Raw genomic sequence first — 72,089 nt, forward strand, 5'->3', positions numbered from 1 at the left:
AGTCATGCACTTAACTTCCTAAGATCCCTTTGTCTTTTGTGATGCCCATGGGGAAAACAATGCTACCTTAGAGTTCCTTCACTTCAGCTTGCAGCCTACTTCTTTAAAATTATTCTAAAGGATCCTCCTCCTACTGTTTATTCTGTCATTGGTTCTAGTGATGAGCAAGTATACTCATTGCTCGGGTTTTCCCAAACATGCTCGGGTGATCCCTGAGTGTTTTGGCGTGCTCGCAGATTTAGTTTCTGTCAACACAGCTGCATGATTTGTGGCTGCTGGACAACCTGAATACATGTGTGGAATGCCTGTTTGTTAGAGAATTCCTACATGTATTCAGCCTGTCCAGCAGCCACAAATTATGCAGCTGAGGCGACAAAAACGAAATCTCCGAGCACATCAAACTACTTGGAGGACACCCGAGCATACTCGGAAAAACCAGAGCAACGAGTATACTCACATATTACTAATTGGTTCCCGTATGGACCATGACAGCAGGATCATCATTAGCCCCCTACATTAATTTATTTAACCATTTCACCACAGGTCCAACCCTGGCACCAAAAAGAGTGCAAACCATTTGGTTGAGGCAGTCTTTGTGATAAATTTTTTCTATTCTTCCTAACAATAGAATCCCTTACAACCACCAATTGTCTAACCCTAAAAACAGTACTTTACCCTTCCATCGGCTACTAACTGGGCTGTTAGCTCAGCTTTTAGGTAGAGCACTCTCCACTAGGATTTCCATTTCTGAGACTCACGGCCTTATATCATACAAATAATTTGGCAATTTTGTTTGAACGTACAGAAACAGGAGTAGCCTTCTTTTTTTTAGAACCCTTTATACTATATATCCTATATACCTTTACTACATTAACCAAGATACTTTCCTTCTCATACTGACCCACTTCTTCAGTCCCAATTTCCACCCCAATAATTGATTGAAATGCGTGCTTCTCTCAAGATTGTCATTTGCCCTCAGTGATGCATTTTACTCCCCCAGATCTCTAATAAAAGCAAAAGTGGACAACATGCTCATAACTGCCTCAGCAGTATTTACCCTAAAACTCCTGCTTGATTTGTATATAAATATAGTGGACTCTATCTCATTATTCAAACAAACAAATTACAAAGAATAATAAAAGGTAAGGAAAAAATAAGTACTAACAGGCTTGCACTCCTTTTTCTAATTCTGCTTGTTCACAAGCAACTTAGTGATCAAACCTCAAAATGAGCAGGGCTCAGACTGAGCCCTCTGTTTTAACCTAAGCATCTGCAAACAATTAATGCCTCCTCCTATTTATGCAAATAACATACAGTTAAAAAAGTTTTGAAATTGTTTTAGTAGTTATAATAGTTGTTAAATGGCCGGAGTCATACTTGGCAGTGCAATGCGAGAAACTTGCGCGAGTCTCTCGCATCAATACCTGGCACTGCTGCCGGTACTCGGGACCAGAGTGTGCGGCTGCATGTCTTTCTATGTAGCTAAACGCTCTGGTCCGAACCACCGGCGGCAGTGCCGGGTATTGATGTAAGAGTGTGGCGCCCCTGAGGCTCAGTCGCCACAGAGGTACTGCATCTCCTCCTGAGGTGTGGTGCCCCACCATCCAAGTAAGGTGGAAACACCTGACCACACTCCAACACCTGCAACCCACACCACAAAGTAGTGTAGCAAAGCACCTTCGGCGGATCCCTGCTTGGAGTATAGCAAAGCACCCCTTGATGCCTCCCTGCTTGGAACACGAAACGTGCTGAGAGGTGGGTGGAGTTTAGTTCGCACCAAAAGAGCGGGAAGAGTTGAGTCAGTCAGTCAGTCATTGATTCAGTGAGTGAGTGAAGATGTAGAAGGACAGAGTGTGAGACAGAGAAGATCCCCAGGAGAGGGATAGAAGAGGGAAGTGCTGCAGCAGACCACAGTGATCTGGGTCTGGTGGCACAGGAAAGAGACAGAGGAAGGAAGCTTGATTCTCCATTGGAAAGAAGGATTAGCACGGAACGTGAGGAGAATAAGAGAACAAGGACCAGGGTTAGAGGAGAACCCTTTTCAAGTTCTAAGTGCAAGGCTGGGGTCAGGTCCCCAAGGTTATACGGATACTAGTAGTCCTGCAGCAGACACCGGAGGAATAGAAGTAGTGACCACTTTATTCCCACACAAGACTTGGGGGCACAACATCAACATTTTAGTGAGCCGGGACTTAGTAGCAAGGAGTCCGCGAAGCAGGCTACAGCTGTCTGCCGTACAAGTAGAGTTCATAGGAACATCTGATAGGAGAAGCTCCAGTGTAACTCAGTACTAGGAGTACTTCACTCAAAGGCGCTATAAGAGGAGATGTTCAGAAAAGGCACATATGTTTGCCGAGTGTTGGAAGGGAGTATTCCATCTGACCTGGAAGTTGACTGAGTCCCTAACCCAGAGGACGCGGCACGGAAGTGGGCACCTATTTGCACAACAGCCTGTGAGTAAAGCTTTGGATCTACATGCCCTGGTGTCCTCCACTTATTCCTGCACCAACCTGCCCAGCACCGTTACATCCCTCGCGCCTGACACTACATCATCTAAGTGCCACTTCATCTACACTGCCCTGGGACTACAGCCCTGCCTGTGGAGGGCTATAACATCACTGCTGCACCACACCATCTGTCTGCAGCGTCGGCTTACATCTCTATTGCCTAATACCACAGGTGGCGTCACGAATCACTTATAAACTTTCACTACCATCAGCACACTGAAACAACCCCTTTTACAATGGGCGCCCACGGCCACAGGCCGGGTCCCAGCTGCTGTGACATCTCCCATTGAAGCTCGTCGGGCCCGGTACCGAGTACCCCACAGCCCTGGGTGTGAGGGCGTCCCAAGAGATTTGCACAAGTTTCTCTCATTGCACTCGCAAGTGTGACCCCGGCCTAACACTGAATACATAAAACTACAAAAAACAAAGTACTAAAACATGAAGCACTCAACCAGCCCTAAGATTCTCACTCTCAGCAGTAACAACTCCTTTGTTTTTAACTCCACTTATTCACAAGCCACTTATTGATAATTCCTCAATACGTGGCTAGATCTGCTCTTTTTCATTGCATGGACTATTATTGTGAAGTGGAAGTGCCTTGGAGTAACAAATATGTAAACACAGACTGGTAGATTATGTGGATTCAAAGCAAGTTTAGCATTCATCACTTACTCCAGAGATGCTAATTGTCTCAGGAAAAATGCTAGAGATAATTGAATCTATCTGAAACTTGAATTTGACTAGGTTTAACAAATTTTTCCACAAAATTTGATTTGCATCGATTCGAAATATTGCAAAGCTTTCAATTGCCTCCAGAAAAGCACTCCGTAGTCTTCTTTGACTGTATTCAACCTTTCATATGTTTTAACACACACAAACACAGCCTTAGTAATGCCAAAGTGACCTCACTATAGAAATGGATGGTAACATAGTTGTAACCAAAAGCCTATTTATAAATACAGTGCACTTAGAAATGTTTTCCTTGTTTTATAGATTGTAAGTTTGTGAGCATGCCCTCACTCCTGTAACTGTTGAACTATGTGTAAGTTTGCATTGTTTTTATTGTCTGTTTTATATCTCCCAGCTTAATTGTAAAGTGCTGCAGAATTTGTTTATTGTCTGTTTTATATCTCCCAGCTTAATTGTAAAGTGCTGCAGAATTTGTTGGTGCTATATAAATAAAATTATTATTTATTTATTATTTTTTTAAATTGCAACATGGTCCAAAATGTATTCCTGTTATTTATTTGTGATCGGGCAAAGTGTAATTTGCAAAACACTAACTAAAACTAATGGTGTTGCTGACAGAGGGTATATCATTTGCAGGATTTGGGAATGTTTAGTTTGCAAAAGAGAAGACTGAGAGGAGACTTAATAGCTGTCTACAAATATCTAAAGGGCTGTCACATTGTAGAAGGATCAACTTTATTCTCATTTGCACAAGGAAAGACTAGAAGCAATGGGATGAAACTGAATGGGAGGAGACACAGATTAGATATTAGAAAAAACTTTTAGACAGAGTGATCAATGAGTGGAACAGGCTGCCTCGAGAAGTGGTGAGTTCTCCTTCAATGGAAGTCTTAATAAGGAATAAATTCTTGGACTTTAAGTGCGCTGCCAGACAGATTCCATAACCACACAAGGTTAAAAAAGTTAACCCTTTAATCCCTACGCGTTTCGAACCCCTGAAGAAGAAGCGTTATGCTTCAAAACGCGTAGGGATTAAAGGGTTAACTTTTTTAACCTTGTGTGGTTATGGAATCTGTCTGGCAGCGCACTTAAAGTCCAAGAATTTATTCCTTATTGAACTGTGGTGCGGTTCCGCTGTGGACCGTTGGACGTGCAGCAGGCTGACATACTATGCAGGCTTTACTTTCTCTTTGAGAAGGTGAGTATAATACTTTTAGTATTTGTACATTTTACCCGGATAAGACCCTATTGCGCTCTTGTTTCAACCTTTTAGTGAATACAATTTTTCAATGGAAGTCTTCAAACAGAGGCTGGACAGACATCTGACTGGGATGATTTAGCGAATCCTGCTTTGAGCAGGGGGTTGGACAACATGGCCCAGGAGGTCCCTTCCAACTCTACGATTCTATGATTCTATGATTCATAATTATGCTGTGATTAAGATGGAAAAAGCTCTCCAAAAGAGGCCAATTGTTACCTGCATTTGGTAATGCTATTGTGCAGATGGCTGCTGCAAGTGTTAGTGTTAATTGTAATGCTTCTGCTATTAGTAGTGGTTCCAAAAATTTTTTTCTTCTACACTACCCCATCCATTGCCAGTGCTTTTGCCACTTTTCTTTTACCATACTTTCTATACACCAGTATAATTAACTTTTGGTAATCTTTAGTTAAAGTTGTTAAATTGAACAGACAAAACAGGTATAGAAAAGCGAGATGCACAGTTAAATGTATACATTTTTTCAACATTTTCTTCAAATATTTTAAAAAAATTCAACCACCTTCTAAAAATGGCATAACACAGAAATGCAATGTCACCAAAAAGCCAGCAACTGCAACAGGGTGCAGTATTGTGTGTGTCGATAGACAGTCACAGTTTTAATATATAGACTTTGGGGAACTTTCTTTTGTATTTGAAAAGACACAAAATCAAATATTAACTCCTTCACAGAGGATTGCACAAGAAATGAAAAAAAATCACTTCAGGTGCTTATGACTAGCAAGCACGTTATTACTGACTGACACTGATTTCAGAATTTTCTTTTCTGCTTACTAGTGCATTAGTGATAAAGAAAAAAGTGTAAATGTGATTCAAATGCAGCAGGATAGATGCCATTTACACCACATCACTGATCAATTGAAATGAGTAAGTCACTGCTGCTGCCTGTGTGGGGAGGAGGACTCCCAGACAGAGAATGGACAGGTACCCAGGGGACCGCCATCAGGTTTCCTGAGGGAACGATACTGGGAGGACAGTACAAGGAGAGACTTGACTGAAGTTGTCAGGGAAACAGGGGGCGAGGCAAGCTTAAAGGGAGGAGGGGGCGCGCTGAAGTGGCCATTGACAGATAGCCGGACAACAGACAGGGAGCCTTGTGAGACTGAGAGAACCAAGGGATCGGACGGTGTGTTGTGGAGAGACCGACAGGGGCCTGTGAAAGGAAAGCTGCGGACTCACCGACACGTGAGACTTGAGAGCCAGTCACCGGCGGCCGCTCCCCTCATACGGTCGCATACAACCGCCCCCGTTGTTTCCCGCCTGGTTGTGACAAGGCCACGACCTCCACCGACTGCTGCGACGACAGACCATTCCTTTACAACGGTCAGGACACTGCCCCCTGCCTCCTCCCACAGCTGCGGCCCTGTCACCACCAGGCCCAGGAGGCGCCACCTCGCTACAGGCGGCAGGAGAGGCCCCCATCCGGTTTCCTAAGGAGCCCCAAGCAGAGGTTGGTGAACGGTTATATCTAGAGACTGCGTCATAACTCCGCGGTGAGACAAGAGCCGCAAGGAGATGCCTGTTGCATCCCACGGGCATCGTTTCTTCAGGGCCTGTTGTGCCCCACCGTCATCGTTTCTTCAGGGCCTGTTGCGCCCCACCGGCATCGTTTCTTCAGGGCCTGTTGCGCCCCACCGGCATTGTTTCTTCAGGGCCTGTTGCCCCCACCGGTATCGACTCTTCAGGGCCTGTCGAGCCCAGTTTCGTCCTGGAATATCGAGGCATCAAGGCAGCTGCATCAGCGACCTCTACGCGGCCATGCTTGTGATCCTAACAGACCCCCTGGAAGGATAAGTTTAATATAGGAGATAAAGACCCGTAGTTTGGTCATACGTAACCTATAGCAACCGAGCAAACCGGGTTAATCGCAATACATTAAGAAAGTGTTGCTAGGATTGTTGAGTCCCTGCGTGGACTAGTTGTTGTTAGCACTTTTGGTTTGCTCAATATAGCCCAGCGGCTACAGTTTTATAAAAGTTTAATCCACAAACCACACTCAGTCTCGTGTCTCGTCACTGCATCCTGCGAACCTGTTGAACCCTACACCTGCACCTCTCTTATTCCGCTCTCCCCCTATCAATTGAATGTTTGTACTATTCAAAGACTGCCACAATCATCTTTTTCAGTGCTGCTGTTGTACAACATATTACTGTATGGAGTTTTTGTTGAATGCTTTTGGGCTCGTCTTCCAATCAGCTGTAAACACAGAAATCCTCTCACTATTTTAAATCACCCTAAAATGTCTGCTGTATTCCCCAATAAAGGCTTTTACACAAGCTATGATAGTCCTTCCTGATTGTATGGGCTATACCATGTGATGTGATGGCGATAACACATTCTACAGATTCCTAAATTCTTGTTTCTGAGGTCATTTGAGCTTTTTGTGGCATTTCTTTAGCCATTTATGCACATTGAATGAAAATTTGCTGAAATTCACTAGGACCTACAAATATACAGTAAAATTTTAAAGTGCATGACATTTTTACATAAGTCCTAAAGGTAGATGACTAGAACCAAATAAATTATTAAAAAAAAAAGACTTTGCAATTTGTATTATTCTTTAAATGATGAAAATGATGTAATATCACATCTGTGAGTGCTCAAAATATGTGAACATTTAAGATGAGCAGATAATTTGAAATTGAGTTAGAATCTTGAAGAGTTTTAAAATTAAAACAAACAATGTATCAAATATATCTTAACAATAAATTATAGTTAGATAAATATACAAATCTGCACAGACACGAATTTAAGGAGTGCTCTTAGTTTCTGTCAGTACGCTGATAATCATAAAAAAAACATCAATGATATAGTTGAGCGACTTTAGTAGGATCGGGTTTCATGAAGCAAAATTTGTTTCAGCTGAAACTGGTCCGACTAGGTCAAAAAAGTCGGAGTTTCGTCCGAAACCCGACCCCAATGCAAGTCAATGGGGAATAAAAGTTGGCATTGAGTGGATGAATGTCATCCGCTCAATGCCGACTTTTATTCCCCATTGACTTGCATTGGGGTCGGGTTTCGGACGAAACTCCGACTTTTTTTCACTTAGTCGGGCCAGTTTCATCTGAAGCAAATTTTGTTTCATGAAATCCGATCCGACTAAAGTCGCTCAACTCTAATCAATGAGCATTAATAAACATCAGTTTTGCAGTCAGTGAACATCAATTTTGCAGTCAGTAAGGAATTATGCCTCAGCTGATAGATATTATTTTCAGCTGCGATATAGATTGTTATTGTAAACTTTTCAAATGGGCCATTTGAAAAAGATAGTACTTGCTTTTGTAACACAACTTAAGTATATAATGGTCTTTAGTATATAGATATTATCTTCATTTGTGGTGCAGCATGTTATTATCAGTATTATGACAACTTAAGTTAGTTACTGTACCTTTAAACCGTTTAAGGATCGTGAGTAAGTAAGTGGCATACAGGGGATGACTGTGTTCCGTAGTCTGGAGGAAGATGCAGCCGGTTGGAATGGCTGTGTTCCGATGCCCGTTGAAGATGCAAGTACTTGCTTGGCAGACCAGTAGCGTCCCTGGATACCAGGGAAATCCAAGATGGATGGCGGCACTGGGAGGCACGTGACGTCATAGGGTACAGATGCCAGAAGATGCTAAAAGTCTAACCAACCCGTTTTGAGATGCTCAGTTCCCATTCATCAGGCTTGAAAATCTGTTGTGCTGAGTAAATAGGATAACAATTAGGTGTGAGTAGATGTACTGTTTAATTTAGAGAGCAGGAATCAAAGCCTGATCATCACAACACATTTCTAGAAATGTATTGAGGTAACCAACCAAGCACATTTTTACAGCTCTTAGAAGAAGAGTTGTTGTTAAATAAGATCACAAAAGCCTTTCTAAAGAGTTTACACTTTGAAAGTTAAACATGTTGTGTACAAATGAAGGAAATTCAATATCATGATTAGCCTTCTCAGGAATGGTGGACTAATAAAGATCATTCCTATAAAAAGGAATGTAATAGTCAGCAAGATCATAAATGAACCCAAGGTTACTTCTAAGCAACTAAAGGCCTCTCTCACATTAGCTAATGTTCATGATTCCTCCATCAGAAGGACACTGAACAATAATTGTGTGCATAGCAGGCCTGGTTGCAAGGAGAAAATCACTACTCTCAAATAAGACCTTTGCTATCCATTTACACTTTTGCAAAGTTCACATGAACAACCCAAAAGTCAATTGGAACAAGGTTTTGTGGATGTGTGAGACCACAAAAGAGTTATTTTTTTACTTAAATGAGAAGCATTATGTTTGGAGAAAGAACAACATGGCATTACAGTATAAACCTCATTCCATCTGTGAAACAATGTGGTGAAATACGTGGTTTGGATCTGTTTTGCTGCATTCGGGCCAGCATAGCTTGTCATCATTGCTAGAAAAATGAAATGTGAACTATATCTGTAAATTCTAAAAGAAAATTTCAGAAAATCTATCCTTGAGGTGAATCACAAGATGTGTCATTGTCATGCCTCAGAATTCAATCTGGCAGTCTTGAGGTTGTCTGCAGGTGTCTTTATCCGCGGAGCCACTGGAAATATTTTTGATGTCCAGGAGCTGATTTCTCTTTGCCTTTTGTCCATTCCTTTCTTACAGTAGGTGTTTTCCATTTGTTATATGGCCTATCCTACCACTCTGCAGGGCCTTCTATTTAAACCTCACTGCTTCCTCTGTTTGCTACTGGTGATAGCTTACAACTGCCCAATTTTATGGTAAAGGAGTAGTCCTTGTTTGTGTCAGTCAGTTGTCTTGGAGTATTTGCTTGGTTTTGGTAGTGTGCATTTCCTTATCTTCTCCCATTTGGTTGGTCATACCTACTGTTTCCTTGTTTTCCTTTTTGTTGTTTTATGTGGGTTTTTGTATGATTGTAGTTTCCTTTCATCCCAGTCTGTTTCCGCTGTCTCTCTGGTTTGTGCTATTCATTTCTCATCAGTCCCATACCTCCCTGGGTGGAGGAGAAATTAGCTCAGTGTCCATTCAGGAGCATAGTAAGGTTTGAGACCCAGGCCTCTCTACTTTTAAGAGCACCCCTGGGAAAGGGAGAGTGAGGGCCCAGATCCAGGAACAGTTGCAGGCACCTCCCCTTTAATTCTGACCATAAAATTGTAACAAACATGCAGCAAGCCAATGACCAAAAGTAAAGAAGTCTTTCTACAAAAGAATGGTTAAATAAGAATAAAGTTAAAGGGAATCTGTCACCCCTTTTTTGAGATATCATATAATGATATCATTCAAATGTGTGTTACCTAAGTATTGTAGTCATACTTTTTATCCCCCCTGTTCCTGCACCTCTGATGCATAAATACCTTTTTTATCACTCTTCAGATTTATGGAAATCGCCGCGGTCTGGTCCGATGGACGTGGCTTATTCTCCCCCCACCTTGGCTTGCTGGACGTAATTTCTTCTGTGAATATAACAGATGGTGTTGTTTATTCGCGCCTGCGCATTGATAAGGCCGTTCGAACTTGCCCAGTATGCTTTGCCCAACTGTGGGCAAAGCATATAATCACTACTGCGCATGCACCAGTATTTTTCCCTGCGTCTATGACCCGGAGGTTTTCATATGCATGTCGAGTCTCCTCATCTCGACATGCTTAGCATGTCATTCCCGCAAGGAGAAATTATACTTCTTGGATATCGGTCAGACGCCTCTCTCACAGCCAAACCAGATCTCACATTTTGCACTGACAAGGGGCAGTACCCCGAAACACAGTATCTGCAAATTGAGATTCTGGCTTGGATTTTATCCTAAGCCATGTAACAAGGCTCATTAAAGAGCCGACATTGACTTTTAGGATTGCTACTTCCAATAGGTGGCACTAGAGTTCTAGTCCTCTTCCTCTCTGAAGAGACAATTTGCACTGTTGTATATTGATACATAGATTCTCTTTGCCATGCTAAAAACTTTCAGATTTGTAATTTAGACTTTAAAAATTCTGTCAATTTTGTAAAATTACCAAACAATATTAAATGTTCTGTACTTACTGGTTAATAAGATGACCCCACACCCTCAAAGAAAAGGATAAAGTAAACTGCAGCTTTATTTATTGGTGAAACATCATTACCAAAATAATTTTACACTTGTACTGATTTAGCATTATAACATGTGAGAACAAGTCATTATTATGGCAGTTAAAGATGGTGGAGTGTTGTAAAAAGAAATGCCATGGTCATTTATGATCTATTAATGTTCCAACGAGGCCACACAGTGAAACATTAAATTGTTTAATGTATGAATTAACCTGAATTAAAACAATGAGCTCTTCACATTGTTACAGCTCATTTAACAAAGATCATTGAGAAGCAAGGAAAGGGAAAACTGTATCCACAAGAGGCATTACAAATGATCAAGATTATTAAAACATTTTGAAGCCTTCTGTTCAATGTTCTTACAGCTATGTATATCTACATCTTATTTTCTATTATTTCAGACACAAACTTACTTGGAAGAAAACCCTTGATGAAATCTAAGAAAACCTGGGGAGAACTTACTGTGGTTTGCAAAAGTATTCATACCCTGTTTAACTCTTCCATCGTTTTTCATATTAGTCCTACAAACCTAAATGCATTTTATTGGGATTTTATGTAATATACCAGCTACCACAAAGTAGCAAATATTTGTGAGTTTGAAAGAAAACGATACATGGTTTTCTAACAAGTTTAAAAATATAAATCTGAAAATTGTGATGTGAATTTGTATTCAGCCCCCTGTAGTCTGATACGCTTAAGTAAAATCCTGAGTGACAAATTGCCTCCAGAAGTCACATAAATATGAAATTGACTCCAAATGTATGTATTTTATCCTCAGTATAACTACAGCTATTCTGTGAAGGATCAGAGGTTTGCTTGAGAACATTAGACATCAAACAGCATCCTGAAAACCAATGAACACACAAGACTTGTCAGATATAAAGTTGTGGAGAGGAGTAAAGCAGGGTTAGGGTTATAATAAAAATTATCCAAGCCTTAAACATCTCATGGAGCACTGTATAAGCCATCATCCAAAAATGAAAGGAGTATGGCACAACTGTAAACTTATTAAGACATGACTGTCCATCTAAACTGAAATCCCAAACAAAGAGAACACTAAATAGTGAAGCAGACAAGAGGAAAACTGGAAGAGCTGCAGAAATCCAGAGCTCATGTGGAAGAATCTGTCCACAGTACAACTATTAGTTGTATACTGCACAAATCTTACTTTTATGGAAGTCTGTCAGTAAGAAAGCCATATTTAAATGCAAGCCATAGGGGGGTGCAGCTAGCATGTGGAAGATGGTGCTTTGGTCAGATGATACCAAAGTAGAACTTTCTGGGCTAAGTACAAAATGCTATGAGTGGCAGAAAACTAACACTGCACATCACCCTAAAAACTCCATCCCCACCGTCAAATATGGTGGTGGCAGCATGCTATGGGGATGCTTTTCTTCAGGAGGGTTAGAAGAGTGGGAAGAATGCCAAAAACCATTAACAAGTCCTTGACAGATAAATAGTAACAACTTTATTAATTAATGTAAAAATTACAAGTATGGGGAAACAGTGGACAAATACACATGCAGCCAAATGCACAGATGGCAAAGAGACGCACGGAAATGAGGGAGCCCGCAAATCCCACAACACAGATGTATGATTCAATAATCAGTGTATTGGCAATAGATATAGGTATAAGTGGGAAAGCCTGCTCTGTGCCAGTAAATATGGGCCTAATAAAATTGTACGGTATGTACTTACCCCATTGTGGTAGATAACGTACTGATTGGCAAGTGCCAGAGGCTGTGTCATAGTACCTGGATATAGGATGCAGGCAGGGGCTTACCGGGTCCATGTGTCTGCCCCATGGCATGCCCCCTAATGATGGAAAGCATCCAAAATGCATGTTGATGCGGACACATGGATTATTGAATCATAGCCAATACACTCATTATTGAATCATATATCTGTGTTGTGGGATTTTCTGGCTCCCCCATTTCCGTGCATCCCTTTGCCATCTGTGCATTTGGCTGCATGTGTATTTGTCCACTGTTTCCCCATATTTATAATTTGTACATTAATTAATAAAGTTGTTACTTTTTATCTGTCACGGACTTGTTAGTCTGTTTTGGTCTTCTGCCCCTCTCTTCAGTCTAAGTATGATGACAAGTCCGCATTTTGGTCCATTACTTATGTCAGGAGGTTTTTTGAGCCATATTTGAGGCACATAGATACATACTGCAACTTCTCATGAGTTTCAAATATGCTGCAACTTCTCATGAGTTTTTTCTGCTATGGGAAGACAGATGGAGCTAAGTACAGGATAATCCAGGAGGAAAACAACTGTAACTGACAATGACATTATTGATGTCACCTCACCTCTCATCAGTCATCATTTCATGCTGTGCTATGTGAGACCCAGCGACTGTGAAAAGTTGTTATGTCTCTTCACAGTCACTGGATCTCGCTGAGTACAGTGTGATCCAAATTCGGGGAGCATCATGTGAATCGCTGGATTACGACCTACCTGCGTGGGAACTTTATTTCTAATAAATTGGTGTATGAGGAACTGTCTCTTTTATAATACTTTATTTTTATGCTTTTTAGGTTTCCATTTGTGAGCTACTTCAGATTACTTGGACTACGTTGGATCTGAGTGGGATTTTAAAAAAAATAATGTTACACCCGGTTCCTGTCCTGGCTCTGCGCCCGGTCTGCTGCTGCCCCCCATCCAGGGCATGCACCTCGTGCCTTGCGCGCTGTTCCTATGCAGCAGCCGGCTCCCTGTGTGTCCCACACTGCTTCTCAGCGTTCAGGTCTCTTCCCTTCCCCCACCTCCTGCGTCCCGTCGGCCGGCCTGCAGTCAAAGCTACTAGGGCACGAGCACACGCTCTCCAGGCTTCTTAAAGGGACAGCGCATATTTTTTAAAAAGCAATTATCCAATAGCAGCGCACTGGCTGCTATATCTGGCCTTTCCTCCACAGGGAGAGCGCCGGAGCAACGAGTATCAATTATTGCTTCATCCGGTCCTATTGCTAATCGGTCTGCACTGCGTTAGCAGTCTCTGTGCATATTCTCATGCTGTCTGTCTCCACAGAAATATCTGAATCCTGTTAACCCTGGTCATACCTGCAACCATCTGGGCGAAAGTCATCCCGTTCCACCAACAGCCATCCAAGTCCAAGGACTGTGTCAAGGTTACTGGAGCCAGCTATCTACCATCTACCCGGATCCAGGACCTGTCTCACTATGGACTCTGCTGCTATTTCTGTTATCCCGTTTGGTCCCACTGGGACAGCTGCCACGTGTCCGGGGTCTAACTGGAGGTAGCACCTGTGTCCCCCGGGTATTCCATTCTGGTCCTGTCTGAGGGACTTTACTACAGGTGAAAAAGAAGGTATCCAGCTCCGGAGATAAAATCCAAAATATTTATTGGAATAAATTAAAAGGTAATAAGCTGCTTGATAACCAGTGTATACTGGAGGAAGGAATGTCCTAGATAACTGGACATTCCTTAGTCCTGAGGACTAAGAGCACTACACGTGTTCGAAACGCGTCCAGTTATCTAGGACATTCCTTCCTCCAGTATACACTGGTTATCAAGCAGCTTATTACCTTTTAATTTGTTTCAATAAAGATTTTGGATTTTATCTCCGGAGCTGGATACCTTCTTTTTTCACAAGTACCTGACGTCAAGCAGAGACGCTTCCTTGCTCGGATAGAACTACTCATGTGCGGTGTGGACATCACTATAAGGGTGAGCTGAATCAACTTTTTACTTTACTACTGGTACCCAATGCTCACTAGTTACGCCCCCTTCGGAGCCCCCTGGACCGTGGTCCTGAGGTACCACTTTAAAAATAAAAAACGAATGTGAACTTCACTATCTCTGCCTCCGCTTCCTTTCGTTACAAATAAATTGGTAAAATAGGGAAAGTGTTGTAAGTGTTTATTTAAATAAAGTATTTTTATGTGGGCTTTTTTATTATTGGGTTAGTAATGGGAGTGTCTGATAATCAGCATAGAAAAAAATCCCAAAACTACAATTTCTGAACTGTTGGTTTTTGTTCATTCTGCCTCCCAAGAATCAATAGAAAGCAATTAAAAAATGTCATGCTTGAAAAATGGTTACAATAAAAGCTTCAACGTGTCCCACAAAAACAAGCACACACACTTTTGGCAGAAATTTAGAAAAATTATAGCTCTCAGAATATGGTGATACAAAAACATTATTTTACAAAAAAAAAGGCATCTGTCACAACTCAGCTGTCTTGTGACCCGGGAAGAAGGACTCCTTCCAAAGAATAAAGTTGTCTAATGATTTATACAGTGCTGGTCACTAGAGTTGAGCGAAACGGGTCGAAAAATTTCAAAAGTCGCCGACTTTTGGCAAAGTCGGGTTTCATGAAACGAAACCCGACCCTAGGATAAGGTCGGCCACGAGGTCGGCGACTTACGCGCCAAAGTCGCGTTTCAAAAGTTTGTTTTGCGCTCTTTTTCAGCCAATCAGGATCCACGGACACTGTGGGCAACGTGATGACATAGGCAGGGGTCATCACCATCTTTCAGAAGGGCATGCAAGTGATTGGCTTGCTTTGGTGGGCGTCACAGGGGTTATAAAAGGGCGTGCACGCCGACCGCCATCTTACTTCTGCCGATCTTAGCATAGGGAGAGGTTGCTGATTCTGTAGGGAGAGCGTTAGGCAGGGAAGAAGAAAAAAAAACTGCTTCTGCTGCTAGAGATTTTGCCTGTGCAACACACCAGTCACTGTGTGTGCAGTGCAAGGGGAGGCTATATTGTGGTGGATCAGCGGTGTTGGTTGTTAGGCTGCCTTCTAAGGCTTCCTGACAGCTGCATTGCTGTTTACCCACCGCTATGCAAACTGCTTTTTTAAAAGCAATCCCAATTTTTTTTTTGTCCTGCTGAGGTACTGAGCGTGCATTTTTTCACACCATACAGCAGTGTACGCTCCTCTCAGTACCGTGTAACGGCTGTTATCACGGCCACAGTGAAGCTATCTGTGTGTCACTGTGGAAGGATAAGTGGAGGACTTGTTCCGTTCTAACAGACCTACACTCTAGGGAGATTCCTATTCTGCCCAATTCTACATACACCTTGTAGTTTGTGATACACTAGCCAATTTCTGCCTGTGACATAGCGCTCTGATATTCAGTGGGCCTCACACAATCCAAAAGTGTCCAGTGTCCACTAGTGTGTGCAGAAATTCAAAATCTCCCTTATCCTGTAGTCACTTTTTTCACACCTGTGCCATCGAGCCTGTGACATAGCACTCCGATATTCAGTGGGCCTCACACAATCCAAAAGTGTCCAGTGTCCACTAGTGTCTGCAGAAATTCAAAATCTCCCTTATCCTGTAGTCACTTTTTTCACACCTGTGCCATCGAGCCTGTGACATAGCGCTCTGATATTCAGTGGGCCTCACACAATCAAAAAGTGTCCAGGGTCCACTAGTGTGTGCAGAAATTCAAAATCTCCCTTATCCTGTAGTCACTTTTTTCACACCTGTGCCATTGAGCCTGTGACATAGCGCTCTGATATTCAGTGGGCCTCACACAATCCAAAAGTGTCCAGTGTCCACTAGTGTGTGCAGAAATTCAAAATCTCCGTTATCCTCTAGTGACATTTTTCACACCTGCGACATCGAGCCAGTGACATAGCGCTGTGATATTCAGTGGGCCTCACACAATCCAAAAGTGTCCAGTGTCCACAAGTGTCTGCAGAAATTCAAAATCTCCCCTGTCCTATAGACACCTTGTACCTTGTTTTACATTACTATATAGTTTGTTGGATTTTGTCTACATTTCTACCAAAAATGAGGAAGGCTGGTGGAAGAGGCCGTGGAATTGGGCGGGGGTTGGCAGCTGGTAATGATGGTGTTGGTGGTGGATCTGATGGTAGTGGCAAAAGCAAAATAGGACCGAATGCAGGAGGTGTTGAGCCTGCGTCATCGTCTGGCTCCACAAGGCCTCGAAGGCTTAGTTTTCTAGGAGTTGGCAAACCGCTTTTAAAGCCAGAGCTTCAGGAAAAAGTTTTGTCTTACATTGCTGACTCAGCCTCCAGCTCTATCGCCTCCTCTTCTTCAGTTGTAAAAAGTAAAAGCACTGAGTCGTCATTGGAGGCTCATGTTCATGAACCACACCTTTCCTTGTGTCCTTCACCCCAACCAAGATTGAAGGATGACACAGGCCATACTACTGATTACTCCATGGAGCTGTTTTCACATACCATGCCTGGATTATCAAGTGAAATGGTGAATTACCCAGGCCAAGATGAATCTGACATGGAGTGCACTGATGCACAGCCGCTGATAGATGATTCTGCTGGTACATTCACTCAGAGCACTACATTGTCCTCGCAGTGTACAGAGCCAGATTCTGACCCTGATGAGACTCAGGTGCCCCTTCCCGCACACTATACCACCATACACGGTGACACAGAGGAAGGTGCACATGACATTGAAGAGGAGGTGATGGATGACCCAGTTGTTGACCCAGATTGGCATCCATTGGGGGAAGAGGGTGCTGCTTCCAATAGCTCAGATGAGTAGCATCCACAGCAGACATCGACATCGCAACAGCTGTTATCTGGCAGGCCCGGAGCACTCCAAAGACAGGTTCCAAACATCAAAAGAGTTGCTGGACAGCTTGTCCAGAGGGTCAAAAGATCACAGCGTGCTAGGCAGCAAAATGTCTGCCAAAGTAGGAAGAGTGCAGTGTGGCACTTTTTTGAACAAAATCCTCATGATCAGGCCAAGGTTATCTGTAAGAAGTGCGCAAAGACCTTTAGCCGAGGGAAAAATCTGAAAAATTTGAATACCAGTTGCATGCTTAGACATTTAACCAGCATGCACTTGCAAGCGTCGACACAACACCAAACCTCAAGTGCCACATGTGCAACTGATCACAAAGAAGGTAGTCAGCAATGCTACATTGTTTCCCCCACTGTAAGCCCACCGGTTAGCACAGCAGCAAATGTTGACGTGTCGTTGCAAGGCCACAGCAGTCAGGGAATCCCACTGTTATATCAACGAAATACTGAATCTAGGCCATCAGAAAGAACACCAACTCCATCACCATCATCAACCCTCTCTCAGTCCGCCCTGTCCACCGCTACTTCCACCATATGCAGCTCTCAAGTCCAGCTCACCCTCCCAGACACTATGAGTAGGTCAAGAAAGTACTCAGTCTCTCATCCGCGTACACTGGGTTTGAACACCCACATTGCCAAACTAATCTCGTTTGAGATGATGCCCTATCGGTTGGTGGAAAGTGCAGCTTTCCGCGAACTTATGGCCTATGCAGTACCACGCTATGACCTACCCAGTCGCCACTTCTTCTCTCGCAAAGCCATCCCAGCCCTCCACCATCATGTAAAAGACCGCATTGTCCATGCACTCAAGCAGTCAGTGAGTGGAAAGGTGCACCTCACAACTGATGCATGGTCCAGTCGGCATGGCCAGGGCCGTTACGTGTCCATCACTGCGCACTGGGTTAATGTGGTGGATGCAGGGTCCACAGGGGACAGCGGTGGTGGGACAGTGCTGCCTAGCCCACGGTATAGGAAACAGTTGGCTGTAGGCGTTCAACCCTCCTCCTCCTCCTCCTCCTCCAGAAGCGAATGCTCGTCCACAGAGCGCAGTCGTACGAGCACTCCATCTGCAGCTGCCACTGTTGCACACGTGGTGTCCCCCTATCGAGCAGCTAGTGGAAAGCGTCAGCAGGCTGTGTCGCAGATGATGTGTTTGGGCGACAGACACACCGCCGAGGTGCTGGCCGAGTACTTGAAGCGACAAACTGAGTCATGGCTGGGCAGTGTACATCTTGAGGCAGGCAAGGTAGTTAGTGATAACGGCCGTAATTTTGTGGCAGCCATAGCCCTTTTAAAACTCAGCCACATACCTTGCTTGGCTCACACCTTGAACCTGGTGGTGCAGTGCTTCCTCAAAAATTATCCGGAGTTAACAGCCCTGCTCCAGAAGGTGCGAAGACTGTGCGCGCACATCCGCCGGTCGCCTGTACACTCTGTTCGTATGCAGAAGCTGCAGCGATTGCTCCACCTTCCCAACCACCGCCTCATTATCGACATTGCAACAAGGTGGAACTCCACCCTGCACATGGTGGAGCGGCTGTGTGAGCAGAGGCAGGCCATAATGCATTTGTGGGAGGATACACGGCCAGGCACTTTGAGAGCAGACATGGAGTTGACAGGTGTGCAGTGGTCGAAGCTGAAAGACCTCTGTAAAGTCCTTCAGTGTTTTGAGGAATGCACACGGCTGGTAAGCGCAGACGACGCCATCCTAAGCATGAGCATCCCACTTATGCGTCTGCTCATGCAAACTTTGACGCACCTTAAGGAGCAGGCGTCTGCAGCCAATGTTGATGAGGAGGAAGAGGAGGAGGGAATCCTTGATGACATTCAGCCATTGTCTGTTCAGGGACCTCTCATGGATGAGGTGGAGGAAGAAGAGGAGGAGGATGATGATGATGGGGATGCTTACTTAGGGGAGGATGATGCATCTCGTCGGGCAAGTGAAAATGTTGGCATGGCAAGGTCTGGTACAGGGTTTGTGCATGACTGGAGGGATGTGGATTTGCCAGAAAGTGCTCCTCCAACCAGCACTCGCAGTGCATCATTGACACCGGGAACATTGGCCCACATGTCAGATTATGCCTTGCAGATCCTAAAAAGGGACCCCCGCATTGCCAAAATGATGAATGATGACGACTACTGGTTGGCCAGCATCCTGGATCCACGCTATAAAGGCAAATTACAAAACATCATGCCACAGGATAACCTAGACCTAATATTGGCTAATAAGCAAGCAACTCTGGTAAATCGGTTGCTTGAGGCATTCCCAGCACACAGCAGCGGTGATGGTTCTCACACGAGCCGTACGGGCCGGGGGCAGCTTGGCAGAGGTGTTCATGGTGCACACAGCAGAAGTGGTGTTGGAGACAGGGGTTTCATGACAATGTTGTGGACTGATTTTTCACGGACCGCTCACACAACTGGTAATACTGCATCGATGGAAAGTGACAGGAAACAGCAGTTGTCAACTATGGTTACAAACTACTTTTCCTCCCATATCGATGTTCTCCCACACAGGTCATTCCCCTTTGACTATTGGGCCGCTAAACTGGACACCTGGCCTGAATTGGCACAATATGCCTTACAGGAGCTCGCTTGCCCAGCTGCAAGTGTGCTATCGGAAAGAGTCTTCAGTGCAGCTGGATCAATCCTGACAGAAAAAAGGACCCGTCTGTCAACCCAAAATGTGGATGATCTAACCTTCATTAAAATTAACCATGCATGGTTTTCCAAGGATTTTGTCCCACCTTCCCCTGATGACACATAGGGTGACAGAAAAATGGCTTGCTTTGGTCCACCTCTTCCTGGGACTTGACCTATTTCGCCTTTTGCATCAGCGGAATGTCCAACATCAACATATGCCACTTTCTAAAACTCCCTAACTGTGTTGCCTCCCCCCCATGGCCGGGGTCACCACCTAGCGCACGACACCGTGCGAGTGCCGTTGCCCTGGACAGGTGGGCAGGCCGACTCTTGGGCGCGGGCACTGGCACAGGGTCCCTCATAGTGCAATCAATTGTCTCTGGCGGTGGTGGTGCACACCCGCCGTCAGACACACCGCCGTACTATGAGGGGCCCAGTGCCAGTACCGACGCCCACGAGTGGGCCCCCTTGCTTGGGCAGGGCCCCAGCATTTGCAATCTTTACCTCTCCCTGCTCCTCCGCTGTGTAGTCTGGGCCGTCAAATCCATACTGTGCCTGACACCGTCTGAGCCTGTCTCCTGATGTATAGACATATATTTTGAATGTGTACGCTATCCATACATGTTATCCGGGGATACGGTACCCTTTCTCACCTTTGTGCAATCACGTGCAATCCATACTGGGCCTAACACCGTCTGAGCCTGCCTCCTGTTGTATAGACATATATTTTGAATGTGTACGCTATCCATACATGTTATCCGGGGATACGGTACCCTTTCTCACCTTTGTGCAATCACGTGCAATCCATACTGGGCCTAACACCGTCTGAGCCTGCCTCCTGATGTATAGACATATATTTTGAATGTGTACACTATCCATACATGTTATCCGGGGATACGGTACCCTTTCTCACCTTTGTGCAATCACGTGCAAGCCATACTGTGCCTGACACCGTCTGAGCCTGCCTCCTATTGTATAGACATATATTTTGAATGTGTACGCTATCCATACATGTTATCCGGGGATACGGTACCCTTTCTCACCTTTGTGCAATCACGTGCAAGCCATACTGGGCCTAACACCATCTGAGCCTGCCTCCTGATGTATAGACATATATTTTGAATGTGTACGCTATCCATACATGTTATCCGGGGATACGGTACCCTTTCTCACCTTTGTGCAATCACGTGTAATCCATACTGGGCGTGAGAACGGCTGGCGAGCTGTTAAGCAAGCTACAGCACCTGTGGTTTGCACATGTAAGTTTTTCATTTTTTCAGGAATGACGGTTAGGCCTAATTCCGGAACTGCGGTTGACCTGCACTTACTGGGAAATCATCGTTCGCGGGTAATAATTGTAATCAGTTTTCCCCATCACTAACGTTGATCAGCGGGTTATCTGCACCTGTAAGCGACAAATGCTGGCCTTTTCAGTGTAGCGCACATGCAGCCACGGACATGTAAGGGCATGACACACCAGTTATTGGCCAACCTCATGTGCCAGAGCCTCACGTGTCCCTCTAGTAAGCCGGACTCGGACCGCGGGGCATGACGGAGTCTCGTTCGTTAACGGAATTAAGCTTGCAATTTGTGCATCTTTTCTGTAGCTGGCATGGTTGAGGTTTCCCAGGTGGAGTCGAATTTAACCATAGGCTCCACTCCTGGTGGTGCCCTTCTGGACATTCCTTTAAGGTTCAGCTTTGCAACCATACTGCCCACATAAAACAAACACTTTGCCTTCATGAACGCTGTTTTGGAGGGTCATGACTCGTGGGAATAACGCTGCCCAATCAGTTAACCTGCTAGAGAGATTCTTCGTTGCTTCCAAGCATGACATCACACTCCCTAGGAGGAAGGTAATGCCACTGTGGCGACCGTACTCCTGGGGGCGACACAAGGGCACTGATGCCCAGCCACTGCTCGATGAATCTGCTGGTACATTGACCCAGACCACTACATTCCCCTCGCACGCTACAAGGCCTGAATCTGACCCTGATGAAACTCAGGTAACCCTTCCCATATACAGTTCCATCTTACACGATGACAAAGAGGAAGCTGCAGATGAAAGTGCAGGTTCGGCCCACCCGCCATCAGACACACCACCGTACTATCAGGGGCCCTGTGCTAGTGCCGTCGCCAACGAGTGGGCCCCCCCCTGCTTGCTCAGGATCACAGCACTTGCAGGGTTGAAATACTGTGCAGTGAGATGGAAGATGGGGACGACGAGGAGTCCAGACTAGTACAGGGATTCCCTAGCGAGGAGACTTATTTGATTGTTTTCAATGTTGGGACAGCAATTTTTGGGGAGCACTATACTCTGGAGAATGATAGATGGGGCCCACCATACATTGGAACATTCCAAAGGTGGACATCAGACACTGGAGCAGCATTTACAGGGCCCATTATACACTAGAGCATTAGAAATGGGGCCCATTATGTTTGGAGTATTATTTGGGCCCATAAGACAGTGGAGCTTCATCCATGGGGACCAACATATACTGTAGCATTATGTGGAGCTCATCATATACTGTTTCAAACATTATATGGGACCAATGATTCTGTATGGAGAAATATATGGGCCTCATTACTCTGTATAGCGCACTATGCAGTGCCCATAATACTGTATGGAGTAATATACTGTCCGTTTTTGGAGCTATTGGAGAATTTAAAATCATCATATACTGTTTCAAACATTATATGGGACCAATGATTCGGTATGGAGAAATAGATGGGCCTCGTCATGAGATGTAAAAAGTGAAGTATTTTTCATTGTACTATACCGTTATTTCTCTGCCGTATCGGAGCATGATGAGTTGTGGCATGTGTTAAAGGGGCACTCTTTCGCCCAGGGCACATGAAAACCTGGAGCCAGCCCTACCCCCCCACAACTTTAGCCAAATAACCCCCATTTTTCAATGCGCAACTTGTATTATGAAGTTAATTAAGGTTGACAAGCTTAAGTAAGAAGAATTGATGCTTTTGGCATTCAAATGAGCACTGTAGGTGTGTTTCCTGTCCTCCTCTCACTGCCGACTTTTATTCCCCATTGACTTACATTGGGTTTCGTGTTTCGGGACGACCCCGACTTTTCCCTAGAATCGGCCGATCTTGCTCGACCCGACTTTTGGAAAAGTCGGGTTTCACGAAACGAAACTCGACCCTAAAAAACCAAAAGTCGCTCAACTCTACTGGTCACCATTATTGGCATCCCTAAATTTCTTTCAAGAACTGTACAATATCTTCAGAAATAAATGGAAATGTACGATAGTGATATTCTAAGGGTTTTTAATTAGTGGTCCAAAGTAATACAAAAATAAAACATTGTTTTTCAAGTTACATGTTGCAATTTCAAATACTTTAAATTTTTAAAAAAGTACTTTACATTTATTTAATACTTTTCAAATTTTTAATACTTGGTTGCACACCCTTTGGCATTGATGACAGCCTCTAAACTTTTGTAGCCATTGTGACAGGGTCACTGACACTGTATGTTTCACAAAGATTGCTTTCTTCTGTGATCTGAAACCCATACATTTCTCTCTAGCACTCTATGTGCTGAAGGGGTTAACCAACTATGATAAGGGACTGAGTTTTAGATGTTGAGGTCAGAGATGGGCGGGACGCCTACTCACCATATCTCCACTTCAAGGGTGTGGCTGCGAAGTTAAATGTTCAGCCGATAATTTTTTCTCTGTGTTGTTTGTTTGGAGAGGAAAGTGTCTAGACGTGGATCCAGAAGGAGCTGAGGACTTTTAGTGATCTCTGCAGGTGAATCTTGCAGGAAAAAGGACTCTATTAAACTTTATCTTTGTTTTGTCTTATGATTAGGCCAGAAAGGCCATCTTTACTTTGTTCAACCCTGCTACGGTTTATGCTGTGTTCTAATAAACCAGCAGGTAAGTCAAGCCCTCACACCATCTATAAACTTCTTTAGCTTATCAGCTGGTATTTTCTCCCACTCTTCCTTCACAGTTTGTTCAAGCAATAAGTGATTGCAGGGTTCTTTTTCAAAATGGCAGATTTCAGCTCATCCCAAAGATTTTTAATGTGATTGAAGTCAGGACTCATTGATGGCCATTTTAAAAAGTCCATTTTTTCTTTTTCAAGCATTCCTATGTCCTTTTAGATGTGTGCTTTGGGTCATTTTCTTGCTAGAGGACCCACAATCTTCGACTCAAACCAAGTATTCTTACACTGGGTAGAACATTTTTCTCTAAAATCTCTTGATAATACTCTGACTTCATGATTCCTGTGATACAGTCAAGGCCTCCAGTATCAGACCCAGCAAAGCAAGCCAACAGCATCTTCCACCATGCTTAACTGTTGGTAATGTGTTCAACATTGCTCACTGTTGAAACTGTGATACCAACGTCTTTGGATATGGCCTTATACCCTTTGGAAGACTTATGTTTGCTAAAAATAGCATTTCTTATATCCTCATACAGCTCCTTTAGGTTGAGGTTTTTCTATTTTTCCCTCCCATTGTTTTATTGTTTTAAATTATTGTTTATCATTTGCTCTTTTTTTAACACGAGTGTTGTATACAAAAAAACTTTCACTTGATTCATTTTTTTCAGGAGATATTCCACACTACGTATTTAAACGTCATGGGTGCCATAAATGATGAGCAGGACTTTACCACATGAGGAACTGCATAAAAAATAAATAAAACAAATTCTTGGCCTACTGTTGATTTGTTCGTTCTGCATCCCACAGATCGCAGTTAGGCTCGGCTTACATTTCTCCTGCAGTCTACGATGAGCGCTTACACCAGGATTTCTGCGTATATCTCTGAAATACATGATTCAGACAGAATCACTTGTCAAGGAGTGTGAAGGGTTGACTCACTTGGCTGCTTGCAGAGATAAACACAGGAACACTTCTTATGTAATTCACCTGCTTGTATATAATGGGACAGCATAAACCATAACAGGGTTGATCAAAATAAACATGGCCTTTCTGGTCCAATGGCAAAAGAAAACAAAGATGAAGTCCAACATGGTCCTTTTGCTGCAAGATTCACCCCCAAGGAACACACAAAGTCCTCAGCTCCTCCTGGAGCAACATCTGGAGACTTTCCGCTCCAAACACACAACAGAGAAAAAATCAAGTGGCTGAGCATTTAACTCCCCAGCCACACCCTTGAAGTGGAGATATGGTGAGTAGGCATCCCGCCCATCTCTTCCCTACTCACAAAAAAAACCCGGTCCCTTATCATGGCATGCTGGAGAGAAACTTATGGGTTTTTAGATCACGGACAAAAGTAATCTTTGTGACACATATCTCCCCTCACATACAGTGCCGGTGACCCTGTCACATGAGGCAAAATGCAGACACTTTGGACATGGACTGGCCTATGATCCGGCTGTGTGCATTAAAGCGTGGTCAACCGCAGTTTTGTGCAGTTCTGAAAAGGACACCGCTGAGCAAAGGCCAGACAGATTCCAGAATAACTCTGCTGCTTCATTATAGGGGTGTTTCACCTGAATCATGTTATTCAGAGATTTACATGGAAACATCAATGTAAGAACTCAACTTAGAGCACAGGATAAATGTGATCCAAAATGTTATGTCAAATGTTCCCAATGAAAGCTTCAACTCAATCCACAAAAAAACAAATCCCCACTCAGGTCCATCGTCTGTCAATGGAAATATAGGGGGCTTCCATGTTAATGAACATGCAAAGGCTCTGGAAATGTGCTATAAGTTCCTCACCCCCGAAAAATAAATCCAGCGAATTCTGAACTCGCAAATACAAATGCTGCCCTCCTTTTTGAGCCCCAGCATGCTTAAACCACATTTAGTGTCCTCATGTTTGGCATTTTTATAGCAATGAGGGTCCGCTTAATTTTTGAGTCCATGTCTTCAGAAGCACAAGCTGGGAATAATGTACTGGGCACTACACTTTCTGATTTGCAATTTTGACTTTACAACATTCACTACTGCTTGTTTCTTGAAAATGCCCATGGAGTCAAAACACCTGTAAACAAATTCTCAGAGGGGTGAAATTTCCAAAATGTGGTCACTTCCAGTTAGTTATATAGTAGCACCTCCAAGCCATAGCAACAAATCTGCACTATAATATGGTGAGCCCTATCTTTTTAGCTTTCCACTGTGCCTGAAAAGTGTTTCCCAATTATATGCAGCATAGTGGTGCACTCAGGATAAATTGTACAACAAACTGTGAGGTCCATTTTTTCCTATTAGCCTTTATAAAAATTAAAATCTTTGGGCTAAAACCACTTTTTAATGGTAAAAATTGAATCATTCTTTCTTCACGACCCAATATTATACAATTCTGTGAGGTACATGTGGTATTGACATGCTCACTGCACCTCTAGATGAATCCATTAAGTGGTGTAGTTTGTTTATAAAATATAACAATGGAGTGAGGGGAGAGAGTGCAGATTCTAAGTGCAGCAGCTAGATTTGAATATACAGGGTGGGCCATTTATATGGATACACCTAAATAAAATGGGAATGGTTGGTGATATTAACTTCCTGCTTGTGGCACATTAGTATATGGGAGGGGGGAAACTTTTCAAGATGGGTGGTGACCATGGTGGCCATTTTGAAGTCAGCCATTTTGGATCCAACTTTATTTTTTCCAATGGGAAGAGGGTCATGTGACATATCACACTTATTGAGAATTGGTGTGCTTGGTTTTAACATAACTTTATTCTTTCATGAGTTATTTACAAGTTTATGACCACTTATAAAATGTGTTCAAAGTGCTGCCCATTATGTTGGATTGTCAATGCAACCCTTTTCTCCCACTCTTGACACACTGTGACATGGCATCCACAAGCTATTTTAGCCAAAAATGAGCTCCAGAATTTAGTTGGCACAACTTCCCTTCTAAGCCCTGCCATGTGTCCAAACAGTAGTTTTCTTCCACATATTTGGCATTGTTGTATGGCCAATTTTTTCTGTTACTCTTGTGAAAATGAATTATTTGGGCCAAATGAACATTTATCTGGAAAAATGTATTTTTTTTATTTTCATGGCTCAATTTTATAAAATTCTTTGAATCTTTGCTCAACCCACGGCTGTTAAAGGCAGATGATGACTGATTAAATCAGCTAACATATGTGGGGTAAGTTGTGGGCTGGGCATGTGAGCCCATTTCAAAGGCCATGACAGGACACAATCTTTGACGTAAATATATGTCAAAGGTCATGGAGTGAGTGTCAGCATGATTTTGCAATGTAGAGTAAAAACATGGGTGTGATGGTGCTGTAATACAGATTGATCCTTGTGGTGATGAAATCCAGAAATCCACGTTTTTGTTCTTTAATCACAATTTGAAGTTTTCTGCTAATTAAATTTCAGTGCTTAGTACACTGACGCTCTGTGATTCCCAGACCCCTCTACATGCTTCCATTATTTGAATGACCTGCCTCCTCTGTTTTAAGTATCAGTAGTGACTTGTTATTTACAGATGAGAGGCAGTTTGAGAGATTGGGAAATCACAGACAGTGAGAAGACCCAGAGCACAGTTTAGCTCATGTACACCAAAATATGAATCGAAAACTTTAAATAGTGATAAAAGAAGAGCAATAAAGTGGATTTCTTCACCAAAGGTATCAATTTACTCTGTATTTCAGTTCCATTACGTTTCCTTATTTTACATTATAAAATCGTGCTGATGGGTTTTCTCTTACCACTTCACATGATGTTAGTGACATAGCGAATTAGAAGAAATATAATATATTTCAAATTGGAGGTATTTGCTAATATTAATATTATTACACCTACTACATATTGGGGTAGGATCTTGAGGATGGGAATACCCCTTTAAGGTCTCGATGTTCCACAAGTGCTGTACAGTAGACCAACTTTCTGTCAGAATCATGAATGAGCATAACTTATCTGGTCACCCAAATCGACATTTTTACAATAGTGCATGAATAAATAAGTTAGTGAGTCTCTGTGCAAAGACCGTGATATCCAAAGGCTGCCAGAGTCTCAATAGTGGTCAGATATTTCTGACTCCTCTAAAGCAGATTTTTCTGTTCCTTACAATGTATGGCAAATTACCAACATTGGCAAGCATGCAGCTGCTATGGGGTCCGTGAGAAGAAGCAATCAATAGCCCTGCCACTTGCTTAGCATCTGCACATTTCTGTACACCTGGTGCCGATTCCTAGGCCCAGCAATTGGCAAGAAACATCAGCAGATTCAATGATCAATGAGCACAGAGAAGCTCTGCTTACAGTGCCAGCTAAGTCTTTTGGCATTTCTGGCAAACCTCTTTTGTGACTGTGCCGCTCACAATTGTGAGGACTGCAATATATTTCCAAGGCTGTCTAGTAAAAGGTTATTAAACTGTAACCAACAATAGCTTGCACTTCTTACTGTCTATATCACTATTGCAAAATACAGTAATGCATTCAGATCTAACAGTAAGTAACTAAAAATTAACAGTACTTTTGAAAATGAAGTTTTGAGTCTTATAAACTATGGAGTAAGTTTCCTTTTCAATTATTATAATTTTACATTTTTTTATATGTTTTGGAATATAAGAGATTACTGTGCAGCTAAAAATACAACTAGTTCAGACTTTTGACTGCATTAAATTGTCAGTGGATGCCAATAGAAAGAGCAAATTAACCCCTTCACGACCAATGACGCCACATAGGCGTCATGAAACCTGGTTCAAATCTGACCAGTGACGCCTATGTGGCGTCATGACTTCAAAGCCCCCCTGCGGGTCGGGTGACCGGGGTCACTGAAAGGTCACCCGACCCGCAGATACAGGGGGCTTTGTAATTCACCACAGGGGGCGTGGCTTCGCCCCCACTTGGCTACAATCGCTCTGATTGGCTGTTAAAAGTGAAACAGCCAATCAGAGCGATAGTAATATTTCATCAATGAAAATTGATGACATATTACAATCCAGCCATGTCCGACGCTGCTGTAGCATCGGACATGGCTGGAGACACCGATTCCACCCCCCCCCACCAGCGATCCCCCCCCGCAACTGAATGACAGCGGCGATCTGCCGCCGCTGTCATCATCTGCCCCCCTCCCATTCCCTCTGCTCCCCGCCAGCCTCCGATCCCCCCCTCACCCCCCCGGTACCTCCTGAGTCCCCCCCGTCCCTCCCGGTGTCCCTCGGGTCCGGATGATGGGCGCCGCCATCTTTGAAAATGGCGGGCGTATGCGCAGTGCGCCCGCCCGAATCTGCCGGCTGCAGATTCCATTCTTTCATTTTGATCACTCTCACAGTGATCAAAATGAAAGAAAAAGTAAATAAACCTCCCGATTATCACCCCCATAGGTAGGCAGAACTAATAAAATAAAGAAAATATTTTTATTTTTATTTTTCCATTAGGGTTAGGGTTAGGGTTGAAAAGAGGGTTAGGGTTAGGGTTAGGGTTGAAAAGAGGGTAAGGGTTAGGGTTAAAAAGAGGGTTAGGGTTAGGGTTGAAAAGAGGGTTAGGGTTGAAAAGAGGGTTAGGGTTAGGGTTGAAAAGAGGGTTAGGGTTGGAAAGAGGGTTAGGGTTAGGATTGGAAAGAGGGTTAGGGTTGGAAAGAGGGTTAGGGTTGGAAAGAGGGTTAGGGTTGGAAAGAGGGTTAGGGTTGGAAAGGGTTAGGGTTGGAAAAAGGGTTAGGGTTGGAATTAGGGTTAGGGTTGGAATTAGGGTTAGGGTTGGAATTAGGGTAAAGCTTGTGGTTAGGGTTATGGTTAGGGTTGGGACTAGGGTTCGGGGTCTGTTGGGGTTAGGGTTATGGTTAGGGTTGGAATTAGGGTTAGGGATGTGTTGGGGTTAGGGCTGTGGTTAGGGGTGTGTTGGGGTTAGGGCTGGAGTTAGAATTGAGGGGTTTCCACTGTTTAGGCACATCAGGGGGTCACCAAACGCGACATGGTGCAACCATTGATTCCAGCCAATTTTGCGTTCAAAAAGTTAAACGGTGCTTCCTCCCTTCCAAGCCCCGACGTGTGCCCAAACAGTGGTTTACCCCAACATATGGGGTATCAGCGTACTCAGGAAAAATTGCACAACAACTTTGGGGGTCTAATTTCTCCTGGTACCCTTGGGAAAATAAAAAATTGGGGGCTAAAAAATATTTTTGTGGAAAAATTTTTTTTTTTTAATTTTCACGTCTCTGCGTTATAAACTTCTGTGAAGCACTTGGGGGTCAAAAGTGCTCACCAGGCATCTAGATAAGTTACTTGGGAGGTCTAGTTTCCAAAATGCGGTCACTTGTGGGGGGTTTCTATTGTTTAGGCAGATCAGGGGCTCTGCAAACGTAATGACGACCGCAGACCATTCCATCAAAGTCTGCATTTCAAAACGCCACTACTTCCATTCCGAGCCCTTACGTGTGCCCAAACAATAGTTCCCCCCATATATGGGGCACCAGCGTACTCAGGACAAACTGTACAACAACTTTTGGGGTCCAATTTATCCTGCTACCCTTGTGAAAAAAAAAATTGCTGGCTAAAAATCATTTTTTTTGAGGAAAAAAAAATATTTTTTATTTTCATGTCTCTGCGTTATAAACTTCTGTGAAGCACTTGGGGGTTCAAGGTGCTCACCACACATCTAGATAAGTTCCTTAGGGGGTCTAGTTTCCAAAATGGGGTCACTTGTGGGGGGGTTCCACAGTTTAGGTACATCAGGGGTTCTGCAAATGTAACATGATGCCCGCAGACCATTCCATCAAAGTCAGCATTTCATAATGTCACTACTTCCCTTCCGAGCCCCGACGTGTACCCAAACAGTGGTCATCCCCCACATATGGGGTATCAGCGTACTCAGGACAAACTGGACAACAACTTTTGGGGTCCAATTTATCCTGCTACCCTTGTGAAAAAAAAAATTGCTAGCTAAAAATCATTTTTTTTGAGGAAAAAAAAATATTTTTTATTTTCACGGCTCTGCGTTATAAACTTCTGTGAAGCACTTGGGGGTTCAAGGTGCTCACCACACATCTAGATAAGTTCCTTGGGGGGTCTAGTTTCCAAAATGGGGTCACTTGTGGGGGGGTTCCACAGTTTAGGTACATCAGGGGTTCTGCAAATGTAACATGATGCCCGCAGACCATTCCATCAAAGTCAGCATTTCATAATGTCACTACTTCCCTTCCGAGCCCCGACGTGTACCCAAACAGTGGTCCCCACCCACATATGAGGTATCAGCGTACTCAGGACAAACTGGACAACAACTTTTGGGGCCAATTTATCCTGCTACCCCTGTGAAAAAAAAATTGCTGGCTAAAAATCATTTTTTTTTGTGGAAAAAAAAATATTTTTTATTTTCACGGCTCTGCGTTATAAACTTCTGTGAAGCGCTTGGGGGTTCAAGGTGCTCACCCCACATCTAGATAAGTTCCTTGGGGGGTCTAGTCTCCAAAATGGGGTCACTTGTGGGGGGGTTCCACAGTTTAGGTACATCAGGGGCTCTGCAAATGTAACATGACACCCGCAGACCATTCCATCAAAGTCAGCATTTCAAAATGTCACTACTTCCCTTCCGAGCCCCGACGTGTGCCCAAACAGTTGTTCCCCCCACATGTGGGGTACCAGCGTACTCAGGACAAACTGGACAACAAATTTTGGGTCTAATTTATCCTGGTACCCTTGTGAAAATAAAAAATTGCGCACTAAAAAATAATTTTTTGAGGGAAAAAAAATTTTTTTTATTTTCACGGCTCTGCGTCATAAACTTTTGTGAAGCACTTGAGGGTTCAAAGTGCTCCCTACACATCTAGATAAGTTCCTTAGGGGGTCTAGTTTCCAAAATGGGGTCATTTGTGGGGGAGCTCCAATGTTTAGGCACACAGGGGCTCTCCAAACACAACATGGTGTCCGCTAACGATTTGAAGTAATTTGCATTTCAAAAAGTCAAATGGCGCTCCTTCCCTTCTGAGCCCTGCCGTGTGCCCAAACAGTGGTTCCCCCCACATATGGGGTACCAGCGTACTCAGGACAAACTGGACAACAAGATTTGTGGTCCAATTTCTCCTGTTAGCCTTGTGAAAATTAAAAATAGTGTGCTAAAAATCATTTTTGAGGAAAAAAAAATTATTTTTTATTTTCACTGCTCTGTTTTATAAACTTTTGTGAAGCACTTGGGGGTTCAAAGTGCTCCCTACACGTCTAGATAAGTTCCTTAGGGGGTCTAGTTTCCAAAATGGGGTCACTTGTGGGGGAGCTCCAATGTTTAGGTGCATAGGGGCTCTCCAAATGCGACATGGTGTCCGATAACGATTGGAGCTAATTTTCCATTCAAAAAGTCAAATGGTGCTCCTTGCCTTCCGGGCCATGCCGTGCACCCAAACAGTGGTTTATGACCACATATGAGGTATCTGTGCACTCAGGAGAAATTGCTCAACAAATTTTAGGATCCATTTTATCCTGTTGCCCATGTGAAAATGAAAAAACTGAGGCTAAAAGAAAACTTTTGTGAAAAAAAAGTATTTTTTTTTTTTACAGATCAATTTGTGAAGTACCTGGGGGTTCAAAGTGATCACTATGCATCTAGATAAGTTCCTTGGGGGGTCTAGTTTCCAAAATGGGGTCACTTGTGGAGGAGCTCCAATGTTTATGCACACAGGGGCTCTCCAAACACGACATGGCAACCGATAAATATTCCAGCATATTTTCCATTCAAAAAGTCAAATGGCGCTCCTTCCCTTCTGAGCCGTGCCGTGCGCCCAAACAGTGGTTTATGACCACATATGAGGTATCGTTGTACTCAGGAGAAATTGCCCAACAAATTTTAGGATCCAATTTATCCTGTTTCCCATGTGAAAATGAAAAAATTGATGCTAAAAGAAAATTTTTGTTGGAAAAATTAAAATGTCCGTTTTTTCTTTCCACATTGCTTTAGTTCCGTGAAACACCTGAAGGGTTAATAATCTTCTTGAATGTAGTTTTGAGTAGCTTGAGGGGTGCAGTTTTTAGAATGGTGTAACTTTTGGGTATTTTCTGCCATATAGACCCCTCAAAGTGACTTCAAATGTGAGGTGGTCCCTAAAAAAAATGGTTTTGTAAATTTTATTGTAAAAATGAGAAATCGCTGGTCAACTTTTAACCCTTATAACTTCTTAACAAAAAAATATTTTGTTTCCAAAATTGTGCTGATGTAAAGTAGACATATGGGAAATGTTATTTATTAACTATTTTGTGTCACATAACTCTCTGGTTTAACAGAATAAAAATTCAAAATTTGAAAATTGCAAAATTTTCTACATTTTCACCAAATTTCTGATTTTTTGACAAATAAACGCAAAAATTATCAACCTAAATTTACCACTAACATGAAGCTCAATATGTTACGAAAAAACAATCTCAGAATCGCTAGGATCTGTTGAAGCGTTCCTGAGTTATTACCTCATAAAGGGACACTGGTCAGAATTGCAAAAAATGGCCTGGTCATTAAGGTCAAAATAGGCTTGGTCATGAAGGGGTTAATATAACACAGTTCTATCTTTAAGAAATGTATTTATAAATGTTATCAATGATAATGCTTGCAATAAATATGAAGAATTATCCAAATTCATTGGTAACGGACTGAGACTTTATCCATTTAAAAGCAATAATGAAGATACTCCACACTTTATGGCATCATGTTGATATATGTTGATATAGCAGCATCATCAAAAGTTAATTATGGTAGAACCATTATAAGGAAAGATATGAGTGTTTTCGTAGTAGCTGCAGTCATCAAAAATGCCCTTTTATAATGACTTGATTAGACTCTCTCAGCTCCAAAAGGGCCATCTGAACCAGCATAGTAGGCATAAAAGATCAGTATACGTTCCACACTAAGCAAGAAAATTCACGAAAATTAATAAAGAGCTTTATGTTCATGTTAGCTATTCAGTAATACATATTCCTCATCCAAATCATCATTTTTGTAAATGTTTTAACTTGACAGTGAAATGAAACACAACATAGTGTAAAAAAGATGGTAATTATAGTTGTTCTTTTTTTCACGTATAGTGATTTCCCAGTTATCACACCAACCAGAATAACATTATAGATAGTAAAATTTCAAAAGAAACTAAGAAGCAAATTAAAGAAGGGAAAAAGTATAACAGAAAACAGAACAAACAATATGAATGAATACAACTATCCTGTCTATCTGTATTAAAAGACAATCTTATTCTCAACTTTATGCAAAAATGTGGGTAGATAAAAAAGGGAGCTTAATAAAAGCACCAAATTCACTATTTACATAGGGGATAATCATTGTGTAAAGGCCATCACATTAATACAGCACAGCACATCTAAATATCAGAAAATAATCTGCCTGAAATTGGCCATTTCTGAAAACAAAAAATAAAAAAAACAAGATTGATTTCTGTTATACAATTCATTAAAATGGTCAAAAGAAGAGGTGGATTTACTAAAAATGAACTTTTGTAATTTTTTAGACAATGCAAACTTAGGACTTATTAGGACAATGCTGCTTGTTGTTCGTATGCTGTCAGTTTATTCTATCAAAGCTGTTCGTAAGTCCGATTATTTTTTAAAGATCCACAAAATGTTGGATTAAACAGATCATGAAATCAATAATAGGGAATGTACAAACAGATGAAAAGTGGACCAATAGTGTTCGTGCACACGAGCATATAAATTGAACGAGTGCGTTCAGATTTTTTAATTGGACAGCCTACTGATCCAATGTTATTCAATGGGGCAGTGCAGATGGCCGATTTTTTTTCACTGACAGAATCTGTATGAGAAAAATAGCAGTATGCTGTGAATTGACACTGGAATTGGATGAAATTCACCCATTCAAGTCTACGGGTCCTAGGAAAAAATCGGACACCACAGTGTAGCATCTGAATTTTCACCGATACATTGCAATTCTGTAACATATGAAACTGTAAATTGTAAACTGTAGATTATAAAGATTATAACTGTAAATTGTCCTGTTAACAATCAAATAGCTGCTCCTGTAAAAAAAATGAATTGCACATGGATGACAAATATGAAAAAAATTATTCCACCTTTTTGGAAGAGAATGGGACAGATTTTTTTTTACTATCGTGTGATGCTAGCCACAGGCTGTGTGGCCACAATGAGTTTTTGATTAGTTTGCGTATTTTTGCTGACTCAAAAATGCAGCATCTTATGGTTTCAGCAAAGTGGATGGGATTTATAAAAACCTCATGCCCACTGTGCTTTTTTTTACTCAGTGTAAATTAGCCTGCTGTGCGTGTTCCAAATTCAGAACATGTTAAATTCTCTTGCAGCTATGCTGAGTTTTATGTGCAAATTTTCCCCATGAAATTACATTAGATGAAGAAAATATGCATTTTCAGTGCGTTTCCGCAGCAGAATCAGTTTTAAAAAAATGCATGTAATCCACATATGAGTTTATCAATAAAGTTTTGTTAAAGCAAAATACCAGGAATAGAGTTGAGCGAAACAGGTCGGCCAGATTCATTAGTCACCGACTTATGCCAAAGTCGGGTTTCACCGACGGAAACCCGACCATAGCGTGAAGTCGGCCATGCGGTCGGCAAAATGAGCGCCAAAGAATGCTTGCGGGTGCCTTTTTTTCAGCCAATGAGCAAGGACGTACACTGTGGGCAATGAGATGACATGTGCAGCATCCACCATCATTGTAGAGAAGGGCATTGCAGTGATTGGCATGCTTTGGGGGGCGTCATAGTGTCTATAAAAGCCCTGACCGACGACCTCCATTTTACTTCTGCCGATCTTAACAATAGGGAGAGGTTGCTGTTTATCAGTAGGGAGAGAGTTAGGGCTGTAAAGATAAAAGAAGTTCTTATGTGCTTGTGCTGATAGAATTTGTGCTGTACAGTTAGTGTGCAGTGACAGGGGAGGATTTTCTTGTGTGCAGCAGCGCTGGTTATTAGGCTGCCTGATAGCTGTATTGCTGTGTGTACACTGCTATGCAGACTGCTTTTTACACAGCACTAATACTTTTATTCTTTTTTTCTGCACAGTTACCGACTGTTCATTTTTTCCCACACAGTATAGAGCTGTACGCTCCTCACACACTACCGTGTACCGGCTGGTATCACGGATAAATACATGCTATCTGTGTGTGACTCTGGAAATAAATACGGAGATTTAAATTTTCTCTTACACAGTATACAGCTGTACACTCCTCATACAGTACCGTATATCTGCTGTTTGTATTACTGTCAAATCCATACTGAGTGAGCATCTGTGTGTGACTCCGGAAATAAATATGGAGATTTAAATTTTCCCCTACACTGTATACAGCTGTACGCTCCTCATACAGTACCGTATATCTGCTTTTTGTATGATGGTCAAATTCATACTGAGTGAGCGTCTGTGTGTGACTCCGGAAAGAAATATGGAGATTTAAATTTTCCCCTACACTGTATACAGCTGTACGCTCCTCATACAGTACCGTGTATCTGCTGTTTGTATTAAGGTCAAATCCATACTGAGTGAGCATCTGTGTGTGACTCCGGAAATAAATACGGAGATTTAAATTTTCCCCTACACTGTATACAGCTGTATGCTCCTCATACAGTATCGTATATCTGCTGTTTGTATGACGGTCAAATCCATACTGAGTGAGCATCTGTGTGTGACTTCGGAAATAAATACAGAGATTTAAATTTTCCCCTACACCGCATACAGCTGTATACTCCTCATACAGTGCCATATATCTGCTGTTTGTATCACGGTCAAATCCATACTGAGTGAGCGTCTGTGTGTGACTCCAGAAATAAATATGGAGATTTAAATTTTCCCCTACACTGTATACAGCTGTACGTTACTCATACAGTACTGTATATCTGATGTTTGTATTACGGTCAAATCCATACTGAGTGAGCATCTGTGTGTGACTCCGGAAATAAATACGGAGATTTAAATTTTCCCCTACACCGTATGCAGCTGTATGCTCCTCATAGAGTACCTTATATCTGCTGTTTGTATGACGGTCAAATCCATACTGAGTGAGCGTCTGTGTGTGACTCCAGAAATAAATACGGAGATTTAAATTTTCCCCTACACCGTATACAGCTGTACGCTCCTCATACAGGACCATATATCTGCTGGTATTTTTGGTACATTTTCCCAAACATGAGGAAGTATGGTGGAAGAGGCCGCGGATGTGGGCAGGGGGGCCAGCTGGTACTGATAGTGGTGGTGGTGCATCTGCTGGTAGTGCCAAAAGCACAATCGCACCTAAGGCAGGAGGTGTTGAGCCTGCGTCATTGTCTGGTTCCAGAAGGCCTGGAAGGCTCCCTTTTCTGGGAGTAGGTAAACCGCTTTTAAAGCCGGAGCATCAGGAACAGATTTTGGCTTACATTGCCAAAACAGCCTCCAGCTCTATCGCCTCCTCTTCTGAAGTTTCAAAAACTGCAAGCACTAAGTCGTCAGTGCAGGCTCCTGGTCAGGAACAGCACCTTTCCTTGTGTCCTTCACCCCCACCAAAAGTGAAGCATGCGGCAGCACACACTTCAGATTACTCCCTGGAGCTCTTTTCACATATCATGCCTAAGTTATCAAGTGAAATCCTGAATTCCCCAGTCCAAGATGAATATGACATGGAGTGCATTGATGCACAGCCAGTGCTATATGATTCTGCTGGTACATTCACCCAGAGCATTGCATTGCCCTCGCAGTCTACTGAGCCAGATTCTGACCCTGATGAAACTCAGGTGCCCCTTCCTGCATACTATACCACCTTACACGGTGACACAGAGGAAGGTGCAGATGAAATTGAAGAGGAGGTGATGGATGACCCAGTTGTTGACCCGGATTGGCATCAATTGGGGGAAGAGGGTACTGCTGGCAATAGCTCAGAAGAGGAGGAAGATCCACAGCAGGCATCGACATCACAGCTGCAGTTATCTGGCAGGCCCGTAGCAGTCCAAAAACGTTAAAAAAACAAAAAGAGTTGCATGACAGCTTAATCAGATGGTCAAATTAGCACAGCGTGCAAGCCCTGAAAATTTTTCCCATAGTAGGAAGAGTGCAGTGTAGCACTTTTTTGACCAAAATCCTAATGATGAGGCAAAGGTTATCTGTAAGAAGTACGGAAGGACCTTTAGCCGAGGGAAAAATCTCCGAAATTTGAATACCAGTTGCATACTTAGACATGTAAACACCATGCACTTGCAAGCGTGGACGGACTACGAAACCTCAGGTAGCACACATGCACCTGCTCTGACTGAAGGTAGCCAGCAATGCTACATCGCTTCCCCCACTGTAAGCCCACTGGTTAGCACACCACCAGCAAGAAATGTTGAGGTGTCGTCGCAAGGACAAAGCAGTCAGGGAATCACAATGTTTTTCCAACGAAAGACTGCATCTAGGCCATCACCACCACCACCACCATCACCATCATCAACCCCCTCTCAGTTCGCCATGCCCACCGCTAGTTCCACCATATGCAGCTCTCAAGTCCAGCTCACCCTAGCAGAGACTCTGAGTAGGACAAGAAAGTACTCATCCTCTCATCCACGTACACTGGCTTTGAACACCTACATTGCCAAAATAATCTCATTAGAGATGATGCCCTTCCGTTTGGTTGAAAGCACAGCGCTACGAGAGCTCATGGCCTATGCTGTCCCATGCTATGACCTACCCAGTCGGCACTTCTTTTCTAGAAAAGCCATCCTGCCCTCCGCCTGCATGTGAAAGACCGCATTGTCCTTGCACTAAAACAATCAGTGAGTGGAAAGGTGCACCTCACAATAGATGCATGGGCCAGTAGGCATGGCCAGGGCCGTTACGTGTCCATCACTGCGCACTGGGTTAATGTGATGGATGCAGGGTCCTCAGGGGACAGCAGTGGTGGGACAGTGCTGCCTAGCCCACTGTATAGGCAACAGTTGGCTGTAGGCGTTCGACCCTCTGCCTCCTCCTCCTCCAGAAGCGAAAGCTCATTGACAGAGCACAGTCGCATGAGAACTCCATCCGCAGCTGCTAGTGTTGCACACGAGGTGTCCTACTGTTGAACAGCTAGTGGTAAGCGTCAGCAGGCTGTTTTAAAGATGATGTCTTTGGGCGACAACACACACTGGCCGACTACTTGCAGCGAGAAACTGAGTCATGGTTGGGCAGTCTACATCTTGAGCCAGGCAAGGTAGTCAGTGATAACAGACGTAATTTTGTGGCGGTCATAGCCCTGGCAAAACTCAGACACATACCTTGCCTGGCTCACACCTTGAACCTGGTGGTGCAGTGCTTCATAAATAATTATCTGGAGTTACCAGCCCTGATCCATAAGGTGCGAAGACTGTGCTCGCACATCCGTCGCTCGCCCGTAGACTCCAGTTGTATGCAGAGGCTGCAGCGATCGCTCCACCTTCCCAAGCACCGCCTAATCATAGATGTTACAACAAGGTGGAACTCCATCATGCACATGGTTGAGAGGCTGTTCGAACAGAGGCAGGTTTTAATGCATTTGTGGGAGGATACACGGGCAGGCAGTTTGAGGGCAGACATCGAGTTGTCGGGTGTGCAGTGGTCAAAGCTGAAAGACCTCTGTAAAGTCCGTCAGTGTTTTGAGGAGTGCACACGGCTGGTAAGCGCAGACGACGCCATCATAAGCATGAGCTTTCCACTTGTGCATCTGCTCATGCAAACTTTGATGCACATTAAGGATCAGGCGTCTGCAGTGGAGGAGGAGGAGGAGGGAAGCCTTGATGACAGTCAGGCATTGTCTGGTCAGGGAACTGTCCGGGGCGAGGTGGAGGAAGAAAATGAAGAGGAGGAGGATGAGGGGGATGATTATTTTGGGGAGGAGGATGCTTCTCAGATGGCAAGAGAAAATGTTGGTTTGCCAAGTTCAGGTACAGGGTTTGTGTGTGACAGGAGGGATGTTGATTTGGCAGAAAGTGCTCCTCCACTCACCACTGGGAGTGCATCATTGACACCTGGAACATTGGCCCACATGTGTGATTATCTCTTGCGGATGCTAAAAAGGGACCCACCGCATTGCCAAAATTATGAAGGATGATGACTACTGGTTGGCCAGCATCCTCGATCCACACTATAAAGGCAAATTACAGAACATCATGCCACAGAAGAACCTAGAGCTAATATTGGCGAGCAAACAAGCAACTCAGGTAAACCATTTGTTAGAGGCATTCCCAGCACACAGCAGCAGTGCAGGTTCTACCACGAGCCATACTGGGCAACATGAAAGAGGTGTTCATGGTGCACACAGCTGAAGTGGCATTGGAGACAGGGGTTTCATGACCATGTTGTGGACTGATTTCTCGAGCACCGCTCACACGACTTGTAATACTGAATCGATTGCAACAGACAGGAGACAGCAGTTGTCAACTATGGTTCAAAGTTACCTCTCCTCCCATATCGATGTTCTCCCTCACAGATCATAACCCTTTGACTACTGGGCCTGTAAACTGGACACCTGGCCTGAATTGGCACAATGTGCCTTACAGGAGCTCGCTTGCTCTGCTGGTAGTGTGCTATCAGAAAGAGTCTTCAGTGCTGCTGGATCAATCCTGACAGAAAGAAGGACCCGGCTGTCAACCCAAAATGTAGATGATCTCACATTCATTAAAATGAATCATGCCTGGGTTTCAAAGGATTTTGTACCACCTTCCCCTGATGACACATAGGTTGCCAGCAAAATGGCTTGCTTTGTCCTCCTCTTCCTCCGACTTCTCCAATTCCTCCATTTGCAGCTGCGGAACATCCAGCCTACACCTCAACATATGCCAGTTTTTCCACCTCCCTAACTGGGCTGTACCCCCCACAACTTTAGCCAAATAACCCCCAGTTTTCAATGCGTAACTACTATTATAAAGTAAATTAAGATTGACAAGCTTAAGTAATAACAATTGATGTTGTTGCCATTGAAATGGGCACTGTAGGTGTGTTTACTGTCCTCCACTCACTGCCGACTTTTATTCCCCATTGACTTGCATTGGAGTTGGGTTTCGGTCGGAACTCCGACTTTTGCTGATTTCGTTCGACTCGACTTTTGGTAAAGTCGGGTGGTCCGAAACCCGACTCGACCCTCCCGGAGGCAAAGTCGCTTATCTCTAACCAGGAAGTATCAAAAACAAAGCAGATTTTTTTTTAAATTTGACATACCAAAAAAAGACAAAATCTGCAGCAAATAACATGGGTACATAAGAGTAGAAAATTAGTTTTTACACACAGTACCATACAGTACCATCAGAGACATGGGTGCATGAAAGTAAAATAAACCTTTGTTATGTTTGCAAACCATAAAATAATCAGAGACATGGATTCACATTAAAATAATAAGAGTTAAAAAATGTGTTTTTATGCACAGTATTACCACAAACATGAGTCTATAAGAGTAGAACAATTTGTTTTTACGCACAGTTCTATCATAGACATGGTGCTATCATACTATGCCCAATACTATCACAGACATGGGTGAATAAGAGTAAAATAATTAGTTTTTATGCACAACTTTCACAGACATGGGTGCATAAGAGTAGAAAAACTTGTTTTTGCACACAGTGCTATTACCAACATTGGTGCATAAGAGTAGAAAAATTTGTTTTTACTCACAGTACTATCATAGACAGGGCCGGACTGGCCATCTGGCAATTCTGGCAAATGCCATAAGGGCCTGTCTGGTCGAGGGCCACCTTGTCTGCTATGTTATTAACAGAAACAGTGTTCTCAAGACACCCATACTGTTAAGAGTTATGAAGGAGCACAAAGTCACTGGCTCCATCACTTACCCCAGCAGGCCATGGGTATCATTAGAAATATTGGTCTTGTAGTAAATTTTGCTTCCCTTCTTGCAGGATAATATTAGTAATATATCTCATCTGGTGCTTGGGGATGGAAATAGCATAGCGAATAGTAATAGTACTATTATGCCCGATGTCGGAAAGTAGTTAAATAAATAAGATCCTGTAATATGTGAAATCGATCTTTCAGCATTGAATTAGAAATGTGTGGCAGTCTCCAGAGGCACCATTTGCTATTCCAAATTGTTTGTGATAAAACTGCGTTTCAGTGGCAAATTAGAAGACCAGTTTTCCACTTAAAAACCATTATGTATAACAGTGTTGTTCAGGAACACTATCTAAGAAAATAATTGACATTATCAGAAAAATATTCAGGATTGAGAGTCCTCAGTAGTTGATACCTTTTAATGGCTAACTGAAAAGATGGTAATACATTGCAAGCTTTCGAGACTACTCAGGTCTTGAAGAGACCTGAGTAGTCTCGAAAGCTTGCAATGTATTACCATCTTTTCAGTTAGCCATTAAAAGGTATCAACTACTGAGGACTCTCAATCCTGAATATTTTTCTATCCACTGGCTAACACGGTACAAAGATATACATCTTTCCTGTGACATTATCAGAAATTTTACGTCAATTAGTAAATAAGACTTGAGCAGCATTGATTAGAAACAGATGAATTTCCAAACAGAACAAAGACACAAAACTGAAAAATATGGTTGGATTGTAAGCTGTGAAGATGAGATGTGACCTTTTGCTCACCCATGTGAAAAGTGTAAGACCTATCTTGACACAAAGCTTTGTAATATTGTAAATTTAACATATGACTTCCACAAATACGGCGCCTGATTCCTGAGGACCTTTTCACAATGAAAATATTCCTTTCAACTGAAGTGTTCAGCTCTCAGCAGGACTTTTTAATGAAGGTCAAGTCATAAAAAGACAACAAGTACCAAAATCACATAGAAACTGCCAATCACTGTATATGCTGTATATACAGCTAAGTCATGAATAAATACCTGAAAGTTCAAGTACTTCAAAAATTCCACAAAAATATAAATGCATTTAACATATTTTTGGCTTAATTTATTTGTTATTATTTTTGTATGAATTATTTTATAGGATGCATTTCAGATCTAACAATTATATACTGGGCTTGACTGTTTAAAATTCTCTTTCCTAAAAAATTTAAAGATACAATATCAAGACTTTATAATTCCAGGCATTACTCACCATGGCAGCTACTTCATGCACTTTGCTAATGTGGAATATGGAAGGACAAAAAAAATGTCCACTTCTAAGTAAAGAAACCCGGAGAAATTATGTCCAGTGAGCCACACATAGCACTGGAGAGTGACAGCCAAAAGGCATGAATTCAAATGCAGCTAATTGGCGGTTTGGTGCTGGCAGAATCTCAGTTTGCTTGGATGCAAAATGTACTTGACCTGCATAAACCTGCATTTTAGATGCAGCACCACTTCAAACACAACATTGCAACACTGTCACAAGGGCACTGTTAGTAGTCCTCGATGAGCTCCAAAAAGGCAACCATGAACAAGCTTGGTGCAAGCTGCTTCATTTCCAAGAAGCCAGGGGTTGCCAAGGTCTTCACCCTTCAACTCCTATACAGGGATCTGGACTTACACAAGGGTCCCTGGACAAGGGCCATAGAGTCAGCTGCTGTTCCATGGCACAAGCTGGCAAAAAGAATAGTCAGTTTGCTGGGTAAGATCCTGAAGGTACGTCCCATACAAAATCATGAGGCAGAAGAAACGTCAATAAACTAGAAAGGATAAATCAGAAAGAAATTCAGATAAAAATAACACAGGCAAGCAAGGGAGCACAAACAAATATTGACTGGCAGTGAGAGCTGAATCTTAAGAGTTTAGATAGAGAACAGCCCCACCCAGTGCTGACAGCAGTAAGAAACCCAAACTATCAGAACTAAACCCATAGCTATAAGACTGGCAAGAGCCATTAGTACCAGAAATGAGGGCTAGTTAATAGTCACTCTACATCGGCCAAGAGCAAAGCAGGAGTAGATGGGATGGATGTCACAGTACTTCTCTTACAAGGGGCCTCTGGACCCTTAGGATGGAAAGACTGGTGGAGCTTTCTTATGAGATTGTCGGCATTGATGTTATCAGCCAACATCCAAGATCTTTCCTCTGGACTATAGACTTTACAATATACCAGGTATTGCACAGAGTTCCTTACTATCTGGGAATCAAAGATCCTTTTGATCTCCACCTGAAGGTTACCAGATGTCTAACCAACACAGAGGAGGAAGGTGCTTAACAGGGTGCACAAGTAAAATGTATGTCTTTATCAAGGATTTGTGGAACACATCAGGAGTTTGGAAGGAAAGAGGAAGTTTTAAATGGAAGGCCACTGGATTGAAAACCTCCGATATCTTATAAGGACCAATTAATTTTGGTCCCAGCTTATTGGAGGGAGCCATGGACTTGATATTTCTGGTAGATAACCACACTTTGTCCCCAATAGCACAGGTTGGCCCATCCATATGCTTCTTATTAGTGGAAGAGGTCTGTCTACCATGTGCCCTTCGTAAGTTCTCTTTCACTTCAGACCAGACATGCTTCAACTTTTCTATGGATTTTCCAGCCTCTGGAGTATTAACCTCAGCAGTTGTAAGGAACCAAAATGAGGATGATAATTAAAATTACACAAGAGCGGAGATGTCTTAATGGATTATTGATATTGATTTTTAGTGGTAAACTCATCTAATGGTAGTTGTGCCACCCATTCAGATTTATGGTCAGATGCAAAGTACTGGAAATACTGCTCAACAGTTTGGTTGGTCTGTTCAGTCTGACCATTGCTCTCTGGGTGATAAGCAGATGAAAAGGATAATTCAATATTATTTTTTACTACTGAATGCCTTCCAGAATTTGGAAACAAACTGAGCTCTTCCATTGGAAACAATATTTTCAAGAATCCTATGTAGATGCACAATGTATTTGATAAACCAAGGCACTGGAACCAAGGCAAAGGAACAAAATGGCACTGTTTACTAAATCTGCCCATACTATGCAAATAACAGACTTCCCATCTAAGGGTAAGAAATCAGTAATGATGTCCATGGAGCAGTGGTTCCAATTACTTTATGGAGTGGGTAAGGAGTGAAGAAGTCTGGTGGGACTAGTTTGGGGTGTTTTCTTCGTACGCGCAAACATTTTGTAGACACTAACATATTCTCTGCAACCCCGAATTATAGTTGAACACCAAAAATTCCTGGTTATTTGTCAGATAGTATTGTGAACACCAGGGTTGGCAGCAAGGACATAGCCATTAGACTCCTGAAGTACTCATAAATTAAACTGAGGAGAAACTAAGAATTTCTGGAAAGTTGTGTTGTTAGTGGCTAGCTCTTTAGATTTGTGTAGTATCTCTTCAACAAGATCTAGAGAAACCAAGGACACAACTTTACCCTCAGTTGTAATGAGGAGTTCTCTGATTGGGATGGGCAGAAACATCTGGAGCGAGCGTCGGTTTTAATGTTTTTTGTATCAGGTCTAAATATCATCACAAAATCAGCCCTATTGAGGAATAAAGCCCATCTAGCTTGCCTATGATTTAGTCTTTTGGCTGATTCAAGATACATAAGATTTTTGTGCTCTGTTATAACATTGATTTTATGTTTGGCACCTTTGAGTAACATTCCTCCAAGACCCACTTGAATGACAACAGTTCATGTTTAATGTTTTCATATTTTTTTCAGCATAAAATATTTTCAAGAAAAGAATACTCATGGATGGAGTTGAATGAGAGACAATGTACCCTGTGAGAACAAGAACACCACTCCCGCTCCAATTTCTGAGGCATCAACCTCCACTAAAAAAGGATGCTCAGGATCAGGCTGGGCCAATATATGGTCAGATGAGAAAGATTTTTTTTTAACTCCGTAAAGGCATGGGTGGTCTCAGAATTCCAGTCACTTAAGCTTGTCACATTCTTGGTTAAGTCAGTAAGTGGTTTGTCAATCTTGGGAAAAATTTCTAAATTTACTATAGCAGTTGGCAAACCCAAGCAAATGCTGCAAGGCCCTCAGAGATTTGGGTTGTACCCACTCCTGAACAGCTTGGACTTTAGAGGTGGTCATATGGAAACCTTTAGCTGAAAAGATATGCCCCAGGAAATTTACTTCTTGAGTCAGGGAAACACATTTTTTAAGTTTAGCAAATAAAAAATTGTCTCTGAGTCTTTGGAGTACAGTATGTTCATGTCGGATTTGTGACATAATATTGGGTGAATAAACCAAGATGTCATCCAGATAGAAAACCACATATTGACCACTGAAGTCACTGAATATGTTATTAACAAAATTTAGAAAAACAACCGGTGCATTACTGAGCCCAAAAGACTTCACCAGACACTTATAATGGCTGTCAGGTGTGTTAAATGCTGTCTTAGGGTACAGTTACTCTTAGCAATGCACCAGCGATCCCGACAACGATATGGATCGCTGGTGCATCGCTAAGTGGTCGCTAGTGAGCTGCCACAAAGGCAGATCTCACCAGCGACATAGCAGCGGTTGGGGGTCGCTACTTACCTGTCAGACGCAGCGATCCTGGCGTCCTCCCGCCCGCCTCCACGCCTCGCTCGTCGGCGCCACAGGAAGCGCAGCAGGAAGTGGCCGACAAGGAATGGAATGCAATATCGCTGCAACGTCACAAAATCTGTGACTTTACAGCGATAATGCTAGCGATATCGCAGTGTGTAACGGGGGCTCTACACTCATCTCCTTTTTTAATATGAATTATGGTTATAAGCACAAGTGAGAACGAGTTTATTGAATTAATGAGCTTCCAGTAGATAGTTATAGAGATCAGAGATAAGTGGCAAATGATACTAGTGAATCTTTAAAATTCCAGGAATGAATCCAGGCTAGTGAATATTTACTCGACATCAGCAAAGCAGGAGTAGATGAGACAGGGGCGGATGTCACAAACGCTATATGCTTGTGGATGAACTTGTTATATTTGTCAAAAGCCTCAGGCTCAAAAAGGCTACTTACAACAGACTTAGCACAAGCCACTCTGTCTGGCAGATTCCAGATGAACCCCCAGATCATCCTTTAACTTCTGAACACGAATCTGATCTTAGAATGGTGCCTAGTGGATTGCATCCTCAGAAGGGCTGTCATCCAGAAGAGTGAATCAGGGGCTGAAAGGGTTGCATAGCAGGGTCAAAGCCAAGACGTAACATTAAGGACCGAATCAAGAGACAAGTGGATGGTCAAAATGCAAGCTGAAGTTAGTAAGAAATACAAAACAGGACACAGACGACAAATCAAAGAGCCTAAGTAATAAACTGAGGAGATAGCAGGAAATACCTTCTGAGGAAATTAAAATTGAGCAGAATTAAGTTCAGATTATTGGTTCGTCCACCAAAACAGTCCCAATTTGTTATGTGGCTTCTAAGTAAAATGAGTTGCTCAATCCTGAAATAATTAAATATAGTGGCAAATTGCCCAGTCATGGTGTCTTTAAAATATGCCACTGTATTAAGTTAAATTCTTAATCCTGGCACCAGTACATTAATTCATATTATGCATTTTTCATTCAGATCATAGGCCTTCTTTTATTTAGCAAAGGTCCACATTTCAAGAACTAGTTAATTAAATGAGCATCAGTCTATATAATGTAAATAGATTTATGACCTGTGACATGTTTGCATTCTGCTTTTTCATTAACTGGTTGAGAATCAAACATCGGCAATCTAGTAGGATGTTTAGTTCAGTTTGTTTGATCAGAGAGTTGGCTTTCCGGAAATGTTGCAAGTTGCTAATGACACTCAAACACTACTAGTGAACGGATAGATTGGAGACATTTAATTCAAAAGCGTTGACTGTTTGTTTTGTTTTTTTTAAGAAAAGGAAAAATTTATTTTGCAGGATATATATGTGTCTGAATTATTTGGACTGATGTTCGTTTTGACTAAGTAATTCTTACAATATGTATCTTCACTAAATAAAAGAAAGCTTTTGTTGAAAATATTATTATGTAATTTATTGTGCTGATGCTTGGATATTTTTATAAAACTTGATTTAAATATGCGAGTTGTGGTATCCAGGGATGAGCAGATCCATGGAAGCTTTAGTTATGATACCTGACTGGAACTTTATTCAAAAGCTCAGTTTGGGTACCAGAGTTGTACCCAAACTTGTACTAGAACCCGAACCTCATTGAAAACAATGGGGACCGGGACTTTTAATCCAAAAAACATCTCTCTCTCATGGACTTTCACCACGACTCTTAACATTTCAAAGGACTTCAACGGAAAGTCCTTGTTCGGCATTTAGCACTGGACATTAATTGTTCGGTATTAAGTTCGGGTTCTCTCATCTCTAGTGGTATCATAATTCATCCCACTATTACAAGGTGTTTACGCTTTGGAGTAGGCATACAATGGAATTCTCCCAAAATATTGGATGCTAAAAAAACTATGGTGGTGATTTATTAAGACTGTCGTAATGCATGCAAGTCTTAACAAACTGCTTGCTCGAGTACACTGATCTGATTCATTAAACAGTTTTGTTTCTTAATGAACCAGAAGCGTCTGATATTTAGGGTGCACTTTCGCTAGAATGTATGCCAACTGAAGGCTGACATACATTTCTGGAATAAGTTGCTCCACTAAAGTGACATAGCGTATGATGAATTTAATAGGATAGGTGGGAAAGGCCATATCCCATTCTGGCACGCTACGCCTATACTAATGTAGTTAGTCAGCACTGGTGTGTAGATGCCAAAAGTCACAATATTTTTTCTTCGGTTTCACAATTGAAGCTTTTGAATTACACCTAGCCAATGTGAAGGCTCCCAAAGGGCAGTTAAGGCCCTTTTACATTTAGCGATGCACCAGCGATCCGACCAGTGATACGACCCGGTCAGGATCGCTGGTGCTAAATGATCGCTAGTGAGCTTCCACACAGGAAGATCTCACAGCGATGCAGGAGCGACGCAGCGCACAATACTCACCTTTCACACACAGCGATCCTGGCGTCCACCCGCTCGCGTCCAGCGTCGCTCGTCGTCACAGCAGGTAGCTGACGACGAGAAATGTAGCCGCCCGATCTCACGCGATCAGCGATGGACAGCGGGGGAGCCGATCGGAGGTAAGTATCACACATAGCGATATCGCTAGTGATATCGCTATAACGTCACAAAATCAGTGACATTTTAGCGATATTGCTAGCGATATCGATATGTGTAAAACCCCCTTTCGGCTGAAAGTCTTCTCTATCATACACAATGAAGATTACATGCTGATAAAGGATTTACTGTGCTTAGCTTATTGGTCTAATTATCATGATGGGCTATTCATTATATTGCTATATTTTCTCTACAGTTTTACATGTTAAAACAGAGTCTAACCTTAAGGCTATTAACCACTTTATGAATTATAATTAGAAGAGATATTGCACAGATAGGTGCTTTTACCCTATTACATGATTGAAAGATGAGGAAGACATACATTTATCTATTAATATTAATCTCATCCACACACTCGTCATATTTGGTCTTCTCTGGTTTCTCTTTAAAAAATATGTATGTTATAAGAATGTGGTCAATTAATATGTCTAACTGAAGTTTATTACAGATACAGTATTTATAAACTACTTCGTGATTAACCCCTTTGAACCGGCCTTTTTTTTAACACAATGCTACTTTTTTTATTTCTTCCATGGTGATATTCTAAGAACCATAACTCTTTTTTTATCAATTAAGCTGTATGATTGCTATTATTTTAATGAATGTGTTGTATAGCACCAGTTTTATGCATGTACAGTGATTAGCTTTTAATTATTTTGAAAGGAGGGGGGATTCAAAACATGACTACAATAGTAAGGAGCTGTAAGTTAATTGTTTTTAAGTTTTAGTATAATGAAAAATGTATGTTGTGGGAAAAAACATTTTTGTGTTTTTTTAGTATGCTTTTTCTTTCACACCAACATATTATACACTGCTTTACAAACCTTGTCATCACTATCCTCAAGGGAGCTTACAATATTGACTCTCTATCGGTACAGTTGTGGCCAAAAGTATTGACACCCCTGCAATTCTGTCAGATAATACTCAGTTTCTTCCTGAAAATGATTGCAAACACAAATTCTTTGGTATTATTATCTTCATTTAATTTGCCTTAAATGAAAAAAACACAAAAAGAATTGTCCTAAAGCCAAATTGGATATAATTCCACACCAAACATAAAAAAGAGGGTGGACAAAAGTATTGGCACTGTTCGAAAAAATCATGTGATGCTTCTCTAATTTGTGTAATTAACAGCACCTGTAACTTACCTGTGGCACCTAACAGGTGTTGGCAATAACTAAATCACACTTGCAGCCAGTTGACATGGATTAAAGTTGACTCAACCTCTGTCCTATGTCCTTGTGTGTACCACATTGAGCATGGAGAAAAGAAAGAAGAACAAAGAACTGTCTGAGGACTTGAGAAACCAAATTGGGAGGAAGCATGAGCAATCTCAAGGCTACAAGTCCATTTCCAAAGACCAGGATGTTCCTGTGTCTACCGTGCACAGTGTCATCAAGAAGTTTAAAGCCCCTGGCACTGTGGCTAACCTCCCTAGATGTGGATGGAAAAGAAAAATTGACAAGAGATTTCAACGCAAGATTGTGCGGATGTTGGATAAAGAACCTCGACTAACATCCAAACAAGTTCAAGCTGCCCTGCAGTTCGAGGGTGCAACAGTGTCAACCTGTACTATCCGGCGGCGTCTGAATGAAAAGAGACTGTATGGTAGGAGACCCAGGAAGACCCCACTTCTTACCCCGAGACATAAAAAAGCCAGGCTGGAGTTTGCCAAAACTTACCTGAAAAAGCCTAAAACGTTTTGGAAGAATATTCTCTGGTCAGATGAGACAAAAGTAGAGCTTTTTGGGCAAAGGCATCAACATAGAATTTACAGGAGAAAAAAAGAGGCATTCAAAGAAAAGAACACGGTCCCTACAGTCAAACATGGCGGAGGTTCCCTGATGTTTTGGGGTTGCTTTGCTGCCTCTGGCACTGGACTGCTTGACCATGTGCATGGCATTATGAAGTCTGAAGACTACCAACAAATTTTGCAGCATAATGTAGGGCCCAGTGTGAGAAAGCTGGGTCTCACCTCAGAGGTCATGGGTCTTCCAGCAGGACAATGACCCAAAACACACTTCAAAAAGCACTAGAAAATGGTTTGAGAGAAAGCACTGGAGACTTCTAAGGTGGCCATCAATGAGTCCAGACCTGAATCCCATAGAACACTTGTGGAGAGATCTAAAAATGGCAGTTTGGAGAAGGCACCCTTCAAATATCAGGGACCTGGAGCAGTTTGCCAAAGAAGAATCGTCTAAAATTCCAGCAGAGCATTGTAAGAAACTCATTGATGGTTACCGGAAGCAGTTGGTCGCAGTTATTTTGGCTGAAGGTTGTGCAACCAAGTATTAGGCTGAGGGTGCCAATACTTTTGTCTGGCCCATTTTTGGAGTTTTGTGTGAAATGATCAATGTTTTGCTTTTTGCTTCATTCTCTTTTGTGTTTTTTTCATTTAAGACAAATTAAATGAAGATAATAATACCAAAGAATTTGTGTTTGCAATCATTTTCAGGAAGAAACTGAGTATTATCTGACAGAATTGCAGGGGTGTCAATACTTTTGGCCACAACTGTGTGTGTTGTGAATTCCCTTGCTCGGAGTTCTGAGCCGAAGCTTGCCTCTACTCCCTCTGGTGGTTACTGAGAATAGTGGAGCTGGCCAGGTTGATGGAAGTTCCCCACCTGACGATGATAATTGGGAACCTGGGATTACTGGCTGGGAGCATATAATTGAGCTTGCTGCTCTTGGAGGTTGCTGGTGATTTCCTCCTTGTGCATTTGGAGTTCTTTAGTTCCCTGCCTGATCTGCATGGTTCAGTTAAGTGATTCTTTTGCTTATCCTTTGCATCTAATCTGGTTGTGCCTTTTTTTGCTTTCTGCTTTGTTGCTAGGGTTCAGCGTGCTCTCTGCTGGGGGCAGCGCTGGGCCCTGCTTCATATGTTACAGCTTGTTCAGTCCCCTGTTATGCTAGTATCTTTTTGCTTTGCTTCCAGTTTATACCAGAGTGCTGATCTAGCGGGGGTGAGGTCGTGTGGCCTCAGTTTTTTTGTATATCAGAAGTGTTGGACTTTTTTAGGGTTTTGTGCGTGATTGCAGACAGTATTTTTTATGTCCTGTCCTGTCTAGACAGCTTGGGTCCCACCATTTGCTCAGTCTGTTCTCTGCCTGTGTTTGTGTTTCATCTTGTCTCACCGACACTATATGTTTGGAGGCTGTCAATTCCTTTGGAGATCTGCTCCGGGGCAGTTTAGATTTCACCTTTCTGTCTTTAGGCTTAGTTAGTTCTCTGGCTGTGACGAAGCATCTAGGGCATTGTAGGAATGCTCCACGGCTACTGCTAGTTGTGTTTATAGGATCAGGGGTCTGCAATCCGCTTAGTTACCAACCTCTCTGGTCTTCTGGTGGCTTAGCCTGTTCCTGCCATCCTCCTCGGTGACCCATTCATAACAGGTATGTCTTTGGGAGGATGTGCATGGGGAAAATATACCCTAGTGCTGCAAAAGAACTGTGCTAATCATTGCACTGCACATAATACAACAATTAGAGATGGACAAAATTATTCAAGCGAATTGAATGATACTCAAATTTTACAGAAATCATCATTATCCAGAATGAGGATTATTTGTAATTTTCTCCACTAGCTGCCATTTAGTGAACAATAGAGGAACAACAAATGGTTAAAAGAAAAAATGATTACTCACATCTCCAGATACCTTGGCTGCTCACGGTCTTCCATGCTGTCCTCTCAGTGCATCTTCTCACTGCCTCTGCATGCTAAATTTTCATGCTAGGCTGGGCCTAGAGCTGCTTGGCCTATACAAGGCTGAAAGTCCCAGCATAGATTGAATGCGATAAGGTTGTGGGGCATGTTGTGACATTACCACATTGTTGCAACTATACAGCGCGCATGCACACGTCATGACATGCTTCACAACCTTATGGTTTTCACCTAGTTGTAGCAGAATGGAGAAGTTGCGGATCACAGAGGCAGTATGAAATACGTCAAGGACCGTATGTGGGACAAGGAGCAGAGGAGATGAGTGGTGAGGTGAGTATTAGTTGTTTTTTTCTATCTTATGTTTATTATGCCCTATGGTCTCTCCAGACACAAGAACCTAATAAGGGACGCTCAATTTTCAGAAAATACAGTATATTAACTGCAAATTGAAATCTGCTTTTTCCAATGTGATGAGTCCAATTCTCATCTGATCTGATCACAGTTATAAAAACAACAATTCCATCTTTAATTTTGTATGTTTGCTTTTCTTAATTTAGTGAAGAACCATTTGAAAGCATTGGAAGACCTTAGTTCTCTTACATTATGGAAATGGCTATGTAATATATATTAATGTAGGCTGGCGACATGTTTGTCGTATTGGAATACATACACACTTGACAGTAAGTGACATCTATGAAGAGGATTTTTTATGTTATTTATTGCAAAGTAAGATTAAAGTGAAGTTGTAATCTTGAGATATGAATATAAAAGGGACTTTTATGAAAAATACCCTCCACAAGAGGTGAGGGTTACCGGGATATCTATCATTTGTATATAAGTTTCCAGTTACGTTGGGAAAATATAGTAAATTTGCTGCCTAACGTAATGCAAGGTAAGCATCTGTAGGCTAATGAAATTTCATGCGCCGCTCTTGGTATTCCAGGATTGATAAAGGTTATCAGCAAGGCCTTTATAATAAAAGTCCTCTTCCTTTTTCCTAGCATGTGCTGGGAAGAAGATGGTGCTATCAGTTTGACATTTCTGTCAGAACTGCTATTTGAACCACTGGATGATTTTTCCAAATGTCACTGCTGTCATCTGCTCAGGTTTAATTACACCTGACTGCAGTTTTCAATGGCAGCGAGGAAAAAATACATAATTAGTTTACTTAAAAGCTGATGTTTGGTGACGTGCCCACCTTCTAATATACAAACAACATTATGGCATCTTTCCAGTGTTTTTTTTCCAAGGATGAGCAGATTAGAATCTGATGACTTCGATAAAGTAAAAATACCACCGGTGCAAAAACAGCGGTAAGCGTCCGCGTTGTTTTTATGACCTTGCTAATTTATTACGGAGTCATTTGTTAATGAGCCAGATTGCAGCCTCATAAACATTAATACCTGCTGTCTGGATCTTCGCAGATAAGCAAGGAAGAGCAAGTTTTATTGAAACAATTATATTTTATTTTTAATGATTTCTCTTATTAAGCGTGAACCACTGTGTCTCTCTATTTATGAAGTCAATAAACCTCTGCGGCCTTTTCGTCAGAGAAGTAATTAAAATGAGCAGGAATATTTACTGGCTCTGGCCCGCTTTCCTCTATTGAAATACAACTTAAGCAAAGTGAAATGTTTTATCACCAAGGGAATCTCTTACTAGGGTTTTGCTTTGTAGTCTGAGAGCCGCATGATGTTGGAGCCGAGACCCTGATTCTTGCGATTTGTGTCTTGCTGGTTTGTTTGGTGTCATTTTGATACAATCACTGTTTTATCTGCTGCTCATCTATCCATTCTTTGAATGCTGAGTACTGTATAATCCCATCCACACCACTGATTAACAGCTTTCTGTGTATACTATGCATAGGCAGAAATCTGCCAATTAATGTGGGGGCGGGGTTACTCAGAGCAGTTGACTAGGAGGTACGAGACACTTACACATGTCTAAACACATAATATGGCTGTTAGATGAATGATGAGTTGACCGATCGTTCGCGCACAGCCATTTCAGCCAATTCTCTTATATACAAGAGACCTCACTGAACCAACTGGAAGAAGCTGTAAAAGTAACATATGAAAAAAAATGTGTCCTCATACTCTTTTAGACAAAAATTTCTTTAAAACCAGTTTCTGGGATTTTATTTATCTATTAAATTTCCCTTTTGCACTTTCTGATGCCCTCTTTGCTTCTCCCCAGGTAATCCAGTTTATCCACTGTAAATATGGGAAAAAAATCCTATTTAGAAGTATACAAATTTTCTCTGCATAAATTTCAGCATCCTCATAATACATCTTTATGTTTGTTTCCATCCTATGTGCTGTATACATTGTATCAGCACCCAAACAATTACCTCACTTTGGTGGGAACTAACCTTTTCTATAAGACATATCTTACCTGGAATAAAAACCAACTAATTTTAACGGCAGGTAGGTTCCATCATTAATTAAAAACAGCCTTGGCTAATTATGGAGGCAAGAATACGAATCAAGAAATGCGAAAGGCTCAAAATCAATAAAAAAATATTGTTTATTGGATAATAAAAGAAAAAGATAAAAATAGATATCCAAAGTTCAAACACATAACATACTTAAGATATGTAAGTGATAATAACAAAACTCCCTTGTGTGAATACTATAAATCAATACAGAGTTACATTGTGTACAATCACAGTATTAAGGACAGATACTCAAAAGGTACAAGCCAAAATAGCCAGTGCTGTATAAGTTAAAGCCCTTTAAAAGAGATATCTGAAACTTTAAAAAATTACCTGCGCACTAACAAGCATGTAGGTGACCTGCCCGTTGTACCTGGCATCAGTCAGTGACTGCTCCTGCCAGAGATTCAGCTACTCCCTGTCAACAGTGCAGCAGTTTCTCTTCCCGTTGACAGGGCGTGACTACTGGTGTCATGCTGATTGACAGGTGGCTTTCCCCCATTAGATAACGGAGAGCCAGCTGTCAATCAGCATGACATCAATAGTCCTGCCTTGTCAACACAAAAAGAAACCGCTGCTTTGTTGACGTGACAGCAGCAGAAGTCTGTGACCGCTCTTTGCACTGAGCATAACTGGCAGATAGGAAGCAATTACCTGCCTATTAGTACTAATCCACTTTAAGGTACATACAAATAAACAGGGAGAGAGTGACATCATATAAAAGTACACATAATGATAGTAATGCACAGTGGCATGGAGTCTACTTTACCTATCAAAGGAAATGCACCAGACATGCCTTTAACATCAAGCTTTGAAACCCTCTGATTGTACACAATGTAACTCTGTATTGATTTGAAGTATTCACACAAGGGAGTTTTTTTGTTATCACTTACCTACTTTTATTTTTTTTATATGTCTGACTTTTGCATGTCTATTTTTATGTTTTTAATTATTTTGTTATCCAATAAAGATTATATTTTTTATTGATTTTGAGCACTGCACATTTCTATATAGTTCTATATAGTTTGAGAGTGAGGAGAATTATACGAGGCCCATTATGTATCCTCTAGAACAGACCCAGGCCGCACCGTGCCCGCCCGCTTGCTCGCTGTCTCCCGCAGTCAGCATTGGTGGAGGATGGGCCTCCAGTCACTTCCTCCACCAATCAGCATGTTAAACAGCTGACGCAATGACGTAATTTCATCGCATCAGCTGTGTACCGCTGTAGAGTCAGCGCACCGGAGACAGCAGCAGAAGCAGGGCGCCTGGGAACAGGACTGAGGTGAGTATGTGATGTTTTTTTTGTTCACGTGTGAAAATGGGGGTGAACATGCGGATTCTATGGGAGTGAACATGGGAATTCTATGGGGGTGAACATGGGGATTCTATGGGAGTGAACATGGGGATTGTATGGGGGTGAACATGGGGATTCTATGGGAGTGAACATGGGGACTCTATGGGGGTGAGCATGGGGTTTCTATGGGGGTGAGCATGGGGATTCTATGGGGGTCGACATGGGGATTCTATGGAAGTGAACATGGGGATTCTATGGGGGTGAACATGGGGATTCTATGGGGTGAACATGGGGATTCAATGGGGGTGAACATGAGGATTCTATGGAAGTGAACATGGGGATTCTATGGCAGTGAATATGGGGATTCTATGGGGTGAACATCGGGATTCTAAGGGGGTGAACACGGGGATTTTATGGGGTGAACACGGGGATAGTATGGGAGCGAACATGGGGATTTTATGGGAGTGAACATGGGGATTCTGTGGAAGTGAACATGAGGATTCTATGGGGATGAACATGGGGATTCTATGGAAGTGAACATGAGGATTCTATGGGGGTGAACATGGGGATTCTATGGGGGTGAACATGGGGATTCTATGGAATTGAACATGGGGATTCTATGGAAGTGAACATGGGGATTCTATGGAAGTGAACATGGGGATTCTATGGAAGTGAACATGTGGTTTCTATGAAGGTGAACATGGGGATTCTATCGGGTGAACATGGAGATTCTATGGGGGTGAACATGGGGATTCTAAGGGGGTGAACATGGGGATTCTATGGAAGTGAACATGGGGAGTCTATGGGGGTGGACATGGGGATTCTTTTGGGGTGATGTGCAGCACATGGGGATTCTATGGGGGTGATGTGCAGCACATGGGCATTCCATGGGGGTGACATGCAGCACATTGGGAGGCAATGGGTGTGACATGCTGCATATGAGGAGGCTATGGGAAGGCTGTATACTGTCATGCAGTATATGTGAAGGCTGTGTGGGGCTCGTGCAGTATATAGGGAGGCTGTGTGGGGCTTTTGCAATATATGGGGAGGCTGTGTGTGGCTCAATCAGTATATGGGGAGGCTGTGGGGGCCTCATGAAGTATATGGGAGGCTGTGTGGGGCCTTATTCAGTATGTGGAGAGACTGTAGGGCTCATGCTGTATATAAGAAGGCTGTGTGGGGCTCATGCAGTAAATGGGGAGACTGTGTGGAGCCTCATGCAGTATATGGGGAAACTGGGGCTCATGCAGCATATTGGGAAGCTGTGTTGGGCTCATGCTGTACATGGGGAGGCTGTGTGGGGCTCATGCTGTACATGGGGAGGCTGTCTGGGGCTCATGTAGTAAATGGGGAGGCTGTGTGCGGCTCATGCAATACATGGGGAGGCTGTGTGGGGCTCATGCTCTACATGGGGAGGCTGTGTGGGGCTCATGCTGCACATGGGGAGGCTGTGTCAGGCTCATGCTGTACATGGGGAAGCTGTAAGGGGATCATGCTGTATATAGGGGTTTGTGTGGGGCTCATGCTGTATATAGGGAGGTTGTGTGGGGCTAATGCCATATATAGGGAGGCTGTGTGGGGCTCATGCTGTATATTGGGAGGCTGTGTGAGGCTCCTGCCACATATGTAGTAGGCTGTGTGAGGCTCATGCCGCATATGGGGGAGGCTGTGTGGGGCTCATGCTGCATGTGGAGGAGGCTGTGTCAGGCTCATGCTGCATATGGGGAAGGCTGTGTGGGGCTCATGCCGGATATCTAGTAGGCTATGTGAGGCGCATGCTGTATATAAGGGGCTGTGGGGGGTTAAAGATATATAGGGAGTGTCAGCATAGTTAATTCTGCTCAATATTAAGTGATAAAATTAATATTAATAAATTAATATTGAGTAGAATTAAATTCAAGCTATTGGTTTGGCCCTCCACAACAGTCATGGTCTCTCATGTGGCCCCTCAGGAAAATTAATTCCCCACCCCTGCTCTAGAATGTGCTTAGGAGCATATTGAACCCATTGGAGTCCATTGTAATCACAGGTACAGCTGTGGTTGCAATGCAAAATAAAATTAACTGTGGACTTGGTCAAGTTATTTGACCAGGCCAGATTTAAGAAAGCCTGACATGGGCTTTTATTTTTGGAGAGACATATAGGATTGGTAGTGGGACGGATTTCTCCCTTCACTCTGAGTTTTGGGAGTGGCTCATGTCCACAATTCCCATTTAAACTTTCAGTTTAGCTTTGGGTGAGTGAGTGCTTTGGTTTTCAAGCTGGAGAGCAGGGGTTCTCTGCACTACAGGTCTGTTGATCTGTGTGAGACTGAACACAGGCCTGAGCCAGTGAAAACAAAGCAACTGACTCACCCATGAGAGGTCGCCCACAGCTACGGACTGTTATGGATGATCCGGCTGTGATTCAGAGGATACCATTTACCTTCTTGTTGTGAGTTGCCAAAATAAAGACTTTTAAGTTGGACTAACCTGGGTCACTGTGTCTTTACCGCATTGTGTGAACACCACTGCACTACAATTGGTATTCTTGAATTTATTGGTACATTTTGGACCCTTATGTATTGCTCCTTCTACTCATGTAGGTTTTTCATATAACTGTGGAAGCAGTTACAGACACCAATTGTATACTACAAATTTAGAGTAATGTAATGTGAAAGTTTAGTGCTTCTGTATGCCAAAAAGAGATGTAAAAACCTGTCAAATGCAAACATCAAGACGATAATGAAATTACTGGTCTAGTAGAGCACAATGTGCAATCTTCATAATGGCTTTGCTAAGATAAACTAAACCTTAGGAGAAAATATGCCCCAAAACTCTGGTCAAAAGCTATTTTTTTGGACATCAGTCAATCATTGAATTAACTTGTTAGGTGGAATTTCATGCCTAATCTCTAAAACTAAATTATTTTGCAGAATACAATACAGTTGTTTCTAGTGAACTCAGAGTATGTTCTATGACTGTAGTAACTCATAATCATTCAATGTATTAATCTGATTAAAAAATGATAAATTTATTCCATTTATCTTCTCATTTTTAGAAAAGTATATATATTTAAAATTCCTGGAAATGCTAAGTGAGGGAAATACAATGTAAAATCAAAAAGTAAAAGATGACAAAATACAAAACTGCAGTCTACATGAATTATTCACTCTTTGGTGGTGTAAGTCAGATCATAATGTGCATTTCTTGCTGTTTAATAGTGGATCTATCAGATGAAATATGGAAATTACAATACTTTAATAACTTCCTATATGAACGATGATGAGACTGCCTAAATGATTAAGAGGAAGATATGTTATAATGAACTAAAGCCACTCGAGTGTAAGGTAATTTTAATTCAAATCTCCATCTGCTTATGTATAATTAAGACTCATTTAACAAGTTAATGCCTAGCAGAGAGAGCTGATAACTTAGGTACTGGAGATTCTTGTTAAAGTAAATTAAACTATTGAACGACGCTGTTTTTAATATGCCGAACCTGAAAATAATATCAGACCCAGACTTTTGTTTTGCAAATTATCCATAGAAAATGATGAAACATTCTTTTAGAGGGTATAGAAACAGATAAAAATAGCATCTTTTGATTTGTGATGTTTAATACTGTGCTAAAGTTTAAGGCAGTTGTGGAATAAATGTTGCAAAGTAAAAATGCTTTAAAAAATAGGAGAATCAATATTTTATTTTTATGAATTAACAAAATAGAAATTGAGTGAACAAAAATTATATCTAAATCAATTCAATATATTTATTGACCTCTTATCGAAACAACATCAATGCTTAAATTCTTCTCGGTACCCTTATCACTTGCTCACAGGTTTTGAAGGAACTCAGTAAGGAGGTTGTTCCAAACACCTTTGAGAAGTAACCAGAGATGTTTTATTGGTGTAGACTTGTGCAAATCCTTCTCTCGTTACATGTAATCTCAGACAGACTTGATGATGTTAAAATCAGGGCTCTGTAGAGGCCATGTCATCACTTCCAGGACTCCTTGCACTTTTTCTATGCTGAAGATAGTTTTTGATGACATTGGCTCTATGGTTGTGGTCGTTGTCATGCTGCAGAATAAATTAGGAGACCATTTGATGCCTCCCTGATGGTATTGCATAATGGAACGCTATTTTTCTTTTGGTTATGCTATCAATAACAGATTGGTACAACACTATTTTTTTCTAACAAGATCAACAACTTGCATATAGTAGTAGCAGCCTAGTATTTCTTCTCAGACCCATTTATTTGAGTAGGTTGAGCGGCAGTATTGGGCATAGCCAAAGCCAAATTTATGACAATGTGCCAACAAACAAATGAACGGATGCCACGTTACCTTGAGTCTTCAAACACATTTAGTACAAATGATATTCATGGATTTTCAATAGACACAATATTAACCTTTTATCATAAAATGTTCTGATTAGTCTATTTGTTCTGGTCCTATAGACCTATAAATCTCAACTGTAAATTGTAGTTCTTGGCTGGAAAGCATTGTAATAATATTGCCAAAATCTTACCGTATTTAGAAAGTAATGTATAAAGCTGTATTGCACATACCGTACAGTTATTGAAATCATAAGGAAACTGATGAAAACTATTTTAAGATTGCACATAACACGATGTTCTTTATTTAAACAAAATATAAAGATAAATGTGATGTAACAGAACAAAAATAAATTTATTTTTATTTATAGTTATTTCACAGGTTTGTGAAATGTGAATACTTAAAGAGGATATACGGGACTACAAACAACAAAAAATGTATCGAAGCACTAACAGGCAGGTAATTGTAACTTACCTGTCTGTTATGCACAGCGCCATTCTTCCTGGCAACAGTGCGGTCACAGACACTCCTGTCGGGGATTCAGAAGCCTCTGCTGAGGTCACGTCTACATAGCGGAGGTTTCTCTTCTTGTCCACGCTGTGAACGGGGCGGGACTTCCGAGGTCATTCTGACTGATAGTCAGATCCCCGCTGCCTAACTTTGAGAGCTGACTGTCAATTAGAATGACCTTGGAAATCCTGCCGTGTCATGTCAGAACAAGCAGCTGAGTCTGCAGCAGGAGTGGTCTGTAACCGCTCATTACTGGAGAAGAACGGCGCTGTGCACAAAAGCAACAAGCAGGTAAGTTGCAATTACCTGCCTGTTAGTGCTTACATTTTTTAATTTTTACAAAGACCTGGACACACTTTCATTTATCTTAAAATACAGCAGAATCTCGTCATCTTTTCCCATGAATCATGAATAAACTTAGAAATTATGACATTAAATTAAACTTGTCATGTTATTCATGTTGCCCAAACCACATGCAACAACAATTGGAGCCTGGCTACATTAATGCCATCAGGTATATTACTCTCTGCAATGATCTGGAATTTCAGGGAAAAAAAAACTTTGAAGACCTGGCAAAGGACAATAGCTAGAGATTAGACTAGTCCAGCTATTCTCCCATCTGACTATTACCTACAGTTGATTAACAGGTCTCTCCTTTGTTGGTACACAAGGAGAGATGTTGTGAGCTCTCTTGATCTGACTTTTGAGGCAAGACTCCCTCTGGTGGATGCTGCTGGTAGTGGTGCTGGTCAACATGATGTTAACCCAACAGCTGCAGAAGATAATTGGAGGAGTGGTGGTAGTGACTGGGACAACATGAGCAAGCAGACTTCTCTCAGTGACTGCCGGTGATACTCCTTTCTTTGCTTACTGAGGATTTCTGTCTGCTGCCTGATCCTGCATTTTTTCAGCTAAGCGTCTTTTGCTAAACCCTTTGCATCTGTTTTTACCTTGCTGTCAGGGGTCAGCTTGCTCCCTCTGGGGCTGCTGGCTCCTGCCCTGTATTTTTGTATCTTGTGTTGGTTTGCTCAGTCCCCTGCTGTATTAGCCTGTTGCTAGCCAACAGTTCACACCTGAGTGCTGATATAGTGGGGGCGAGGTTGTTCAAACCTCAGTATTTTTGTACTTCAGTCATGTTGGAATTATTAGGGGTTTTGCATGATTGCAGACAGTGCCTTTTCTGTCCTGTCCTATCTAGTCAGTGTGGGCCCCATCATTTGCTCAGCCTATTTTCTGTCTGTTTGTGCTTCATCTTGTCTCACCGACAATATATGTTTGGGGGCTGTCTATTCCTTTGGGGGTCTGCTCCGGGGCAGTTTAGATTTCACCTTTCTGTCTTTAGGCTTAGTTAGTCCTCCGGCTGTGACGAGGCATCTAGGGCAAAGTAGGAATGTTCCAAGGCTACTGGTGGTGTGTTGTTAAGATCAGGGGTCTGCAATCCGCTGAGCGACCAACTTCTCTGGTGTTCTAGTGGCATAGCCTATTGCGCTCTCCTCCTCGGTGACCCATTCATAACAGAGAGACCTGTAAATCACCTCTAGCAGCACTGGGAAGTGCCGGTCTTGATCAAAGCTGTACTAGTCTTGTCACCAGGTATGGTCCCTGGCCAGATCTTCAAAGTATATTAAATATAATACTATGCCTAACTGCAATCATGCAATCAAGCTACAATTCTTGTGGTTTTGGTAACATGAGCTGTTTTTCATTAATATACTGTCCAGCAAAACCTGTAATGTTTATTCAGTGCTTCCTCTTCAGATCTCTAGATCTCCATAAATAAGCTGTGAGCTATGAACCCCTTCCAGATTCACTATTAAATTACTGCTTCTTTAACTTATACCTAAATTTATACAGGCAATAATAGCCTCTACCAATCGGCTGTGCTATACCATATGATGTCATACCTGCAAGTCTTTATGGAGAACCTTTAAATTCCTCAGTATGACTAAGGGCAGCTACATGCCAGAAATGCGTCAGATGTTTTCTATGGAATATATTCAATTATACAACATGTTGTTTTTTAGTCAAGATGGAATAAAATTTGGATGTTTTTATACAATGAATTAGGATGTGCAGCTTTCTCTACTTTTTTCACTAATCCAGTTGATGGCCTGCAGCATTAAACATTACTCCCACATCCATTACTTGAATATCTACAGGCAACAAGATTAAAAATATTGTTAGCCCTGATGTTTCATGTTTTTTCATATATAAACCCTGCTTGGCATCTGAAGTCTTGTGAGACCAAATCATTCGCTTTGAACAACATGAAAGAGAAAGGAGAGCGATCCTAAGTGCAATACCCCAGCAGTCAAGGAAGGTTGGTGAATGCTATTAACCCATCTGAGGCAGTTGAGCAAGGCACAATACTGATATACAGTACCTGTATAGATTAGCCACTGAAGGCTTCAGCTACCACCACGGATTCCTGAAGACGTCAACAGGGACCAGTAAGCCAAGGAAGATAAAAACAAAATCATGGTCTCAGGAGCACTGCCAATGACGGGAAAATCCAAATGTATAGAAAAATAAAGTTTTTTTTATCCATGCAATGCGTTTCAGAGTTGATAGGACTCCTTCATCAGGCATATAACAGTCAGATTGACTATCACAACCTTTTATAGAGATCAGACCTTGATGGAATATCATGATTGGTGAATATGAAATTCACATGAATATAGTGAACAACAAGGGAAATGACTCCACAATCACAAAACTTGTATATAAAAATTGAAAATGAAACACAAAAATGACTTTACCGTAATAAAGTATATGTATAAAACATAAAAACTACTTTTTGCATTTTTTTATATACAAGTTTTTTAATTGTGAAGTCATTTCCCTTGTTGATCACTATAATCATGTGAATTTCTCATTTACCTATCATGTTATCACATCAGGGACTGACCTTTATAAAAGGTCATGATAGTCACTCTGATTGTTATATGCTTGATGACGGAGTCCTATCGACTTTCAAATGTGTTGCATGAATAAAGAAACCTTATAGAATCATAGAATCATAGAATCGTAGAGTTGGAAGGGACCTCCTGGGCCATCTGGTCCAACCCCCTGCTCAAAGCAGGATTCGCTAAATCATCCCAGTCAGATGTCTGTCCAGCCTCTGTTTGAAGACTTCCATTGAAGGAGAACTCACCACTTCTCGTGGCAGCCTGTTCCACTCATTGATCACTCTAACTGTCAAAAAGTTTTTTCTAATATCTAATCTGTGTCTCCTCCCATTCAGTTTCATCCCATTGCTTCTAGTCTTTCCTTGTGCAAATGAGAATAAAGTTGATCCTTCTACAATGTGACAGCCCTTTAGATATTTGTAGACAGCTATTAAGTCTCCTCTCAGTCTTCTCTTTTGCAAACTAAACATTCCCAAATCCTGCAACCTTTCCTCATAAGACAGGGTTTGCAGACCGGTCACCATTCTGGTCGCTCTTTTCTGAACTTGCTCTTGTTGATGTCTTTTTTAAAATGTGGTGCCCAAAACTGGACACAATATTCCAGATGAGGTCTGACCAAAGAGGAGTAGAGGGAAATAATGACTTCACGTGATCTAGACTGTATGCTTCTGTTAATACATCCTAGAATTGCATTTGCCTTTTTTGCTGCTGCATCACACTGTTGACTCATATTCAGTCTGTGATCTATTAGTATACCCAAGTCTTTTTCACATGTGCTGTCACTTAGCCCTATTCCTCCCATTCTATATCTGCTTTTTTCATTTTTATTGCCCAGATGTAGTACTTTGCATTTCTCCCTGTTAAAAACCAATCTGTTAGTTGCTGCCCACTTCTCCAGTTTATTTAAATCTTTTTGAATCCTCTCTCTCTCTTCTCTAGTATTAGCTATCCCTCCTAGCTTTGTGTCATCAGCAAATTTAATTAGTTTACCCTCAATTCCTTCATCTAAATCATTGATAAAGATGTTGAACAATACAGGGCCCAGGACAGAGCCCTGTGGTACCCCACTTGAGACATTCTTCCAACTGGATGTGCAGCCATTTACGACCACTCTTTGGGTCCGGTATTTTTCTGTACATTTGGATTTTGCCATCATTGGCAGCACTCCTGAGACTACAATTTTCTTTTTATTCTCCTTGGCTTTGAATAACATGGCTGCAGACATTTTTTGGCAATTCGCACAAATCAAGTCCCAAACTCTCCTGATCCACTAAATTTCCCATTTTTAATCAATTTGCTCATCGCTAATATTTAATACTTCTAATACCATAACATAATATCAATATAATATCATTGGTGATGGTGTAGTAATAATGTTTTAACCCCTTAGTGACCAAGCCAATTTTTTCAAATCTGATGTGTAACTTTATTTGGCAATATTTCTGAAATGGTTCAACATATCCCAGTGGTTTTGCTTCTTTCGTGAAAAATCCTACTTTATGTTGGTAGTAAATTGAGGTCAATATGTTTTGCTTTTATTTATAAAAATGTCAGACATTTGAGAAAATGTTTCAAAAATTAATAATTTTCAAACTTTGAATGTTTAGAGCTTAAATCCAAACAGTCAAACCTCACAAGAAAGTTGATGGATAACAGTTTGACCTCATGTCAGCCTTACATAAGCAACATTTGTAAAATGTCCTTTTATTTTGTTAGGATGTTACAGGTTTAGCAAAAATGTTTCATTTTTTCAAAGAAATTTACAAAGCTTTTTTTTTTTAGGGACCTAATTAGTTTTGAATTGACATGGGGAACCTATATATTGGAAAAATCAAAAAATGATACCACATTAAAAACAGCACCCTTCAACAAATTCAAAACTGCTGTCAGATAGTTTATTAACCCTTCAGGTGCTTTTCCGGAATGAATGCAAAGTGGAATGACCACTAAAATTGTGTTAACATCTGAACAGGCCAGCATAGCTGCAAGACTCTAAGGCCATTACTTGGCCTTGGACTGCCATTACAACCATCATGACCACATAACCATGATCTCAGAGTGTCGATGATGTTAAAGAGGGAACACTCATGCTTTGTTAACTATCCAAATGCCGTTGTCATGATTGACAATAATAACTAAGGGGTTAAACAATCATGGTTGGTGACAACACCGATCGTGACTGATGCAGCAGGGTCATTAAAAACATATTAGTTATCACTAAGGAGTTAACAATATTTTCTAAAAGAATCACACTAATGATGACCATGTAGTAAACACAAGGTATAACTGAATGGTATATACAATAAACATATTCTTTATTTGAAGATAATTAAAAACATATATAAACAAGGTGCTGAATGAATGAATAGGGACACACTCGCCATAGACTCACCACAAACCAATGCTGTCTAACCGCAATACAACAAATTTCACAATGTGATAACTGTAACAATCACAGAGGACCACAATGCCCTATCATGAATAAATAATGAGCCTAAAAAGAGGCATACATATAAAGAGGACTGTGCATCCATTTCTCACAACTTAAATGCTGGCCTGTGCCAATACTATACTGTGAATGGATTTAAAAAGATGTCTGAATGTACATACCAGCGGTAGAACGGTGGTGAACCCTGGATGTCCCTCTGCCCCAATGCACGTTTCTCACAGCTTCTTCTGGAATATGAATATGTTATGGGACTATGAGATTTATGGGCATTTTTGTGTATTAAATATTTTCTAAAAGCATTACTGAAATCTCAAAATACACTGTATATACAACATTGTGAGAATCATTAGCATTATAATACATTCAATTCTATAAATAGCGTTAATATACTATGTGAAAAAATAAAAAGTATTGCTATTTAGTATTAGAAATTTCATTGTTCTTATTTAACAAAATAAAATTTAATTCATTTTTAGCATCTTTGAGTCTGACTTTGTGGCATTAAACGGCTCAGTAAGATCATTTCTAGTGACACTCTTGGTCAAGATGAAGAGAATATATTAGTTCATTGGTTCGCCCACCCAGTAAGTTGTATGCTCTTTATAATTAGAATAGTATCTGTCACAGGTCTTTATTTTCTACCATGATATCTAGTGCTGGTTGAATACATAATTTATTGCATTCTGGATAAAAAGATGTATTCATACTGTTTAGCATCTGTCAAACATTTCTCTTGACTCATAGAAGGAAACACCAAACCCCACTAATGATCTTTGAGAATTTGCCTGGAGGGGTGAATACACCTTATTGGTTCAAAATGACAGATTGGTCTGACTAGTGTCATGCGCTGGATGCCATTAGTGTGGAAAATGTAGCTATTCATTAAACATGGCTACCATAACAATACCTCTATAATGAATTTTACATCTCTACAGAGAAAAATAGTAATTGTGGAGTAAAGAGAGTTATCTGAGTCACAGCAATATTTCAGCTGTTAACTTTTTTTCTAGCAAAGTTACTTTTTTATAACCCTGGAAAATGTACTTGTTAGGATGGTATTTACATTTTTATTTAAAAAAAACTTATAGAAGAAAATACAGTGTATTTTTGTTTTCATATTTCACGCTAAAAGAATAAAATTACATGAGCTATAGATATGGAGGCTTTAACCCCTTGATGTCACAGAGAGTTTTTTTTTTCAATTTTTAATTGTTGGGTCTCTATAGCCATAAGTTTCTTGATATTTTCAGAGACATGTTTGTATGAGGGCTTGGTTTTTTTCTGATGTATTATTTGTCAGTGGTATCATTAACTAGTCTTATTTTCGTATGTGGAGTCGGGAAGGAATTTTTTTCCCCAATGTGAAGCTTACTGTTTGCCACATGGGTTTTTTTTGCCTTCCTCTGGATCAACAAGTTAGGGCAAGTTAGGGTAGGATATGGGTTGAACTAGATGGAGTTAAAGTCTTCCTTCAGCCTTAAAGGGAAGGTGCCATCCAAAAAAAATTTTTTCAGCAATTGAAAAAATGTAAAGAATTAATGTTTACATTTTCTTAAAAAATATTATCATTTGTTTTTAATTTTACAAAATATGAAAAATAATTTTAAAAAGTTTGGCATTTCCACTTGTTAACACTAGGGGGAGCAGCTACTGAAATTTGGCACAAAAACCTAGTGTACAACTAGCTCACATTACTGCACTGCAGTAATTATGGGCGGAGTCTGCTGACATGGTGTGATGTCACTCCTCTCCTCCCCTTCTGGGTGCTTGCTTCTGGATCAGAACAGGTCACCAATCAGCAGAATTTTTTTCTGATGTTCTGTGGAGCAGACAAGTAGACGGTCCATCCATGTGTATAAAACACAGCGCTCTATGTATAATCCCTGGAACCGAACAGGGTGCCATAGACCAGCACACTGCTCTCCTGAAATACTCTGTGCTGCTGTAACCCTGCTCCCTCCACCATGTATCTCCCTCTGTGCCCCCCCATAGACTGCTGATTGATGGCCTGTTCTGATCCAGACTTTGCAGGCAAAGACCCCATTCCCCTCCTCAGATCCTGTCCTGGCGATGTGTGAAAGCGAGGCGACAGGCGCAGTCCGGGTTGACGCTGGGAAGCAGGATGGGGGGAAATGTAGCCATACAGTAACGATAAAAATGAGACCCCTCTCTTCAGCTGCCTCACCAGCCCTCCCCTGAATGCACCTAACTATTACCCCTGATCCGTGTGCAGGTGTTCAGCCAGAACCACCCTAGAATGGATCCCCTTTTAGCAGATAATACTGCCATAGAGTTCTCACACAATACCGCCATATACTTCACACATAATACCGCCATATAGATCATACACAATACAACCATGTAGATCACACATAAAACCAGCAGGGTGAAAGCAGCACAGAGTATTTCAGGAGAGCAGTATCACACGGGATAGGATTAGATACACGGCTCAGCAGTCAGTATCACGCAGGATAGGATTAGATACACGGCTCAGCAGTCAGTATCACGCCGGATAGGATTATATACACGGCTCAGCAGTCAGTATCACGCAGGATAGGATTAGATACACGGCTCAGCAGTCAGTATCACGTAGGATAGGATTAGATACACGGCTCAGCAGTCAGTATCACGCCGGATAGGATTATATACACGGCTCAGCAGTCAGTTTCACGCAGGATAGGATTAGATACATGGCTCAGCAGTCAGTATCACGCCGGATAGGATTATATACACGGCTCAGCAGTCAGTATCACGCAGGATAGGATTAGATACACGGCTCAGCAGTCAGTATCACGCCGGATAGGATTAGATACACGGCTCAGCAGTCAGTATCACGCCGGATAGGATTATATACACGGCTCAGCAGTCAGTATCACGCAGGATAGGATTAGATACATGGCTCAGCAGTCAGTATCACGCAGGATAGGATTAGATACATGGCTCAGCAGTCAGTATCATGCAGGATAGGATTAGATACATAGCTCAGCAGTCTCTCTCTCTCTCCCCCCCGGACGGCACTTACGATAACTTCAGCTGCTGCGACATAGCCCTCCTTCTCCTCCCGGCAAATTCCTTCAGCTGCTGCATCTGCCGTAAATGAAGCACAAGGTCGGGAGCCGACCGTTACACTTATGCCCCACTGCTGCTGTCAAGAGGCAGAGGGGTGTGTCCTTCACCAGCCACAAAAAAACATGGAGGCCTCCAGTCACTGCATTCCTCAGGTATACTATCTGAACCATACCCTCCCCGTACTGCAGCTTACTGGACAACATTGTTTTATACTGTTTTATCTTTGACATGTAATTATAAAAAACCACGGCACCTTCCCTTTAATAACTATATTACTATGTTACTCTTTATGGGATGGAATGTAAACAAAACAACAGTTCTGCCTCATTTTTTGTGTTTTAACCCTTTAGTGACCGAGCTAATTCTGACCATAATGACCATGCCACATTTTAGAAATCGGACCAGTGTTAATTTATGCGGTAATACCTCTGGAATGCTTCAATGGATCCCAGTGATTCTGAGATTTTTTTGTGACATATTGTACTTCATATAGTAGTTTAACCCCTTAACGACCGCCGATACGCCTTTTAACGGCGGTAATTAAGGGTACTTAAACCACAGCGCCGTTAAATCACGGCGCTGTGATTTAAGTGAATAGCGCCCCCCAGTGTCGGATTTTCTCCGGGGTCTCGGCTGCCAGGGGTAGCCGAGACCCCAGAGAACATGAATCGGTCGGTTTTTACCGACCCCCGCTTTTGCGATCGCCGTTATTAACCCTATAACGGCGACCGCAAAAAAAAAAAAAAGCCGCGATTTTACATTTAATTTCTCTTTCCTCTGATGTGATCGCACATCAGAGGATAGAGAAATAGGGTCCCCGATCCCCCCGGTCCCCTCCCGGTACCTCTCCCTTGTCCTCCGTCCCCTCCCGGTGGTCCCACGCCCGCCGGCGTCATCCGATGGGCGCCGCCATCTTGAAAATGGCGGGCGCATGCACAGTGCGCCCGCCGGGAATCTGCTGGCTCCGGCTGGCAGATTCCATTCATTATTTTGATCACTATGATAAACGATCATAGTGATCAAAATAATAAAAATAGTACATAACCCCCCCTTTTATCACCCCCTTATTCTGGCACACATAATGAAATAAAAAAAATATTTTTTTTTTCAGTTTTCCATAAGGGTTAGGGTTAGGGTTAGGCTAGGGTTAGGGTTAGGCTAGGGTTAGGGTTAGGCTAGGGGTAGGGTTAGAGTTAGGCTAGGGTTAGGGTTAGGCTAGGGTTAGGGTTAGGCTAGGGTTAGGCTAGGGTTAGGGTTAGGTTAGGGTTAGGCTAGGGTTAGGGTTAGGCTAGGGTTAGGCTAGGGTTAGGGTTAGGCTAGGGTTAGGCTAGGGTTAGGCTAGGGTTAGGGTTAGGCTAGGGTTAGGGTTAGGCTAGGGTTAGGCTAAGGTTAGGGCTAGGCTAGGGTTAGGGTTGGGCTAGGGTTAAGGGTTAGGGTTGGGCTAGGGTTAAGGGTTAGGGTTGGGCTAGGGTTAGGATTAGGGATTAGGGTTGGGATTAGGGTTAGGGGTGTGTTGGGGTTAGGGTTGGAGCAAGAATTGAGGGGTTTCCACTATTTACCCACTTTGGGGGTCTAAAAATTGGGGTCTAAAAAAATCACTTTTGTGGAAATAAAAAAGACTTTCTATTTTCACGGCTCTGCGTTTATAAACTTCTGTGACGCGCTTGGGGGTTCAAAGTGCTCACCACACATCTAGATAAGTTCCTTAGGGGGTCTAATTTCCAAAATGGGGTCACTTGTGGGGGGTTTCCACTGTTTAGGCCCATCAGGGGCTCTGCAAACGCAACATGATGCCCGCAGACCATTCCATCAAAGTCTGCATTCCAAAATGGCACTCCTTCCCTTCCGAGCTCTCCCATGCGCCCAAACAGTGGTTCCCCCCCACATATGGGGTATCAGTGTACTCAGGACAAATTGCATAATAACTGTGGGGGTATGATTTCTCCTGTTACCCTTGTAAAAATAAAAATTTGGGCGTGAAAAGATCATTTTTGTGGAAAAAAAATGGATTTCTTATTTTCACGGCTCTGCGTTTATAAACTTCTGTGAAGCACTTGAAGGTTCAAAGTGCTCACCACACATCTAGATAAGTTCATTCATGGGTCTAGTTTCCAAAATGGAGTCACTTGTTGGGGGTTTCCACTGTTTAGGCCCATCAGGGGCTCTGCAAACGCAACATGATGCCCGCAGACCATTCCATCAAAGTCTGCATTCCAAAATGGCACTCCTTCCCTTCCGAGCTCTCCCATGCGCCCAAACAGTGGTTCCTCCCCACATATGGGGTATCAGCGTACTCAGGACAAATCGCATAATAACTGTGGGGGTATGATTTCTCCTGTTACCCTTGTAAAAATAAAAATTTGGGGGTGAAAAGATCATTTTTGTGGAAAAAAAAATGGATTTCTTATTTTCACGGCTCTACGTTATAAACTTCTGTGAAGCACTTGAAGGTTCAAAGTGCTCACCACACATCTAGATAAGTTCCTTCATGGGTCTAGTTTCCAAAATGGAGTCACTTGTTGGGGGTTTCCACTGTTTAGGCCCATCAGGGGCTCTGCAAACGCAACATGATGTCCGCAGACCATTCCATCAAAGTCTGCATTCCAAAATGGCACTCCTTCCCTTCCAAGCTCTCCCATGCACCCAAACAGTGGTTCCTCCCCACATATGGGGTATCAGCGTACTCAGGACAAATCGCGTAATAACTGTGGGGGTATGATTTCTCCTGTTACCCTTGTAAAAATAAAAATTTGGGGGTGAAAAGATCATTTTTGTGGAAAAAAAAATGGATTTCTTATTTTCACGGCTCTACGTTATAAACTTCTGTGAAGCACTTGAAGGTTGAAAGTGCTCATCACACATCTAGATAAGTTCCTTA

The sequence above is a fragment of the Dendrobates tinctorius genome, unplaced genomic scaffold (genome assembly GCF_039654945.1).
Source record: "Dendrobates tinctorius isolate UK_male_01 unplaced genomic scaffold, ASM3965494v1 ptg000035l, whole genome shotgun sequence".
NCBI classification, from domain to species: Eukaryota; Metazoa; Chordata; class Amphibia; order Anura; family Dendrobatidae; genus Dendrobates; species Dendrobates tinctorius.